Source organism: Myotis yumanensis, unplaced genomic scaffold (assembly GCF_028538775.1).
Source record: "Myotis yumanensis isolate MYYU_CA2020_CCGP unplaced genomic scaffold, mMyoYum1.0.hap1 SCAF_7, whole genome shotgun sequence".
Classification (NCBI taxonomy): Eukaryota; Metazoa; Chordata; class Mammalia; order Chiroptera; family Vespertilionidae; genus Myotis; species Myotis yumanensis.
This window is the reverse complement of record NW_027223758.1, coordinates 3091106-3159452: the sequence shown is the minus strand read 5'-3', so window position 1 is coordinate 3159452 and position 68347 is coordinate 3091106. Positions and strand designations below refer to the sequence as shown.

General features: G+C 60.8%; 2 protein-coding genes across 4 annotated transcripts; both read right to left on the bottom strand.

Moving 5' to 3' along the window:
- Positions 1 to 9702: 9702 nt before the first annotated feature.
- On the bottom strand, positions 9703 to 19460 carry GATA5 (GATA binding protein 5). Of its 3 annotated transcripts, none has more exons than XM_070421353.1 (7): positions 19224 to 19459; positions 18519 to 19083; positions 17172 to 17347; positions 12250 to 12375; positions 11675 to 11762; positions 11277 to 11404; positions 9703 to 10951 (listed from the first exon to the last, which is right to left on the bottom strand). In XM_070421353.1, the coding sequence occupies exons 2-7, from the start codon at positions 19060 to 19062 to the stop codon at positions 10796 to 10798; spliced, it is 1218 nt and encodes a 405-aa protein (XP_070277454.1). In that variant the 5' UTR covers positions 19063 to 19083; positions 19224 to 19459; the 3' UTR covers positions 9703 to 10795. The 3 variants fall into 3 exon arrangements, with proteins under 3 accessions (XP_070277454.1, XP_070277455.1, XP_070277456.1); XM_070421354.1 differs by having other exon boundaries at positions 19279 to 19459; XM_070421355.1 differs by lacking the exon at positions 11277 to 11404 and having other exon boundaries at positions 10794 to 10951; positions 19224 to 19460.
- Positions 19461 to 25421: 5961 nt separating this feature from the next.
- Positions 25422 to 27566, bottom strand: LOC139014332 (mucin-22-like). The gene has a single exon (XM_070421313.1). It carries the CDS (start codon positions 27564 to 27566, stop codon positions 25422 to 25424), a length of 2145 nt encoding a protein of 714 aa, XP_070277414.1.
- Between the last annotated feature and the right edge of the window lie 40781 nt (positions 27567 to 68347).

Below are 68347 nucleotides of genomic sequence, written 5' to 3'. Positions count from 1 at the left end.
CTTCCTCTCTCTCTCTCTCTCTCTCTCTCTCATCAATAAAAACATATCCTCGGTCAGTGAGGATTTTTTAAAAAAGGATCCAGGCCCGAATGGTCCTACAGGCTATGGCTCCTGCTGCTATGAGCAGGGCAAGGCCCCGCTCCTGGGTGGACACCCCAGAGGCCTAGCAGAGGGTGGTGGGCAGGCTGGTGTGAGAGTGTCCTGGCGGCCGGTCACTGCAACAGACTGGGGGCTTCAAGAACAGACTCCTTCTCCCCATGTGGGAGGCCGGACGTGAGAGTCCAGGCGTCTGCAGGGCCGGCCCCTCTTGGGGAATTTGCTCCAGGCCGCTCCCAGCCCCTGGCCTGTGGACGCATCACCCTGTCTCCCTGTCTGTCCCCATGTCCCCTTCTTATAAGGACACCAGTTGAGTCTGACTAGGGCCACCTGCTCCAGTGTGACCTCTATTTACTAATGGCAGCTGCAACCCCCCTATTGCCAAATAAGGTCACATTCTGAGGTCCTAGGATTGGGACTTCAACAGGAGTCGTGGTGGGGAGGGGGGGATCAGCAGTCCCGGCTCTGCATCTGTCCGCAGGAGCCCCGAATCCGACTCAGGCTTGAATGTGGTAAAGAATGGGGCCGGGAGCATTGCCCGAGCACCTAAGGGTCTCAGGTTTGATCCCGGTGGGTGGCAACCAACGGATGTGTCTCTCTCACATCAGTGTCTCTCTCTCTCTTTCTCCCCCTCCCCTCACTTTCACTATGTTTAGAGATCAGTGGGGAAAATCTCCTCTGGTGAGGATTAACAAAAAAGAAAGAAAGAAAGAAAAAGAAAACAGAATGGTGCCGGAGCCCCAAGATCAGGAGCAGTCTGTGCTGGGACGGCCAGTCCTCATCATTTTTATTTATTTATTTTTTAAAATCCTCACCTGGGGATATGTTCATTGATTGGAGAGAAAGGGAGAGAGAGAGAGAGAGAGAGAGAGAGAGAGAGAGAGAGAGAGAGAGAAAAACAATCAGTTGCCTCTGTAGGCACCCTGACCAGGGCCTGAACCCACACCTAGGCATGTGTCCTGCTGGCTGGGAATTGAACCCGCAGCCTCCTTGGTATATGGGATGATGCTCCAACTGACGGAGCCACCGGTCTTTTGTGTCCCTTGTTCCCACAGGCTCCACTCCAACGCCCTGGGCCTTTCGGTCTGGCTCTCTGGAGGCAGAGCTGAGTGGCCAGCTGCTCGGGAGACCGGCCTCTGGATGAGGATGGGGCGGGGTCTAAGAGGGGACCCCCGGCTGGAGCCCAGAGTCAGCCCCGCTCCCAGGGTCCTGCCTGCCTCGGGCACCTGGGCGGCAGTCCTGGCTCCTGCTGGCCCTGTCTGTCTGGGAGAGGCGCTCGCTGCCAGCTGAGGGAGCACAGCACAGAGCAGCTGGGCCTCAGCTGGCGGGCCAGTCCACTCCCGAAGCCCCTCCAGCCCCCGCGCCCTGGGCCACGGGAGCTTCCAGCACCAACATCTCCCGCCACTGGTGCCGCCGGCCCCTGAGCCCTCCTCTCAGGAAACACTGCCCTTTGGTTTATGGCTGCTTTTCTTTTTTCAGAGACCTTTGCACTGGGATCCCCACGCATGGAGCAGACGTCCTCAAAGCCATTACCTCCTGGCTGCCCCACCCAGGGTGCTGGGACGTGGGCCACCCTTTCCTGACCACCCAGCTGCTCTTAACCATCCCACCCTGAGGCTCAGCCTGCAAGGGCTGGGGCCTGGGTCTCAAGGCCTGAGGCCACGCTGTGGACAGTGTGGACAGCGCTAGGTGGGAGCGAGCTGTCAGAGGGGAAGGAGGGACCAGCCTATGAGCGGCCACTGCCTAGTAGAGCACCCTGGAGGCCAGCGAGTGAGGCTCTGGGGAGCCCCAGAACCCTACGGGGAGGCAGGGGGGCAGCCGGCAGGGTGGGTCAGGAAGGTGGGAGGAGCCTTTGGGGTCACCTGTAGCTGGAGGGGCGTCATGTGCAAGAATTGGAACCCCACTTGGGAAGCAGACGCAGGACCGACCGGGTTGTTTGGGGCCATCAAGGGCGACCCTGGGATCCCCGGGGACACATAGGTCCCACAGCCCGAGTTGGGCTGCAGAGGGGTCAGGGTGGAGGGTGGAGGTGCGGATCCTGCTCTCCCTGGGCTGCTCGCGGGAGACCCTGCTTTGTTCATTTTTCCTTTTGCCTGTAGCTGGATTTAACTGTAAAGAGCAATAAATTACAGATCTGGAAAAACATCCCTTGTCCCCACAAAGGACGTGGCTGTCCCCGGATGACTGATGGCTCTGCATTAGCATTACTCAGTATTTATAACTTCCGTGTGGAGTTACAGATGCTCCCGGGTATTTTTAGTGCCCATTGTCTGGGTTTTTCTGGGCATCTCTCTGAGGAGGGAACGTGAGTTTGTCTGGGTCCCCAGGGAGCCGGGAGCCAGGAGCCTGGGAGCCCTGGAGGCGGGGGCCCGGCTTCTCTCTGCAGGACTGGGGCAGACTGGGCCCGGGAGGTGGCACTTAGACCCTCAGAGTCCTTCACTGATTCTGCCAGGACAGGTCTTTATTGAGTTCTCTCCTGGGAGCTGGCGGGGGTGGGGGTGCAGGAGCGGGGAAGATGCTGGGAGCCCCCATCTCATTAGGGAAACAGGTACCTGTGTGAAGGCTGGGTGGGCAGAGCAGTAGCTGAGTCCCCGGCAGCGTGGGGGGCCCCATGGTCTGCGTAGGGTGGGAGCCGTGAGAGGGGCATGGAGAAACGATGGGGTGGGCCAGCGGGTCTCAAGGATGTGTACGCAGCCTCTCTCCTCCTGGCTCCCCGGGCTGCACCTCCCTCCGGGGGTCCGCAGGGGGGCCCAGGAAGGGGTCCTTCTCTGTCCCAGAGCCAGGCTAGGTCCGAGCTGTTCTACCTGCTGACCAGGGCCGCTGCTCGTGGCGAGCTGCAGAGACGAGGTTGTGGGGTGTGGCCTGTGTTTTCTCTGGTGGCCGTGGTCCTTGGGAAACTCCAAGGACACAGACAGGGTAGAGGACAGGTGGCCGAGGCTGCCTCCAGGCAGGTGGGTGGCATCAGCGGCCCACACAGCCGGCATGCCAGCTCCCTGCCGACGAGAATCCAGGCAAGCATGGCCTCGCGCTTACCCTCCGCTCACCACTGTCAGAGGCAGCTGGGACTCAGGCCTGGACCCAGTCAGGTCACCGAGCCCTCAAAGTGCCTGCTGTCTGGCCAGTGTGGCTCAGTGGTTGAGCATGGACCCATGAATCAGGAGGTCACAGTTTGATCCCCAGTATGGGGCGTGCAGGAGGCAGCCCATCAATGATTCTCTCTCATCATTGATGTTTCTATCTCTCTCTGCCTCTCCCTGCTTCTCTGAAATCAATGAAAAAAAAAAGTGCCTGTTAATACCCGCGGAGTTCACCTGTCCTGATGCCCATGTTCTCTCCCCAAGAGCTGAGCCCTTGTGTGGCCCTGAGGTGTGGGTTTGGGGACACTGTCTGCTTCCCAGAGACCCTCTGGCTGCTGCACCCAGGCCTGGCTATGAATTCCCTAAGGCCACAGAGGGGCTGACTTGCTCTAAGTGTCTCTTGGGCTGGAAGTGTGCTCGATGGACTCTATTTGAGTATTTAATGTCCCCTCTCATTCATAAAATAAACAAGGGAGATTTATGTGCGAGTGGCTGTGAGCTCTTGCTGGCACTATGCAGAGTCCCGGGACCTGGTGCAGGAAACGCTCAGAACTTTACGGGGGCGGGGGGGGGGGGGGGGGGGGGCGGGGGTAGAGGACGACTTTGCTGCAGGAGGCGAGTGGACCTAGTATTTTAGTCAGGAGGTTAGCGGGGCTGGGCTGCAGTGTCCTAAATCTTCACTAGGAAGTCCTGCGGAGCTGGGGAGAAGGACACGGGTCGAGGAGCTGCCCTCTGTCAGCCCGGGGGTGGGGACAGGGACGCCCGCTCAGGGTGCTGGTGATTGAAGGAGGCTCTGTTTTAAGTGTTTTCTGTGTTTGGTTTAGAAGCTTCAGGACAAGTCATTGCACTCTCCCAGGTGCCTGTGGCAATTTCAGGCTCCAGCTTCTGCACTGAGACTCAGAGGGGCTCATGGTGTGGCCGACTGCCCGCCACTGGGTCCCTGAGGGAAGGCCCCCAAAGCCATTCATCACGGTTCCTAGCTCAGCCGAGGAAACCACACTGCCCACCGTGCCCAGACCTCATCTGTCTCCCTTCCCCCAGCCCTTGACCCCAAGGGTGGCAGAAGGGCCAGTGGTGCCAAGTTCAAGATGGAGACCAGCGCCTGTTCTCCTCGGGGCCACCACCCTCCAATTCAAGCCCAGGCCCCACAGTTTATTAGGCAGGTCAAGGCTGTGCTCAGCCCCAGGGGCAGACCATGTTGGTGGCCTCAAGCTGGCCAGTGTTCTTGGGTGACCTCTGAGCTCTCAGTGGGATCCTAGGGGGCTCCTGGCTGCCTTGACTCCTCCCAACGCCCCCTCCCCATTTTGAAATTGTTAGGAGGCTCCAGTGCAAAGGAGAGGGCAGGTCCTGGCCGGGGCCAGCGGTCCTACTCAACTTGGCATGAAGGGTTTTTGATATTTCCTTCAGAATCTTTAGAAAAACTCTCACCTGGTCTTGCTGCTGCCCACCATGCCTGCCTCCCCGGCACCTGCTCTTCTTCCATGGGAGGCCCTGCCACACCTCCCACGTGGCCAGCCCGGTGCTCCTCGCCCCACTGGCCCCAAGATCACCCCCACCTGGGGGCCCTGTCCAGCAACATCACAGAGTGGGAAGGGACAAAACCCTAGGACAGGCCACCAGGAAAGGGGCCTGTGGCCATCAGACCGAAGGTGGTGCGGGGTCAGGGGTTCAGAGTCCGGCTTTGCCTCTCTGTGTATCTCTGTCTCCCTGTGTCTCTCCGTGTCTCTGTGTATCTTGGTGTCTCTCTGTGTCTCCCAGTGTCTCTGTATATCTTGGTGTCTCTGTGTCTCTCGTGTCTCTCTGTGTTTGCCTCCATCCATCTGGGTCTCTCCATTCCTGGCCTGCCCCTCTTGACCTCATCCCTCCCTCCCTGTCCAGGCACATGGCCTACTGTGGGTCCACCTTGACCTGCCCATTCCTGGCCACCAGGGCCTCTGGGGGTCGAGAGCAAGGGGCCCTGGCCACACCGAGTTCTGAGTTCTCTGCGTGTTAGAAAACAAAGACAAGCCAGAACAGGGCGTGGCCATTGTGTAATCTCCAAACTGTTTATATTGAGCAATTTGGCCCGTTTTACACACAAGAGACCCACTCGGGAGTAATGAGTTCAGAGGTCAGACACGAAGCCCTCAGACCCTGCTAGGGCCTTCTGTCCCTCTCCATCCTGAGTCAATTCCAAATTTCTGGGAACCAGAATCCAGCAGACTCAGCCTGGCCAGTGTCCATGGGCTTCCGGGCAAGGCTGGTCCCCCTGCTCGCTGCCTGCCCTGTGGCCACCCTGAGTGTGCCCTGCTGAAGGCCCCTCCAGTGGCCTCTGTCCTTTCCCAGTCCCTGCAGGTGTTGTCCAGGTGTGGGAACATCCAGCCCTGCCACACCCAAACCCAGGACAGGCCCCGGCTCCCCCGTCTGAACTGGCCTCGGCCCTGAGCCTCAGGGGCCTGGGACCTGCTCAGAGGGGGAGGCGGGTGGTCTGGGACCAGGGAGGCAACAGCTGAACGTCCTCCTCCCAGGGCCCACTCGAGGAAGCCCCTTCCTGATCGCACGCACAGGGCGGCACTGGTGCGGAGGCGAGAGCCGGCCTCCGTGCCTGGGGCAGGACAGTCTCAGGGCCGCCTGCACGCTCCACCCCTGCAGGAGCAGCTGGGCAGGGTGCCACTGCACACGGCCGGACAGGCTCCTCTCTCTCTCTCTCCCATGAATTGCCCCACACAAATCCTCCTCTGGGGACCTCACCTCACCTGCGTTGTCCCCACCCCCATGGCAAATGGCTGGTCCTTGGAGGGGCTGGTCAGCACCCCCAGGCCAGACTCTTTGCTCATGCATGTATTCCCCACCGAGTCGGTCGGCGCTGGCTCTCACAGGGACACGGGCTGCAGCGAGACGGAGGGAGCGTGGGAGCGTCCAAATTCGTGGTTACAGGTGGACAAGGTCCAGGAAGGCCTAGGTGCAAGAGGGGCCGGGGTGGGGTCTGCTTGGACCAGTGAGGACAAGCAGGGCCTGGCTGAAGAGGTGGCCTCTACGCTGAGGCTCACAGACGGGAAGTGACCAGCCAGGGGAAGCGCCACTGCTCCCAGCTGGGGCCTGCCCGCCTCCCAGGCTTCTCAGAGGCCAAGCAGAAGGGACAGTGACCGTCACCTGCCTCTGCTGAACCTCCCGTGGGAAGGGACCTATTGGGGTTGTGGCCAGGTCACCTGTCCTGGACCCCCACTGCCCCTCCCATGCAGGCCCGCCCTCAAGAGGAGGCAGTGAGGCTGGTTGGCAGGGCTGGCTGTGGAGACCCGTGGAGGCCGCCTTCGTTGTCACTTGGTTATAAAAGCTGACTCGGAGGTTTAGGGAGAAGCACTTCAGAATAAGCTGGATTTGTCCGATCCTCTTGCAACGCGGTCTGGAAAGGCTCACTGGACACGTTCCCCTGCTCTTACTGGGCATCTAGGTTGTTTCCACTGTGCAAGGGCGGCCCCAGGGAGGGCACGACGGCTCTGCCCGGAGGCGACCCTGGAGCCACCTTGCACAGCCTGAGAAAGGCGTGCGGAAGAGGGGCATCAGGGTCTCAAGCCCTGAGTAACATGCCGTCGGTTAGGCACAGACGAGGGAGCGGCACATGCAAAGGCCCAGAGCCATGATGTGTTTGGAGGCTGACAAGTGTCCCCAGTACCAAAGAGTGGACGCAGGTGCCGTGAAAGGGGGGCCCTGAGGCCATGGGACCACCATGGCTGGAGCCGGCCGAGCAGTTGCTGGGGCGGCACCTGGGCCAGAGCATTTGGAAGCAAAGGAGAGACGCCCAGATTTGCATCATGGAAAGTTCGAGCTCCGGGCCAAGGGGGTGGGAGGGTAGAGGAGGGCCCCAGCGGGGGTTCCTGGGACCGGTGAGAGCAGGGCCTGGCATCGAGGCACAGGTCTCGGGGTGTGATACCCAGGCTGGGAGTCCCCAGGGACAGCTCCGGGCGGGAGCTGGCTGTCTCCTTGGCCCGCTGGCTCGGAGGGCGGTGGAGAAGAAAGGCTGTGGCTGGGGAGGAAGAGCCCAGATTCCTCTGTGCGTCCTGCCCTGGAGTCCAATGTAGAGGCCTGGTCTGGCCTCCGGTCCCCCCCACCCCCCTCCTCCTTCCCCCAGGCCCCAGTGCAGCCAGACACTGTCCACCAGCGGTGCCGAGAGCCCTTTATCAGATAATAAATAAGTCGGCTGGAGCCGTCCATGTCAACATCTTGGCGGGCCTCGCAGGGCATTGTAGGGGGGCTGCCCGCAAGGGCCTCTGCGTGGCCGTTGAGGGCTAGCCACCCCCACCCAGGCTCCGACGGGCCTGCCAGGCTCTGCCGAGATGTGATGTGTATGGGTAACAGGCACCACAGCCTCCCAACTTCAGGGGGCCCCACCCCTCTGGCCTCTCGTCTGCCAAAAAGGGTCCATGTGGGGGCCGGGACCCAGGGGAGCCTCATCAGCCTCTTTTTGGGCCTCTGTCCACACAGCCTGTCCACACCACAGCCCCCGAGTCGCCACACACTTCCCCTGGGCTTGTGGCAAAGGAAAGAGCAGTGAGCGGGGAGGACACCATCCCGTCCCTGAGGCACCTGGTCTTCTCCCACCTGGTGCCCAGTGCTTCCCCCAGGACCGGCTCCTCGGTCCCTCCCGCCTGGCCCCAGGAGCGCCCGGGAGGCTTTGAGCCCCTTTACTCTAGTCCCGGCCCCCAGAGGCTCTGGGGTCTGGGCACGGCTGGGCTGGAGGGGTGCAGGGTGGTGCTCGTCCGAGAGCCCAGGGGGCGAATGTGCACCATGCATGCAGCGAACATGCTGCTGACACCTGCAGCAAGGCAGGCAGAAGGCAGGGTGAACATCACAGACCCTGACCCCATCGTCAAGGACGTGTGTGTGTGGGGGGCGGGGGGGTAGATGGGGGGGTGCTTCTGCCTCGAGGACCAAGCCTGCAGGAGTGTCCCTGGGACACGTTTGGCTGCTGTCCTGCAGCTGGAGTGAAGCCACCAAGGGCTGGAAGGTTGGGAGAAGGGCACCTTAAAATTGTTCTGATTTAAGAGACTCTGACGAGGGGTCCTGGTGTCGCCCCTTTCTATGCCCTGTGTGCTCACCGGCAGGGTCTTCTCTCTTCCCCAGGCACCAGGGCGGAGCCCGGTGGGGCTCGGTGGCCTCTGGGATGCGGATGGGTGGGGACAGCTGCAGGTGGCGCCCCTCCTTGGGCTCCCTGGGCAGAGAGGCTGGAGATGAAGTGGGTGCAGTCAGGCAGCGCCCATGAGGTGGCCTTTCCACCCTGTCACTATGATAAGTGGCCCAGGCTGCAGGCCTGCCAGCCCAGTGTCCGGTTGTTTGTGATCAGAGGGCAGAGCCTGGGGGCTGTAGCAGAAGGAAGGGCTGCAGGAAGGGGTGCCCAGCGGCTATATTAAGGCTGTAGGCACTCGGGGAGAAAGGCTTAAATTTAGCAGCAACGCCATGCCCAGAGGTGGGGCTCAGCCTCGCTCATCCTGGGCACGTCCTTAAAAATGACAAAGAGGTGGGAGAGATGGCTTCTTCCTTCCCTCTGCCAAACCCACCCCTGCATCTGTGCAGCCCCGCCCCCTCGCCTGCCCCCTGCCACCTCCAGGAAGCCTGTGGTTGGTCAGTGCGAGAGCTGCCTCCAATACTGGGGACTCCGGGGCCCGGGCCCATGCCCGCGTGCGTGGATTACAGGCCAGGGCACCTCCCCTACCTACAGATGGGGAAACAGCTTCCGACAGAAGCCACTGGGCTCCTGGCCGCAGCACTGTGCTGTGAGGATGCTATGCAAGCCCCTCCACACCTGGGCCCCACGTGGGCCTTGCTGTTGGCCTGATGCCTTGTGTTCCCTGGTGCCTCAGTTTCTCTCATCAGGTGTCCACCCCCTCGAAGGGGGAAGGGCAAGTGATGGGGCTGGACAGGGCAGAGCTTCCCTCTGAGGGGGGAAGGGAGGCTGGCGAGGAAATGGGAGACCCCTTAACTTCTCTGTGCCTCAGTTTCCTCACGGGAACAGTCTCTTGGGAAACCTGTGGGCATGGAGACGAGATGGCAGCCAGCTCTCTCTAGCAGCAATCTCACATCTGGCCACAGGCAGGTGCACCTGGGCACAACCCCGAAGGCCTGCCTGCTGCCGTCTCTTCCATCCAGCCTGCTTGTGGGAAGTGCTGGTAGTGAGCTGCCAGACTGACCTGCCCACGAGGGGTTTCTTCTGCAGCCTGGCACTGGCCGTGCAGTACCCTATGCCAGCGGTCGCCAACCTTTCGGACCTCAGGGACCACCAGCTGGCGACCGCTGCCCTATGCGGCTACAGGCCCCGGGGCTGCGCTGATGTGGCCAGGCCCTGCAGCAGCTCCGTGGGTGAGAGGCTGGGCAATGCCTGGCAACCTCGAAGGCATCATCCATTCTGCAGGCGCCCTCAGGGCCCTTGTGTGACGCAAGCTGGCCAGTGATGTCCAGCAGACGGGCCCCTGGGACGCATTTCTGAAAGGGATGGTCTGATGTTGGACTTGTTAGCGCGAGGCCGGGAAGTTCCACAGGTGATAGAGACAGGAAGGCAAAATCAAGGTCTTTATTTTACATATTTTCTTATGGCCTCGTTTGTCTTAAAAAAAAGAAAAAAAAGAAAAAAGGAATGCATGTGGAAAGTGGGCTGGTTGCCCTCAAGGGGCAGCTGTAGGTGAGCGGACATTCTGGAAGCTGGTTTGAATCAAGTTGGGAGTTGGGGAAAGAAACTTTTAATTGGAAGACTTTACTTTTTTTTTTTTTAAAAAAAAATTCCAGTTTCTAGCTTCCCTGGAAAAACCAGGAGGTCTTGTTGGTTAAAGTAGCATCTGGGTACAAGTGCCATGGTCCTCCGGCAGGGTGTGCCCCACTCCCCTCCACTCCCTGTTGCCTCCAACATTAAGCTGTTAGTAGCCACCCATCAGCTCCCGTGGGCAGAGCTGTGTCTAGTTGGCAGGACCAACTTACTAGTAACCACCCGACCTGCGAAGGACTTTTGCAGGAGAAAGGGGGTGTGATAGGTAATTCTGCTGGGACAACAGACAAGCCCGGATGTGCGCTCACCCCACCAGCAGCCTGTGGGTCGGAAAAGGCTCAGGTACTTCACTCTGCCTGTCAGTGATGCTCACACACAGATTCAACCAGAACAAGGTCTTTACTGTCTGCGAGGACGGCGAGGTGCAGGGCTTCCCTCGGGGGGTGAGGGGGTGGGGGGGGGTGGCGCGTGCATGGCCTGCACACCTGCCCCTGGCAGCCCTGCGCTTAGAGGAGAGGTGTCTTCCTGGCCTTGGCCATTCTGGTTTCACAACAAAAGGTTGAGTTTTTCCCAGCAGCTGCCACCTGTAAACATGGCAGTGGCAAGTGTTGACAACAGAATTCAGGTTGGCGGTAGGCACCCCTGGTCAGAGTGGTGTGAAGCCTCGTGCAGCATTTGGGGGTCCCTTATTGGGGGGGCACGAGCCTCTGTCCCCAAGGCCTTCACCCCACTCTGGGGCCTGACTGCCATCTGTCCAGGACTCTCCGCTGCAGGCCCAGTGCCTCGAGATCCTGCTGGCTGCTGTCTCTCCTGGTGGGTGGCCCGGCGGGCTGATCCTTGTGCTGGAGCGACGCAGGTCACGAGGTGGGTCTGGTGGGTGACTGGGAACCTAGGCCAAGGCCAGTGCACACCAGGCCTCCTGGCGCAGGGCCCCTCCCAGTCCAGCCTGGGAGCCCAGGGCCATGGAGGGGAGGGGGAAGTCTTCAGCCTCGAATTTGAACTCCAAGTGGCTGGGAGCCAGGGGGTCGTCCACCTGGCTGGAGGCCTGCAGGGAGGACAGGGATGTGTATAAATTCAGGAACCCAGGCTGCCTCACGTGGGATGGTGGGGTCAGGAAACCTCACCCTAAGGAGTGCCCTCACTCCTGGAATGGAGAGGGGGACCTCTTGTGAGTGTCGACGTGATGACACGCTGGGCTCTCAGCCCGCGTCTAACACAGGTCAACTCTCGGTACCAACGACCAGCTGTGTGGCCAGCCCTGAGCTCCCGGGAGAGGCCTGCAGGGGCCCTGGCCTGGCCAGGGAGTCGGGCTTCCCTGAGGAGGTGCCCGGGAGCCAGCTCTGGGCACCCACCCCGCCCATATGCCTTACCTGGGAGGTGACGCAGGGCCCAGAGCAAGCAGGGGATGCCAGGTTGGGCTTGGGTTTCAGAGTGGCCGCTGAGCTCTCAGGGATGGGGATGGAGGACGGCTGGGAGGCTATGGTGTTCCCTGGGCACCCTGGCAGGAAAGGTGGGGCATTTATAGAAGCTGCCACACAGCCCGTCCCTCCTGCTCAGTGCTGGGGGAGCTCCCTGCCCCTCCCCCAACTGGAGCCATCCCCGAACAGGTGGGAGACAGTGTTTGCAGCGGACATGTAAACCTCGAATGGTGGAAGGTGAGACAGTCCAGGTGATTCCTCAGGGACCACAAGCCCCACCAGAGGGCTGGGAGCCACTAGTGGCTGGGGGTCCCAGCTCCCACCCAGCACCTGGGGCCCTGGCCCTGCACCTGAGGGGCCCTTGGTCTTGGCAACATTCTTAGGCTTCCTTTTCCGAGTCTGGATGCTTTCCTTCTTCATCGCCAGGGGCCGGGGCACCTGCAGAGACATGCAGGGGTGGGCGGCGGGTCCCTCTCCCTGCCCGCCCCTGGGGCCCCTGCCCTAATCTCGGCCCTGTACAGCCAGGAGCCCTGCTGGGCGAGCTGCCGCCTGGGCTGCTGCTTCCCTCCAGGCGGGTGGAGGAGCTGTCCCACCCCAGCCTCCTGGAGCCGTCAGGGCCAGGGGGACCCTGGAGTGCAGAGGCAAGACTAAGTGTCCAGCTGCTGCCCCTGGCTGAATGGCTGTGAGAGAGCCACAGTGACGTGACGAGCCTCAGTGAGCCCATCTGCACAATGGGCCTGAAAGTAGCAGTATGTGGGGCCCCATGTGAAACACGGCCAGCCCCAGCCCCACCCACCTTATTCCTCCCCAGCCCCCTGGTCCCTAAGTGCCAGGAAAGCTGGTCAAGTGACCCAACTGGGGATCCCTGTCCCCAGCTCAGGCACAGCAGCCCTCGGCCTCTCCCCATCCACCCTGCCCCACTCACCCCGTGCAGCTTGGTGTAGAGCCCACAGGCATTGCACACGGGCTCGCCATCTGCATTGCGCCGCCACAGCGTGGTGGTGGTCGTGTGACAGTTGGTGCAGCAGAGGCCGGCACGGCGGGTCGAGGACTGTGGGAGGGGAAGGCCAGTGAGACCCGGTGCTGGGGGCCCAAGGCTCTGGGCTGCTGGGCTAGGCACAGCTGGAGGAGGGGGATGGAAGTGGACTCAGACTGACTGGCAGCCAGGCCTGGCCCACGTGGGGCCGCCAAGGTGTTGTGAGGCTGTCCTGGAGTCCACGCCCCATGAGCCTGGCACAGGTCACTTCACTTTTGGGCCTCAGTTTCCCCAGCAGTGAAATGGGGGTAATACCAGATCCACCGCAGGTCTGTTGTGGGGCTAGGATCTCATGAAGACCCCATATTTCTACGGTGAGTGGCACCTCCAGAGGCCAGGCCCCAGGCTGGACATATGAGGACCTGCTGGTCCTCTGGACACCTGCCTCTCAGGACCTGGGACTCAGCATGGGCGTAAGTCAACAACTCCCCACTGGACAGCGGGCTGAGGGCACCAGCTTCATCGTGCCTCATGTCAGAGTAACCTTCCAAAGGCCGTTCCTTCCCGTGTGTCCTGGCAGAGCTGACCCCCAAGCCTGCAGGTCCATATCTGACGAGGGACCTCAAACCTTCCTATGCTTAGGTGCCTGATGGGGCCCAGACAGCACTAACTCCAGGGATCCTGAGAAAGCAGGCGTTTGAGGCTCAGGTTGGGGACCTAACGGGGCAGAGAATCTGAGGGGCCCTCCCACCAGCTCAGGCATCCCCAGCACCCGGAGCCCAGCCGCCTCTCTCACAGCACAGATTCTGCCTGACTCACATTTTGGTGTTTGGGTGGAGTCTTGTCACCCATAGCCCGGAGCTCCAGATGCTCTGTTCCAGGCCCAAAGGAACCTCGGACCCGAAGTCCTTCCCCGCATTCCAGCAGCATCGCCTGCCGGTGGCACCAGCCCTCCCCATCTACCTGCCCCCAGACTTTGTCCTGGGGGTGCTGCTCTCTCCTCACAGCCACTGCCTCAGATGCCCCTGAACTTGTCCCATCCTCTCCTCCACTTGTACTGCCCCTGCCTGGTCCCCGTGCAGCCAGGGCAGCCTAGGCCCCATCTGCTGCAGAAGCCCGTGAGGACCCCATGCTTAAAACTTCCCCAGCCCACGGGCAATCAAGAGACTGCCAAGCCAAGCCACAAAGGAACCTGACCTGGGGGGCTAGGGGTCGGCAGACAGGGCCAGCCTCAATTTCCCCACCTGTCAGCAGTCTCTAGGATCCTTCCTTCTGCAATGACTGAGGGTAGCAAGCCTTGTTGACCACCCACTTCCCCGAGGCTGTGGTCAGCGGCCAGGGGCGCAGACCTGCCCCCTGTGAATGGCCGGGAAGGAAGTGGGGGCTTGTCTGAAGCCTGGGCACCAGCCACTCCCAAGAAAACACAGGCCCTGGAAAGACCTCTCCACGGGCAGAGGCCACAGACCGACCGCGTCCAGAGAGCAGCCGCTTTCACTGGACACCAGGGTCTCCCCCTGCCCCTCCCTTCTATCTGCCCCTCGGTGCTGGGAGCTGTGCACACAGAGGGTGCCTGCATGCAGAATACATACACAAGCACCCAGCCCCCCCAAAGCATGCGACCCAGCCTCCCTCTCCCAGGGAGTGTGAGGGGACACCGGGAAGCCACGTCTGAGATTCCTACAGTGAGCACAGATCCAAGTTGAGAAATTGGAGATTAAATTAAAATTAAGAAAATGGGGAAAAAACAACCATGAAAAAAATTCAATGTGTTTGCTCATTGAGCTTGCCCTCTCACTAGACTTGTTTCAGAGGGGAAACTGGGGCTCAGAGGCCCTGAGGGGCCATGTGCCCTCAGGTGGGCGGAACCACCTTCCTGGGCCGGACACAGGGCGGACGGAGCCTCCATCTGCCTCCCTCCCAGCGGAACCAGTGCTGGGCCACTCTCAGACCCTGACTGCCAGGCTTCCTCCGCTGCACTTGGTTTTCTGATTTGGTCGGTTCTTTTCAAATGAAGTGAAACTTCAAAGGCTGCGGGCCCAGCAGAGCCACCTGAGCTCTGGGGCACCCAAGGAAGTCGGGGTGGGGGCAGCACTCTCCACACGAGCAGGGACACTGGGAAGGAAATCAGCTGCAGGTCACAGGTGCGTGCAGCAGCCTCGAAAAATGGCTCCAATTTCAAACAGGTCCCCTGCACATCTTGGAAGGGGAAACATACGTGGGGGACATTAATCCGATAAGCTCGTGTCCCTGTTGCTCAGGGCAAATTTCGTGGGGACAAGGGCCTGCGAGGCAGGGCTGTGCCAGAAGGTACACCTGGCCAGTGAACAGTCAGAGCCCCAGTCAAGGTCCAATTTCCTCAGCGAAGAACACTGGGCCCCCACGGCACTGCCACTTCCCGGAGCTGGCACCAGGCTGCCATAGGCCAACGAGCCTACTGTCCCTGACTTGGGCTGCGGGCTCCAATGTCCAGGAGGGGGGCTGATGGGGCTGCAGAGCGCCTGGCCCGACGGCAGGAGCTGGGGAGGCCCACCCACAGTGACGGAAACCACCACAACTATCCGCCCTGTCTACACTGACGGAGACCTCAGGCCAAAGGTGCACCCCAGCCTGCCAGTGACTAAGCAGGCATATGGGACGCAGAGGGCAGCAGCTATGAGCCTGCAGGGAGGGGTGCTTGTTATTGTCACATTCCTGTATCTTGGTGACAAGCTTCTAGGGTGTTTGTAGTCATTTAAAGGTCAGGACAAGTTTTTCCTGGGGAGGCCCCCCCCCCGGGACTTCAGGTCTGGCCACACACAGGGACAGTGAGATACTGGAGTGGGGGGAAGCCTGGGGCCACGGGCCCAGCCCCATCATGGCGGGAGCCATGTGGCTCAAGCTCTGGTCCCGGGACTCTCTGAGAGTCTCGGTTTCCACACCAGCCTGGCCCTGCCGGGACCAGCCACGGGGCAAGCACTGGGGCTGCCCTCCCTGTGCCAGGCAGGAATCGCAAAGTGAGCCAGAGTGAACCCCTAGATGCTGCTTGGGGAGAGACAGGTAAGCCCCCTGCCCCACTTGAGAAAAACGTCCTGGGCGTGTTCCACACTCAGATCAGCGTGGGCCTGGACATGGTGACCAGGCTGTGCACCCTCCACGGCCTATGCCTTGGGGAGATGAGCGGTCTCCGGGGCTCTCCCCCGTAGCAGGCACCCTAAGTACCGTGTGTTCCCAGACCAGCAAGCAGAGGCCTCACCAGGACAAGTGCCCAGGCAGCCTGTTCACAGAGCCAGCCAAAGCCGAAGTGCTCGGCAGAGCTGTCTGATCTGGCCTTTACCACGCGGCGCGGCGACAGTTCCTGAATTCATCGCCCAGGGGCCGGGGCCAGGAGACCCAGGACAGGGGCAGGGGGCTCAGCGTGAGGGGGACTCGGGACCCTGAGGTGGACAGTCCTGGCCTGTACCCAGGGTCTGCCATGGGCTCTGGGTGCCCAGGGCTCTGGCTGTTGTGAGGATAACCATCTCAGTGCTTAGATGGCAGCCCTGCCTGCTCACCCCCAAGTCAGGGGTTTCCTGCTGGGAGGTGGGCCCTACAAAGGTGGGGACACCATCTTGTCCCGATGACCAGTGTGTCCTTGGCACCTGGCTCGGGGCCTGGCACAGGGAGAGTGAAAGAGCCAGAGGAGGGCTGGCCTGCTGCTTGGGGTCCCCCAGTACCTTCCCCTCTTAGCCTGTTTCCCCTCAATGAGGGACACACCAGATACGGGCGGTACAGCACACCAGGGGGTGGGGGCCATGAATGCAGGGGCAGAGATGAGAGTGTGGGGTGATGTGGACTCTAAGGGGCCCCCTCTCTCTGAGAGGCACAGTGTGAGTGGAGGAAGGTTGGGGAACCCACAGAGCCCCAACGCCAGGCCAGAACAGAGGGTGCAAACAGCAGCGCTCTGCTGCTTCCCACCTGCCCAGTCTGGGGCTCGGAGGATGGCCCGATGCTCCCGTAGCCGCTTCGGTTTCTAGTAAACGCCTGCAGCTGAGCCCCCCACCCAGCCCAGAATGGCAACTGTGTGGCTGGGCTACCCCACAGTGTCAGCCAGGGATCAGCCCCCTCCACCCCTGCCAGGGCCTGCTGCACCAGAACTGGCCAGAACCGGCCAGAACCGGCCGACTGACCCTGACAGGACTCATCCCAGCGTGAGACCAGAAGGCTCGGCACCCCCAGCACCGTACCCCTGCCCAGACCTCGGCAGGAGCCACTGGCAGCGCTGCCTCACACAGCTCGAAATCAAGCAATCCCTTCCCCTTCCTTACACAGTCACGGGAACATCAGCGTTCGCCTGTGAACCGTATAGACTAGAGCAAAGCAACTTCACCTCTTTGCTCAGCTTCCGGAGCTCTGCCCCGCCTGGGGCAAAAGTCCGGCTCCCAGGCCCAGCTCCCACCAGGCCCCGGCAGAAGGAACCAAAAGTGAAAACAAGATTTGTCCAGAGAACAACCGAACAACCAACAACCGAAGCCCTGGTCTGATCCCGTCCCTTCAGGATCGGGTAGAAAGTGCTCCCCAAAGGGACATCGGGGACAGCGGACCCAACGCCCCTGCTGTGTCCCCTAACGCTGCACCCACACAGCATCCAGCTTCCCCTCCAGCCCACGCCAGGCCCCTCGTGCCCCCACCACCAGTCACCCTCAAAGCCACAGGGCTGAGCCCCCAGCAGACTGTCCCTATCCAGACTGGGAGACAGGCAGACTCCACCAAGTCGCAGCCTCAAGCTTAGGCAGGAGGTCCTTTGTCCCTTCCCGCCATAGCAGTGGGGAGGCGCCGTCACCCCTCTGGGGGCATCCCCAGAACGCAGCACCTGGGTCTGGACTCCCACGCTGCCAGCTGGGTCCCACACTCACCAGGCGCTTCTGGGGCCGCACCAGCGGCCGGTTGACTCCGTTCATCTTGTGGTAGAGGCCGCAGGCATTGCACAGGTAGTGGCCGGTGCCATCCCGGCGCCAGAGCGGTGTAGACAGGGCCCCGCAGTTGACACACTCACGACCTTCACCAGGAAACTCCTCCAAGAAGTCAGACACTGCAGGGACAGGCAGCTCATGGGACGAGGTCCTGGCGCTCGGGGGCGCCTGCGGCACTTTTTCAAACTTTTAAAAATTGTGCCTTAAATTTATTTTATTGTAAAATATATTTTATCTAGCTGTAAATTTACATGCAGTAAAGTTTGTGCGAATTTAAAACACTCCTCAGGGTTGGTTTTATAAGGTGGGGAAGGTTTCATAAATTAACCGTTGGTGAGGAAACAGGGAACTGCCCAGACCCCAGCCGGGGTCCAGCCCTAGGGTCTGTGATTTCCACCCTGGAGAGGTAGGGGGTCTGCGCAGAGGGAGCCTGGGAGGGGCCTGTCCTGCTCAAAGCGACAGCATCCGCGGGGCCAGATCTCCAGATCCTACAAGAACAAGGCCTGTCAGCCTGGCTGTGGTCGCCACTTCGGGAGGCAGCTCAGCGCAGCCCCCACGGCCTCAGCGGGCACACAGACCCGGCCTCCAGGCCCCTCCAGGCCCAGCCAGGCGCGGGAGTCTCGGGTCGGCTGGGCCGGGGCGGGGCGGGGATCAATCAGCGCGGGTGGGTGGGCGCCTGGGCCCAGCGACCCGCTTCCTGCGCCGAGGAGGAGGCGGCGGCGGCGCCAAAAGGCCGGTCTGGGCTGAGGCTGGCGGCGAGAGGATTGGCCCGAGGAGTCCCCAAGGGCGGCACACCGAGGCCTGGGTTTCCTTCGGCCACGGGGTGAGAAGGTATCAGTGCCTGACTCCGCAGAAGCAGAAACGGGTGGAGTGTTCTCAGCCGTGTGGGTCTGGAATCCGACCACCCCAGCCACTGCGGGGAGGCCGGGGGCCAGGTCCTAACTGGGAGAGAGGAGCTGGCAGCCTACGGAAAGAAACCCGTGGCTTGAACTTCACGAAATCACTTCCGAAACTTTTCAGAGACGTTTACCGTGCAGGCTCCATGGGCACCATCCAAAATGCTGGCTTCGGATGAAGGAAGGTAGACATAGGTACACTCCCCTCTAACGTGTAAGGGAATTCAGGGCCCCGGGCTCCGCGGGGCGGCGAGGCCGTGGCAGACGCTGCACTGTCGGGTCCTGGCGCCCCCGGCTGGGTGCCCCTGGCGGGGAAAGCTCCGCATTTCGTAGGGTGCGGGTGGCACTCGGGGCGGCCGAGGACCCAGTGGAGCTGCCCCAGCCCCGCACTCACCCAAGGTGGCTCTTGGGCCAGGAAGGCCCGCCGGGCGGCCCTGGAGGCTGTGCAGAACGCTGCCCTCGAAGGGTCCGGAGGCCCAGGACTGGGCCACCTCGGTGCTCACGTAGGCCGGGTACGCGGTGGGGTACGAGGCGCCCACAGGCCGCCCGAGCGGGGCCGGGTACGGGTCGCGAGCCAGCAGTGCGCCGTGGTAGGCGCCGCCGTCCCGGCCTCCCGCGCCGCCACCGCCGCCCGGCCCTGGGGAGCTGTGCGCAAAGGAGAAGGAGGTGGCTCCGGCCGGCTGGGAGGCTGGCGGGTGCGGGCTGCCGGAGACGAAGGCCGACGAGTCAGCCGAGGCCGCCTGGACCCACCCGGGGTGCGCGGCGAGCGCGGAGGGCTGAGGGCCGGGCTCACACGCCGGCAGGTAGGGCAGCATAGAGGGGACGCGCGCCGGCGGCACGAACACCGGGGAGCCGGCGCCTGGTGCGTGCAGAAAGGCTCCCGAGTCTGCGTAGGTAGCCTGGCCGGGGCTTGGGGCCAATGCCAGGCTCGGGTACATCTTCCCGGAGTTGGCCTTGACCTGCGGGGAAGAGGGACGGGCCTTGAGGTCGTCACGGCAGCTTTGCACCTCCCGCAGCCCGAGCTCCTGCACGGCAGGTGCGGCACTCGGGCCGCGCTTCCCACTTTCCAGCCGGGCCGTTTTAGGGGCAAGTCCCGGACCTGCGGGGCGGACCGGCGAGGGGTAGCCCGCTCGCAGCCGGAATTCCAAGCTCACCAACTCCACGGTCTGGGCTTCTGAGACTCCCGGGCGGGCTCAGAAAAAGGGTCCGGCGCGTCCCGCCGGAGGGTGCAGGACCTGGGCGCCGGCCCCGCGCTGGGAGAAGGCGCCAAGCCACGGAGCGGCCCTCACCGGCTCGTCGTGCGCGCCCGAGGGCGCGGTGGCTGCGGGGGGCCGGTGACAGGCGGCCTGGAGACTGGGAGCCCGGGGCGCGGGGCTCCGCTGGGAATCCCGGGCGCTCGAGCCGCCCCGCCGCCTCGCCCCGCCCCGCCGCGCCGCCCCTTCCCTCAGGGCGCCCTCTCCTCCCTCCCAGCGGGGTCAGTGCCGGGGCTGCGGCCGCGGCGCCACGTGACCGAGCAGGCTCTGCCCGCGGGCTCCGCAGGAAGGCAACGAGGGCGCGCGGGCTGGGCACCCAGCGTCGAGTCCCGCCAGCGCAGGCGACAGGAGCCGGCGGCGTTTTCGGGCCACCCGGTAGCGGGGACTCGGAGACTAAGTTTGTCGGGGGACTCGCGGGTCTCCAGCCCCAGATTCCACGAGGCTGGCCTGGAGTTCCGTGTCTGTGGGTGGACACGCTCACGGACACGCGGCGATGGGACCCGTTATTGCGCCCCTGGACTCGGCACACAGCGCAGGGATCCGGTTACCACGAGGACCGACAGCCTCAGTGTCCCTGGACTTGAACCGAGGGAATCTCAGCGTTTCCTCCACTCTGACCAAGCCCGGCCACTGGGTGGCCCGTCGGCTGGGGGCGTGGCGAGGTTGGCAGGTCCGTTTGGATGCACCCTGCCCTTCTTTGAGGTCCCAGCCCCGCTTCTGCCCCCACCCTAGGTGGGACTTTCACTCGCTTGCCTCTGGGGACGGGGGTCATGGAGGTGCCCGGCACTCACTGCCTGGGCGGGAGAGACAGTGGCAGCGTTGTGGCCGAGCGGCCTCCGGCTCAGCTCTGTGATGGATGGACCAAGCCGCCCTCCCTGCTAAGCTCTTGGAGGGGGCAGCCCGCCGCACTGGCTGGGCGGAGCCGATTCACCCGACCGCCCTGGTCCGTGGTGCTTGGGGCCGCAACGCTTTCCTTTCGCAGGAACAGGCCTCCGCTCACTTCCTGGGTGCGGAGAACTCTGGGGCCAGGGTCGCCTCCGCGGCGCGCTAGACGGGCGGGGCGCTGCGGGCCTGGTTCCCTTCTCCAGGACAGCACACAGATTCGGGTGCACACCGAGGCGCCCAGAGTGGAGTGTCCCGGAATGTGACTCACGCTGGGCCTGGGACCCCACAGAGGGCTCCACGCGGGCTCCGGGCCCTTCCCAAGCCTTGGCGTATGCCATTGCGGGGGGGGGGGGGGTGGGGGTGGGGGGGGTGGGGGGTGGGTGGAGCGGGCCCTTCAGGGCTCCCAGTGCCCTGCTTCGCCCGCCAGGCACTCTGCCCTCTGCATCCCAGATGCTGAGTGGGCCCGTGGTCTCCCCTCTCCCTATTCACTATTCTCGGGGTCTGGACTCGGCCCCTCTATCCCCATCCCCTCCGGACTCACCACTCCCGCTTTCTCTCTTCTCGCTGTGCGCCCCAGCCGGGCGAGGGCAGAGAGAGGTCCCCGCGCTGTTCAGAGTCCTGGAAACTCGCAGTGCCGGGGCCCTGCTGGGCTCCAGTGTGACCTCCTCCACCCGCTGAGCCTAGACCGCTGAGCCTAGACCGCTGAGCCTAGACCGAGGTTACAGTGAAGCAGGTAGATCCGAGCTCTGTCCCGCCCCAGGCCCTCGGAGCCCAGGTGACCCTGAAGTTTAAATGCAACAGGAAAATGCCCAGCCAGCACCGGGTGAGGAGAAATTAAAAAGGGGAGACTCGACTTGCTGGAGGCTGAGAGCCCCCCCCCCAAAAAAAAAGTCCCGAGGAAGAGGAAAGATCGGCAGCAAACCTGGGATCATGCGATCAGTGGGGGAGGCTCCTGGGGGAGGGGCTTGCATTTTTAATTGGAATAAAATCCAACCAGGTCCTTGATTAGCAAACACAATATGGGGGGAGGGGGGGCGGGGCGCGGTGGGGGCGGGGAGCGTTGTGCTTTGCCCTATAGCAGTGATGGCGAACCTTTTGAGCTCGGCGTGTCAGCATTTTGAAAAACCCTAACCTAACTCTGGTGCCGTGTCACATATAGAAATTTTTTGATATTTGCAACCATAGTAAAACAAAGACATATTTTTGATATTTATTTTATATATTTAAGTGCCATTTAACAAAGAAAAATCAACCAAAAAAATGAGTTCGCGTGTCACCTCTGACACGCGTGTCATAGGTTCGCCATCACTGTCCTATAGTGTGCCTATTTAGTTCTCACATCCTTCTTAGGAGGTAGATTGTTATTCCCATTACAGTTGGGGAAACAAAGCAGAGAGGTTAGCTAACCTGTCCAAGTCACACAGCTAGTAATGAAACAAGGTAATTAAAACCAACGACTGCAAAACTGGACATAAGGAGGTGATCTCTGGTAACCTTTTCTGTATTAACGTATCTCTAAATTAGACGTATTTTATGTTTACAATTAAAAGGCTGAGACCACGTCCAGAGGGTATGTGGAGGGGGAGCGGAGTGCGGAGCTGCCGAGGAATCTGTCTCGGGGAGGAGGTTCTCCTGAAGGCTGCTCCAGCAGCTGGGCCCTGCAGGGCCGTGGGTGCAGGGCTGCCCTACAGGCTCCATCCCCCAAGGGCAGTAGAAGCAGAGGCTCTGGGGCATTTCCCCACCCCTTAGGCTGGACACCCTCGAGGCACAGTGACAGGGGGGAGGGCTGCCTGTGACAGCATCTGGATCCCCTCATGAATTCCTTTCTACTTGAACCAAAAAGGGAGGCATCTCAGCCAAAAATACAAAGCCCAGGTCCCTCCCCACTCTACCCAACCTCGCCCAGCCTCCCCCGGCCCTGCACACGCTGCCTTCTGATGTCAAAGGACCCTGTCAACCTCCGTGGTGCTGCCAGTCTCTGTGGGCCCTTCAGGAGGGAGGCAAGTGCCCCAGCCACCAGGACCCCACTCTCCCTGCTGCTGCGTCCAGCTGCAAGCCCGTCTCTCCCCTCAGCCTTTGCCCGAGCTGCTCCCTAATTTGGAGGCTCCCTTCCTTGTCCTTGCCTCTACTTGCTGAGCGCCTGCACACCCTCAGGGCCCAGCTTGCAAGGCTCCTTCTGTCCGTGGCCTCCCTGGTAAGTTGCTCTGTCTCCTGGCTTGTGCCTCTCCATGTTTTGTGGTCAAATGGCCATGTGCCCTGTCCTGCTTCCCCAGCAGACACCGAGCCCTGAGGAAAGCTTGGGGGACAGCAGATCAGAGTGTGAACTCAAAGTAGTCAGACCTTCTTCAGGGCTCTGTTTTGCCACCTCAAGGCTGTGTGACCTTGGGTGATTCCTTTTCTCTCTGTACCTAAGTTCATCTGTAAAGTGTGTGTGTGTGTGGGGGGGGGGGGGGGGCAGGCGGGGTGACAATGATGCTTGCCCTGCACACTGGCTCTGGGGAGGATTCGTGAATGGGAGATGCTAGGCCTTATGCACAGCCTGCACTGCGAGTGACCCAGCCGGGGCCTCCAGTTGGCTGCCGAGTCCTTGGGCTCGGTATCATTTATGTAACCCAATCTGCTTTCAAAGCCCCTTGCTGATGCTCGGCAGCATGACAGCTGGCAGGCCCTTTTGGCCAGGTCACCAGACAGCCCACTTAGAGAGGGGTCCCTGGGGAGGCACCCAAGGCAAGTTTGTTTTGGGGGAGACATAATCGCACAGGTCCATCTCCTTGTCAGCAGGAGTGTATGGTCAATGTCCTGTCACATGAGGGAATATTTATGAGCGGCTTCCAGGCCAAGGAGCTCCCCGTCCCTACAGGCTCCGTCCCACAGGATGGGCCCGTGGCAGCAGGGGCCGGAGACAGGACTGGAGGATGCACAGGGCTGGGCCCGTCACAGGGGAGGAGTGAGCTGGGAGTCTCTGGCTCCCCTGGGCCTGAGCTCAGGTGAGGATGGACAGACGAATGGATGGCTGGGCAAGGCGGCCCTCAGCTCTGTGATCTGTAACTTACTTCACGGAGAGTGACGGCACGCTGAATGCCTGGGAACTCGGCAGGGCCGCGGGTCATAAAACTGCCTGACGCTAATGCTGGCCTCCGTGATGACCCGCTGCCCCGTCAGATCAGCCGCCGGCCTGACCTTGAACGCAAGCGTGTGGTTTCTGGGCCCTTTGTAATTGCAGGCCCCTTTATCCCGGAGAAGATAAAAATGAAAACCACAGGTCACTCTGTGGAGTTACAGCATTTGATTTAAAAGTGGCTCCACGGTGGCTTCCAGCCAGAGGGCTTCCCCACAGCAGGCAACTCCACTCCTTCCCTGGACCAGGGTTTTGCCTTGAGCAGCTCATGACCAGGGCCCTTTGTTCCTTCCCTCGGGCGTTGTCGGGTGGGAAATTCACGATGCACTAACACACACACTTAGCATGAACAGCAGCCATGTGGTTGGGGGTCTCAGAAATCCTGCTTGTGAAATAATAACCTGCACCCTGTCTTGTGAACGCAGCCGTTGCTCCAGCCCTCCCTGCAGTGTGTGCCCTGGGCCATGCTGCTGCGGGGACCAGGCCGCCGCAGGATTTCAGGCCTGGCTCACTCTGGAGGCACCGGGGCTGGGTGCCCAGGGCAGGCACCTGCTGTCATCACTCTGTCTCCCTTTATGCTCTCTCATCTTTAAAAATGCCCTTTCTTCTCTCCTCCCTCTCCGTCCCTCCTGCCTCTCTCTATCCCTCCTCCCCTCTTGCTTCCTCCTGGGGAGGACCTGCAGGTGCTTGGTCACCCCAGCCCTGATCTAGACTGTTCCTAGATCACAGCGTCTCCTGGGCAGTGAGGGGCAGTGAGCTCCAGGCCTGCCGCCTGGCTTTTCCCACCAGGGACGGCCCGGAGCCAGCCTCCCGCCCCCACCTCTGTGTGCGGGAAGGTGGGATTGCCCCGCCAAGAGCAGAAGCTTCTCTCTTTCCAACTGTGTCCGCTCAATGTACAGCCTCCATGGTGGGCCCTGCGTCAGTCTGCTCCTGCTGGCCCGAGGACTTCTGTGAGAACCCAGGGACGTTCGGGAGGGTCCGAAGCATCAAAAAGTCTGGACAGAAAAAGAACAATGAAGGGCTGGGACCACGTGTGCCCTTTATTTATATCTTTTAGGGGTTTTGCATTTGCGTATTTCCCACTATGAACAAACACTGCACTCACACATTGAATGCAATGGAAGTAAGTCACGTCTTATGGCGTCTGGCTGATGATGCTCCAGTGGGCACAGGAGGCCTGTACGGGCAGTGAGAGCCAGGTGCCTGGGAGTCAGGCGCACGTCCAGCCTCCCTGCCTTTGCGGACTCACAGGCGCACCCGTCTGCCTGAGCAGAGAGGGGCACAGATGGTGACCTGGACAGTGACCACAAAGGGTCTCCCTGAACTCCTGGTGGCCCTGTCTGAGCACTGTCATCCGGGGGTGCATTTCTGAGGATCTGGGCCGTGCTCTCCCCAGTCCTGGGCTCTGGGAGCGCCTGGAGCTTACACCTGCACACCTGCACATGTGTGTACGTGTGTTTGCACACACCCATGAGCACACATGTAGATGCCTTCAAGGGTTTCTCTCCTTTCTGGCCACCCCTAGGCCCCCAGTGGGAAGCAGCAGCATTGGTCCTAAGTCCTCTGCTCCCGTCTGGCCAGTCATTTCTGTCAGCCACAGCCGGGCCCAGAGCAGGGGAAGGCGAGTGACCCGGAGCCCTCAGGACCGCCAGATGGGCCTCCTTGGCCTCAAAAGGTCATAATGCTTTGTGACCTGTGGGCAGGTCTGGCGTTTTGGAAACCTCCTTCCTGGTCACTGGAGGCCTTGCATTCCCCAGTGACCAGGAGCTGGGCCAGGCCTGCTGGCATCTCAATGGGGAGGGGCCGTGCCGCCCCCCCAATTCCCCTGCAGTCCACGGGCTTTGTGGACAGGGTGAGGGGGGATCAGGCAGGCTCTGGACACTTCACAGTGGGGAGCACCCACACCTGGCCTGGCTGGGAGCTGCTGCCTGCATGTGGCAATGCTTGGGGGCCGCTGCAGGAGAGCTTTGAGATGGGAGTTGGGTGTCACCTTGGAGAGTCAGTGCCTTGGGTCCTGTGTATGGGAAGGGGCACTTCCATCTCAGGGTGAGGGTCCTGGGCCTCCTTCTCCTGAGATCTCGGTCAGTGGCATCCTCCTTGGACAGCTTTGGCCCTGGGGACAGGCCAGTCCCTCCGGGAATGTGGTGTCATGACCAGCTCTGTCACTACAGGCTCTGTCACTATAGGCTGTGTCACTATAGGCCGTGTCACTACAGGCCGTGTCACTACAGGCCGTGTCACTGCAGGCTGTGTGACTATAGGCTGTGTCACTATAGGCTGTGTCACTGCAGGCTCTGTCACTACAGGCTCTGTCACTGCAGGCTCTGTCACTACAGGCCGTGTCACTGTAGGCCGTGTCACTGCAGGCCGTGTCACTGTAGGCCGTGTCACTGCAGGCCATGTCACTACAGGCCGTGTCACTACAGGCCGTGTCACTACAGGCCGTGTCACTGTAGGCCGTGTCACTACAGGCCGTGTCACTGCAGGCCGTGTCACTGTAGGCCGTGTCACTACAGGCCGTGTCACTGCAGGCCGTGTCACTGTAGGCCGTGTCACTACAGGCCGTGTCACTACAGGCCGTGTCACTACAGGCTGTGTCACTACAGGCTGTGTCACTACAGGCCGTGTCACTATAGGCTGTGTCACTACAGGCTGTGTCACTACAGGCTGTGTCACTACAGGCCGTGTCACTGCAGGCCGTGTCACTACAGGCCGTGTCACTGCAGGCTCTGTCACTACAGGCCGTGTCACTGTAGGCCGTGTCACTACAGGCCGTGTCACTACAGGCCGTGTCACTACAGGCCGTGTCACTGTAGGCCGTGTCACTACAGGCCGTGTCACTGCAGGCCGTGTCACTACAGGCCGTGTCACTACAGGCCGTGTCACTGTAGGCCGTGTCACTACAGGCCGTGTCACTACAGGCCGTGTCACTACAGGCCGTGTCACTGCAGGCTCTGTCACTACAGGCCGTGTCACTGTAGGCCGTGTCACTACAGGCCGTGTCACTGCAGGCTCTGTCACTACAGGCCGTGTCACTGTAGGCCGTGTCACTACAGGCCGTGTCACTACAGGCCGTGTCACTACAGGCTGTGTCACTACAGGCCGTGTCACTGTAGGCCGTGTCACTGTAGGCCGTGTCACTACAGGCCGTGTCACTGTAGGCCGTGTCACTGCAGGCCGTGTCACTACAGGCCGTGTCACTGTAGGCCGTGTCACTGTAGGCCGTGTCACTACAGGCCGTGTCACTGTAGGCCGTGTCACTGTAGGCCGTGTCACTACAGGCCGTGTCACTACAGTCTGTGTCACTACAGGCCGTGTCACTACAGGCCGTGTCACTGCAGGCCGTGTCACTGCAGGCCGTGTCACTGTAGGCCGTGTCACTACAGGCCGTGTCACTACAGGCTGTGTCACTACAGGCCGTGTCACTGTAGGCCGTGTCACTGTAGGCCGTGTCACTACAGGCCGTGTCACTGCAGGCCGTGTCACTGTAGGCCGTGTCACTACAGGCCGTGTCACTACAGGCTGTGTCACTACAGGCCGTGTCACTGTAGGCCGTGTCACTGTAGGCCGTGTCACTACAGGCCGTGTCACTACAGGCCGTGTCACTACAGGCTGTGTCACTACAGGCCATGTCACTACAGGCCGTGTCACTGCAGGCCGTGTCACTGTAGGCCGTGTCACTACAGGCCGTGTCACTACAGGCTGTGTCACTACAGGCCGTGTCACTACAGGCTGTGTCACTACAGGCCGTGTCACTATAGGCCGTGTCACTACAGGCCGTGTCACTACAGGCCATGTCACTACAGGCTGTGTCACTACAGGCCATGTCACTACAGGCTGTGTCACTGCAGGCTGTGTCACTACAGGCTGTGTCACTGCAGGCCGTGTCACTACAGGCCATGTCACTACAGGCCGTGTCACTACAGGCCGTGTCACTACAGGCTGTGTCACTACAGGCCGTGTCACTGCAGGCCGTGTCACTGTAGGCCGTGTCACTGTAGGCCGTGTCACTGTAGGCCGTGTCACTGCAGGCCGTGTCACTACAGGCCATGTCACTACAGGCCGTGTCACTGCAGGCCGTGTCACTACAGGCCGTGTCACTACAGGCCGTGTCACTACAGGCTGTGTCACTGCAGGCTGTGTCACTACAGGCCGTGTCACTACAGGCTGTGTCACTACAGGCCATGTCACTACAGGCTGTGTCACTGCAGGCTGTGTCACTGCAGGCTGTGTCACTGCAGGCTGTGTCACTAGTCTGTAGAGGTGTTGTTGGGAAATGAAAAAATGTCCCTGGACTCTCAGGAGCTCTGAGACTGTAGGGACCTGGGAAGTGACGCCGTTACAGTAAATGTCCCCAGCCTGGATGAGCAAGGAGGGCGATGTCTTGCTGCTGCTGTCCTGGCCACTGAGGCCGCAGGGTGGTCTCACGGGTCAGTGCCTACTGACCAGTCGGGATGAAACCCAGTTCCTGGCTCCCAGGCTGCCAGGCTCGCCACCGGGGAGGCGCCTGGCAGATGAACTCGGGTCTGGAGTGTGGGGCGGGCATGTCGGTGGATCCCCTCCAGGCTGACCCCGGGATGGCCGCCTGGCTCCAGCCCGACTCTCATCGTCCCAGGCTGCGCCTGCCTCGAGCCGCCCGCCCATTCCTCATGTGCAAAGAATTTCCGTGCCGCCAACGCCGCTGCAGCTGGAACATTTCTCAGATGGATCGTTTGCAGGAGCTGCGTCCCAGGCTCCTGTTGCAGACGTGGGCTTGCATCCCGCCCCATCCCCTGCCCTGGCTCCACTTCCTCTGGAGAGAAGATAAGGGGCTGCTGGCACCTGGTGGGCTGGCGAACGCCTAGCAGGCAGACGGGGAGGCGCCAGACCCTGGGGCAGCTCCCCTTTCTCCTCTTCCCTCTGGGGTGGATCTAAGCCTGGGGGTGCCTGAACTTAGGGGTTCTCTCCAGCCAGCCCAGGGGCGATGTGCTTGGAGGGGCGACTGGCACACAGCTGTGCTCTTTCCTGGGGGGCTGCTGGAGCTGGGCACTGCCAACGGGAGCATGTGTGTTCTCTCCTGACTCCTCCACCAAGTCACTGGCAGGCCAGGCCTGGGGCGGGCCCTGGGCTGAGTGCTCGGAGGAGAGTGAGCACCGGGCAGACATGGAAACACAGGCGATGCAGGAGCTCCGCGGGGTCGGCCCGTGTGGACAGATCCTGGGAGTTCCGACTGCGGCTAAAGAGAAGCCACCGATCCCGGGCACCTCTGGGCACAGCGGTGTGCCCTGCCTGAGACTCCTTCTGTCTGAGAGCATCGAGACCAGATGCTGCAAATAGGCAGTGGCGGGGGCTTGCCCCACAGTGTTTTAAAAAAGGGGAAAATTTTATATAAAAATGCAGATTTCTCTTCTCTTGGAAAAAAGAAATCACAGCCTGCTGTATGACACAGGGCACATCTCTGCCCGGCCCGAGTTCTTCCTTTAGAACGGGCAGGGACACTCCTGGTTGCCAGAGACCACACCCTCCTGACTGTCACCATTCTCTGCACGCGGCCCACTCCCGACTCAGATATTTCATTGAAAGGCCAGACTCCCACACGGAGGTCGCCGGGTGCAGGAGGCCACTTGAGCTGGGCTCAGGAGGCGGAGCCCTCATCACGGACTCTGACTGATTTCAGCGAGAGCCTGTGCCTCCCAAGCCGGCCTCTCCATCCACAGGGGGCTGGTGTCTGTGTCACGGGTGTTCTGAAGCTTGAGTCACAGATGCCCACAATCGAAGGTGGGCCAAAGCCAGCACCTGCACTGGCAGGTCCCTCTGTGCACCCGACTCCCACGGCGATGCGAGAGTTTGTGCCCATGCGTGCTGGTTTCCTGTGTCTCCGCTGCTGAAGGAACCCATAAAATACACACCCCTTTGAGAGTGGCTAGACGAGTTGTAACTTCAGGTCTTTACGTGTTTTCTCAATCAGCATATGCTACAGAGAGGGGCTCATGATACCTTTGACATCAACAGGCAATCCTGAAGTTGGAAGGTTTGGGTGACTTGAAGAGCCCCTGGACTTGAGGGGCTGTGTTTAGCCTCTTCTTCGTGGGGACAGACCTCAGGATTACCCTCTTTGAGCCTCAAAAGGTTTAGACAAATGGGAGACTTGGAGCAGGTTTCTTGAAGGATGAGGTTTCATAGGCATTTCTTGAAAAGGCCTCTGGGGTTAAAAGAGTGAGGTTGAAATGAAGTGAAGTAGGCTTAAAAAGATGACATTTGGAGGACTTTCTACCCTCATCTTTTGTTTGCAATGAGCAGCGTGATGGGACTGGGAGAAAGCTGGCATTCAGTGTTTTCCAGATGTATTGGCCAGGGAATCCTCTTTTAAGAGGCATTTCCCAGAACTAATGTCTCCCAAATACTCTTTAAGCAATGCTAGACTAAGCAATATGACATGTACAGCACTTTTGTTATGCATTTGTCATTTCCATGCCTGTCACACCCTCTGCCCTGCTCCCTGCTGTCTGGAGGGGAGGTGTCTTGTTTTTCTCCGTGGGTCTGTCAGGGGAGAGGTGCTCACATACAGCATACAGAGTAAGGAGCAGTCCCACAGAGACCTTTTCTGGACAAGGAGGTCATGCCTTAGAGCAGGACAGTGGAAGGAATGGAGCCTCCCCATCTCTGGTACCTTTTCTCGGAAGGGCAGGGCCTGCTCACTGGCCAAAGGGGGATTAATGTCCTGGGCCTCCTGAGTTTTTCCACAAGTAGCCTCTTAGAGCTCCCTTTGGTTTCTCTCCAAAGGCTGTTCACACTTTCCCCACTTACGGGGCTGATAAGGCATGCAGCTGACAACTGGCAGCATTTGCTCCGTTGGCCCAGGGAGGAAACTATTAACCGTGGAGATAAGCCGGTGAAGTCAGGGCTAGTCCCCCTGCTTGGACAAGGAGCAGCAAAGGCCCTGCCAAAGACTGCACGGAGTGGAGGGCTGGGGCAGGGTGTTTGCCCAGCCCTACTGTGGCATTTTCCTCTGTTGGTTTTGCCCGGGTCTGATAACCATGCTTGCTCTGGCCAGAGCCTTCTCATGGCTTATCTGGCCCAGTAATCCTCTGGCCTCCCTCCCTTCCCCCTTCCTGGCCCCCATGGGCAGTTGGGGATAGAGTGGAGGGAGACAGGGTGTGGAATAAATTCCCCTCTTCCTCTTGTCACCTTTCTCAACTCAGCTTAGGGCCATAGGGGATGAGGAAGCCCCTTGGGACGGGGATATCTTGCCTGAGGGTACAGGTCCTGTCCACACTGAGCCCCTAACCCCAGATCCCCATGTACTACAACCTGTGCCTACAAACCATTTCCAATGGTTCCAAGCTTCAGACTTGGGCCTGGAGCTGTTTTGCTTTAGGGAGGGGTCAGCCTGTCTGGGGTACAGAAAGACAAGGGAATGGCTCCTGATGTTACAGGTTGAGAAACTGAGTCCAAAGAGGAGGTGAACTGGCTCAAGTGTGTGCAAGGAGGCGCAGCTGTCTCCAGCTTCCTGACCCCAGCCCCGAGCTCTGTCCCCGACCACTTGAGGCCTTGCAGGGGGCGTGCCAGGGTCAGCCCGGCCGGGCTCGCCTTTCCAAGGACTGAGTGTTGTGGGCCAATATCGCAGCCTTGGAAGAAGCAAACCTGCGGCCACCCAGCCCTGCTCCACAGACACCGTCCTCTCCTCCATGGCGGCCCTGAGCTGCGCTGATCGTGGCCACTGACCAGCTGACCAGGAGATCTCGGGGTCATTAGGAAGTGAGTCTGGGACCCCAGCCCACCGGGTTTTGAGCACATGTGCGTTGTTTCCAGTCTCAGGAAGAAGCCACCGGGACGAAGTCCAGCGCTTCCTCATCTCGTTTGTCCAGGGCAAGTCAGGCACCTGCGAGCCTCAGTGTCCTCATTTCTGAAGTGTGGGTGATAGGCCCAACCGCTCAGGAAGCTGGGGGACAGAGGGAGCTCACCCTGGCCTGTTCCGGCTCTCACACTCCATTGTCGTCGTCATCATCATCATCATCATCATCATCATCGAGCACTGATAGCCCGAGGGGGCACAGCGCTGTCAGTCCCGGAAACCCTGCCTTGTTCCCCGGTTACAGCTGGAGGCCAGGGCAGGACTCAGCGAGGAATTGACAAGAGGCCCCCAGGCCCATCTGACCCCCACCCCAAAGCTCCTGTCGGCCTCACAGAGGAGAGGATGCTTGGGCAGGGCTTTGAGCTATGGGTAGGAGTGGCTGGATGAGGTGAGCAGGAAGGGCAGAGGGACCGAGGGGGTGGTGAGGAGGGTCTTGAGGCACCTGAACCACTGCTTTGGGCGGTGGGAGGGACCTTGGGGGTTAGGTGTGCCCCGAGGAGGAGCTGGGATTTTCCTGGAAGATAGCAGGAGCCAACACGCACCCTCTTTGGGATCTCCTTTCGGCTTTTCTTTCTGAATTACCAAAGTAAGTCAAGTCCACACCGCAGTTTAGCCATCACAGGCCCTGGAAACCCCGCGTCTGCCCTCCCTCCCGGCTCACTCAGCCCTTCGCACAAGAACACAGCGTCAGCCCATGGAAAGGTGCCCGTTGGCTTGCGGTTGGTGTTAGCTTCGCCCTGAATGATGCGTGTGGAACCCCTCTCCGTGAGCATTTGTTCTCAACAGCTGTGGGTGTTCTGAGTGGGGCACGGGATGGGGGGGGCAGTCCCTGGAGGCGGGCGTTCAGGGTGTCCAGGCTTATCGCTTGGCCAACATACACCACTGTGTGGAGTGGCAGCTGGCACAAACTGGGACCCTCCACGAAATCCTGGAGCGGGGCTTGCTGGGGACAGCGCGGAGCCACGTTACTTTGATAAGAGCTGCCAGGCCCCTTCCAGAGGTGCGCAGGGTGTGGCAGCCTGGCTCTGGGGTTGACTCCTCCCCTCACTGCCCAAGGCTCTCAGTGTAAATCCGTGGCCACCAGATGGGTGAGGATGTGCACTCCGACCAGCGGGCGGCGGGTGCCCTCTGGTGGCTGCAGGGGGGAGGCGGAGCCCAGCCAGCTCCAGGGCTTAGGCCTGAGCGCAATGTGCAGAGCCTCCTCACCAGGCCACACGCCCCAGCGCTGGCTCAAAGCCACATGGCTTTGCAAAGTGTGTTCAGAAAATGGATGACCCGCAGTTCTCATTTACTGATGCCAAGTTGAATGCAGGTAAAACTGCAGTATGCTGAGAAAGGACGGGAAGCGGTGGCTGCAGCCGCCTCGGCGGTCGGGCTGGGACACCTGAGGGAGAGGGCCTGGCTGCCTCCCCCTTCCTGGGGTGGGGGCTGGGAGATGGTGAGCCCGCCCTGGGGGCCTCCCGTGAAGGACCCAAGGGGGCTCTCTGGGCGGGGTGCCCCAGCCCTCTGAGTGGACTGGGCTGAGTCCCCCACCTCCCTCCCCAAGGTGTGTGTCTGTGCTGCACCTGGAGGGACACTGGGCAGGCTGCACAGGAACTTCTTGGCATAGCACAGTGGTTCTCAACCTTCTGGCCCTTTAAAGACAGTTCCTCATGTTGTGACCCAACCATAAAATTATTTTCGTTGCTACTTCATAACTGTAATGTTGCTACTGTTATGAATCGTAATGTAAATATCTGATATGCAGGATGGTCTTAGGTGACCCCTGTGAAAGGGTCGTTCGACCGCCAAAGGGGTCACGACCCACAGGTTGAGAACCCTGGCATAGCAGTTCCCAGGCCAAGCCGCTGATTCGTGTCCACCCTCCACACAGACTGGCCATGACTCCTGTCGTCAGCAATCTCCCAGCCCAGGGTCACCCCTGAAGCACGACTCTCCTTCTGCTGGCCACGGTGTGCCTGAGACGGGGCTGGACTGCCGGCATTCTCAGGGGGGCGCTGGGAGCCCAGACAGGACTTGGGGGAGCTGTGGAACATGGGAGTGCCCTGTGCTTTCTTCCTCTGCCCCTCCACCCCCACCCCTCCTGTCCCTTCCCCTCTCCAGGCCTCAGTTTCCCCATCTGTCCAGTGGGAGGTAGACAAGTGCAGAGGCCATCAACCCAATGCCTGGGAGGGCAGGCAGACCCCAGCCGATGACTGACAGGGCCATGCATGCGGGCAGGGCTCTCCGGGGAATGCGGCAGCACAGACGGCTCGCCCTGTCTGGGCCCCTGCAGCTGGTCTCCCAGACTTTCAAGAGAAACCGGAAGTCCAGGTCTTGATTTTTTAAGTTGGCAACTCATTAACCATGTACACTAAGCCAAACATGTGAGGAAGGGAATCAGTGCGGGTTCCTAAACGAACATCTTACATCAGAGTGGCAGGTTTATTACAAGACATGACCCGCCCGCCCCCCCCCCCCCCCCCCCCCCCCCCGCCATACAATATGCCTTAGAAAACCCATCTCTGACTCCTTCCCTCAGTTTTCTCTGATGTCCTTTTTCTGTTCCAGGATCCGACATGACATCCGGTCGTCACGCCTCCTGGGCTCCTCTGGGCTGTGACAGTGTCCCAGGCTTCCCTGGTCTCTGAGGACCTTGACAGTTGTGGGAGGGCCTGGTAATTTGCTTATGGCGATGGGTCTTTGTGGGGACCACAGAGAGAGGTGCCCTTCTCAGCCCAACACGTCAAGGCCCCCGCTGTCCACAGGGCTCATCGCTGTGGTGCTGACCTCAACCCCGGCTTCTCCACGGCAACTTCCCCGCCCCCATCGACCTGTATTCCAGAGAGGAGCTGCTCTGCAGGGCCCTCCTGGGGGAGGAGGGGGTCTCTGGCAGCCTCAGGAGCAATGCCGCTAATGCTTACTGAGAGGTTCCATGTATGGCCTCTGGTCACCTTTGAACCCGGGGAAAATCAATAAAAGTATATTTTTAAAAAAACACCCAACGAAGGCTCCAGGCCATGGAAGGCCTCATGTTCATGGGCTGGGGTTCAGTTGGGTCCCTGTGCTGGCCCAGCCCTGGATGGTGCGTTCTGGCATCTATGGGAACCACTGGATGGACGGTGGAGGAGAGGGCACATCCATGGCACAAGCATTAAGCTGATGGACAGGTTCTCAGCCAATCAGTGGAGAAGCCAGTGTCTGAATGGAAGAGGCAGAGAATGAATCCAGTAGGAGCATGGGCTCCAGCTGGGTGGGAGCCCGAGGCACTGCAGGCCAAGGATGCTGTGTGTCAGGGGAGCTTTAGACACCAGGTGGAGGGGAGGCCACAGACGCTCACGCAGCCAGAGCTGAAGTTCACATCAGAGACGGAAGACCTGCAGTGTGGACACGGCCAGTGTGAGCCCTGATGCTTGGCCGGTCTTCCTCTGCCCTTGTCAGAAGTCACTAGCCAATCCCCGCTCTTACTGCCCCACCCAGATGCAGCCTCAGAACCCTTCCGGACACTGTCGGTCAGCAAGCCTAGGGGCGGTGAGTGTGGGCATGGCTGGTAGCCGACGCCCAGCCCTCCATCAGCCCAAAGGCAACTCTGAGTGGTGTCCTCACCTGCCCCGCTCCACCTGCCCCTGGGTTCTGTGTTTCCCATACGTGTGCCCCTGAAGGAAGTCTGGGAACATTGACTTGTGTCCTCTGCCTGGGGCCTCCCACTGCTGGGTACCTCCCTGCTCTTGGCCTGGTGGGAAGGCCTTGTGTGAGACACTACCCTCGTGCAGGGCTGATGGGCACCTGTGAGTGGCCACGTGGGAGAGACAAGAGTTGGCCCTGTGGGGTTGGGTGGGTGGTGGGGCCGAAGCAGCTTGGGCAGGCACGGAGCTTGGACATGACTCCTGGAGCCTGGCAGGCGGGGCGAGGGGGGGGTGGGAGGGGGGTGCTGCCATGGACGGGCATAGGCAGACCCTAGAAAAATAGAGCAGGCTGGCATAATTCTTACTAAAGTGTAAATGACTTCTACTATCCTGTTCCCTCAGGAAAGGGCTGCTGGGAAAGGAGTGGAAGACTGGGAGGGAGAACAGAGAGGCTATAGGGAGGCATCTATGGGATGCCTCCCAAAGGCCTGTAAAGTGACCCCACTGCCTCCTCCTCATGCCCCTTCCCCCCAGCTAAGGGGCTGGTGTGGGTCCCGGGCCACTGGTGAGGCATCCCAGGACCTGGTGCTGCCCTGCCCCCATCCTCCTGGCAATCTTGGGCACATTGTTTCCCTCCCTGGTGGTGCTGTGCCATCCCCTGTGAAATGTGGGGGCTCCCCTGCCCTACCCTAGCTGCCTCTGAGCTCCAACCAGGCCCAGCCTGGCTGACACCCCGGGTCTGCTCTTGGGGGCCATGGTGGGCGCACGGTCGCGTGCTGTCCGAGGATGCTGAGGCGCCAGGCTAAGCTATGGCAGCCATCTGCACGCGGCCTGCGCCCCTGTCACAGGAGTTTCGGAATTTTAATTAGACTGCAGCGGGGCAGGCTGGCACTCATCCGCAAGGCCACCCTCAGGTGCCCACCAGCCCTGCAGCGTCCTCCCGTCCTTCGCACACACGCCCAGCCTCCCGAAGCTTACATCTCCTTTCTTTCTCTTTCTTCTCACCCCCTTTGGCTCTCTCTGTGTCCCCCCTTCTTTGCTTGTCACCTCTCCCCTTGCTCCTCCATCCAAGCATGGTCCCTGGCCCCCTCCGTGCAGTCCAGCCCAAACACCCCCCTTCCAGGCAGGAGGCGTGGGTGCAGCTGGGTGCACTCAGGGCTCCTGGAGAGCACAGTCACCCCTGGGACCACGCGGCCGTGGCCTCAGGTCCTCGGGGCTCACTGGGCCCTCCACAAGCAGCCAGTGGCATGCCTTGAGGAGGGGGTGGGCACTGCCAGGATGGCTGCCCTGCCCTCTTGACCAGTGTGCGTGAGGGCCCCTGGGAGTATGGAGGTGACTTAATGGTGGTGGCTCTGGGACAGGTGGGGGTGTGGGCCAGCAATAGGGTGAGGTGCACGTTGTGGACACCAGATCCCACCTGCATTGTTGCATGGCCTGGTCCCTGCATCTGATCAGCAAAGAAATGGAGCCCTCAGTGCGAGAGGCACAGAGTCACTTCTCTTGCGGAAGAGCCGCTGCGAGCACAACGCTGGTTCCAGGGAGTGGGCCGAGGGCTGGTCCTGGAGACACTACCCCCCTGGAGGAACCCCAGGGGCGAGGGGCACTTCCCAAGCACTCCATCCATGCAGGATGACAGTGCAAGGAGCTAGCACCTTGGGGTAGGGGCTCCTGAGGCTGGGCCCTCAGCTTACTCTGTCCCAGCCCGACCAGGCTGAGTCAGGGGCTAGAGTGGTCTGGGAGCCAGATGGACTTAGAGTCAGAGGTCAGGCCCACCGTGCCTGGGTAGCAACCTCCCTATAGCCTCTCTGTTCTCCCTCCCAGTCTTCCACTCCTTCCCCAGCAGCCCTTTCCTGAGGGAACAAGTTAGTAGAAGTCATTTACACTTTAGTAAGAATTATGCCAGCCTGCTTTATCTTTCTAGGGTCTGCCTGTGCCCGTGGGCTTCCGCCTGGCTGCCTGCAGGGAATGCCGTTACTCCCTAGTTTAAGGATGAGGAAACCGATAAATGACCCAGATAAATGACTTGCCCAGAGTTTTGCTTCCAGTGTGGTGGGCCCCGACCTTCCCCAGGAGGATCTGAAGGACCTCTGACCACCACGATGGTGATGGTAGTTTCTTGGTGGGAAGGCTACAGTCCACCTCAGGGTGACATGAAGGCTTGGCTCCGGTGGGCATTGCTCACAACAGGGGCAAGTGTTTCCGGCTTTTTCAGGGGCCTAGAAACTGCTTCTGGGCCTCTAGGCGGGCCGGGGACAGCTCGGGCTGCAGGCCCGGCTTAACTTCCTGTGCAGGTGCTGACCCAGGAAGGGGCAGGCTGTCCTGGTGGCCACACGCCTAGCCCCATGCAAGCCGAGCCTGGGCATTCCCAGCGGCACTGAGGCTCCTATTGTTCCTGCCAAGCGCATGGCAGGACTACCTGGGCCCCACTGTGTCCAGGAACCTTGGGGCTGCCTTCTGCCCCAGGCCCGGAGCCTCCCATGCAGCCCCTCCCCTGCACCCGGCTCAGATATCCTGTCACCTCCCTGCACCTGTCCATTCCCAGCCTTTAAATAACAGTGACGAGCCATCTTGGCTCAGTGGATAGTACGTTGGCCTGCAGACTGAAGGGTCCCAGCTTTGATTCCGGTCAAGGGTACTTCCCGGGTTGTGGGCTGGATCCCCAGTGTGGGATGTGCAGGAGGCAGCCAGTCAATGATTCTCTCTCATCATTGATGTTTCTTTCTCTCTCTCCCTCTCCCTTCCTCTCTGAAATCAATAAAAATATTTTTAAAAAAATAGCAGTGAGGAGAGGCTCAGCTCCTCCCTCCCCTGTGGGGCCAGCGCCCTTCCCACTGCCTGGGCAGACTGGCCGGCCCCAGGACCCAACAGGCAAACCACCAGAGGGTGCTCTGTGTTGGTTGGCTGGAGAGCCAGAGTGCTGGGTTCCAGGCCACGCTGGCCTTTCGCTCGCTGTGACCTTGGAGAACAGAGAGGCTGGGCTTAGGGTGGTGCCCCCCAGCAGGGGGTGGCCTGTCCACGCGTCTGGGAGGGGCCCTGGGTGGCAGCCCCTGCCCCTCCTGGGTGGGCACTGTCCTCCCCCCAAGGCTGTGGCCATTCAGGCCCCTCGTGTACGGCAGGTGGTGGTGCAGGGACCTTGAGTCCCTCCGGCTCCAGGTCGGGTCTTGGTTCGGGTGGAGGCTGTGCTGGCCGGGCCGAGGCCTGTGGGGCACAGCGGCTCCCAGGAGCCTGGGTAGAGCTGCCCAGAGCTGCGCTGCGCCCACAGCCCGGGGCTCTGATCGGCGATTTTTAACCTGAGTGTGGTGAGTGCACTGGGACAGCTCAACCCCCTCCTGAGCCTGTCTGCAGCTGCCCTGGTGGGCCCGAGCTCTCCGCGCCTGCCCAGGGCTGTGCCCGAAGCCCGTCAGCTGAGCCGAGGATAAATCCGGCGCCTCTGACAAGTGCGACCTGCTGGTCTTATCTGGTTACAGACGCCCATCCCCACTGCCGCTGCTGGTCCTTAATATAACTCTGAGGTCATGCCTGGCGCCGAGGCTCGGGGGGTGGAGGGCTGGGGTCTGGGATCCAGAGACTGGGCAGGGTGTGGTGGCCTGAGAGGGACCTGCCTCCTGGGTGTGGACCCCTGACTTGCTCATGAGGCTGCCCGAGGGGGTGTCAGGCAGGAGCCGGCTTTCTGCGGGGGCCAGACCCCAAATCATCGAGCCCAGGCCTGATTTGGGGGAGGCGACTAGAGCCTCCTCAGACCCCAAAGGCACCTGGAGGCGGAGAGGCTCCCATCTGAGAAGACAGGCCCACAGGCCCCCGGGGAAGTGGCCTGGCAGCTCAGGGGCCTGTGGTCCTTCGACTTTCTTATCGGCCACCATCCTGTGACAGTGTCCCGGGGGACGTGTTTGTTCAGAGGGGACTGTTTTCTGGCCCCAGAGGTCCAGTCCCCTAGGTGGGCCGGCATGGCCTGGCCGTCCAGAAGCATTCGTGTCCACGCGGCACCTCTCCGCCCAGCCAGGCTGTTTATTTCAACTCCATTCAGAGCACATGCCAGGAAGAGGGAGAGAGAGGGGGTGGGGGGGATGAGAATGAGCCTCGACGGAAAGGAGCAAAAACTCACAGGGACAAGAAAACACTGTCTACCAGCCCGAGGCAGTGGAGGAGGCGCAGCACAGCGCTGAGGGCGGGGGCTGAGTGGGGGCAAGCGGCCTCCCTCCCGCCGGCCCCGCTCTGGCAAAGTCAGTTACAGATAAAAGGCCCAGCTTAAAGCCACCTGTTACCAGCAACCCCCATGAAAGCCAGGATTTTTTTACGCTGCAGGGCCAACCATTTACTTCAAAGGTGCTGCTTTAACGTGGCACATGGCATACAATCTTAGTGGCACTAACTGAGCTCATGATATACATGCAGCCGTAAACTGAGGACTCCTCTGTCCCCAAAGTTCAGAGCAAATCTGCAATATTTATCTTTTTTTAAAATATATTTTTGTTGATTTCAGAGAGGAAGGGAGAGGGCTGGAGAGATAGAAACATCAATGATGAGAGAGAATCATTGAGTGGCTGCCTCCTGCACACCCCACACTGGAGATTGAGCCTGCAACCTGGGCATGTGCCCTGACCAGGAATTGAACCATGACCTCCTGGTTCATAGTTTGACGCTCCACCACTGAGCCATGCGGCCAGGCCTGCAATATTTATCTTATCATGATCCCAACTCTGCCCTGCCCTGGCGTCGGGTCCTCAGTGGCTGTCAGCATGGGCTTGCGACACTCACTGGGTGGAGGGCAAGGGCGGATGCTGCCACTCTGAGTTTGGGGTCCACGCTGGCCCCGTCCATCACCGACCTGTGTCCCGAGCACGGATGTCCAGGCTGGGCGATGACGGCTGGTGTGTGTAGAGGGAACCTGTCTGCCCCAAACCGGGCCCTCCTGAGCCCCACCTGCTCTGGGCCCTGGCAGGGCCCTGGATTAGACCTTGCAGATGCTGGGGGTGGTGGGACGGGAACAAGTGAGCCGGGGCACAAGCCCCGGGAGTGGTGGGGCCCGTGAGAGCTGGAGCTACCCTCGGGACTGGGCCCTCAGCTCCTGCACATCGGTGCCCATTGGGAGGTCCTGGGAAGCCTGTGGGCCGACCCTCGAAGGCCAGAGCAGGTGCATGAAGGACTAGCTTCGGCCACAGGCTTCTGGTTTGGGAGCCTGTCAGACTGGAAGCTTCTTTCAGGCAGGAATGGCCTGGCCCCTCAGGACTCCCACGACCCCACATACAGCCTCACATGCCTATCACATCCGTGCCGAGGCTGGCAGCGCTGTGGAGTGATGTTTGCCGAGTGACAGGGGCCTCGTGGGGCTCCACACAGCCCTCCCCACTGTCCCCAGGAGAAGAGGCAAGTTCCAATGAGGCCCGTGCCCAGGACCCTGGGAGTCTCCTCTGAACTGTGGATCGGGTGTCCTGTGTGCACCCCTCACAGCACAGGAAAGCCCGGGGCAGAGGACAGGCTGGCAGGACTCCATGGCCCACGGACAGGCAGGACTCTGTGGCCCACGGACAGGCAGGACTCTGTGGCCCACGGACAGGCAGGACTGAGGGGCTGGAGCCCAGTCCTTGCTCTGGAAGGCAAGCCACCATCCTCCCCGCTGGGACCCTGTAGCGGTGCTCAGGACTCCATGGACACTAAGGAAGGTGGCCAGGCCACCCCACTGACCCTCGACCAGGGACTCTCCAGGTCCACCCCAGAGGCAAGCAGGGTGGTCTGGCATGAGACACAGAATGGGAACAGGACTGGCACTGTGCCTGTTGGGTCTTCCCCCTGAGGGCTGAACGTGCACCCCTCACTCAGAACCAAATGCTGGGGCCAGGGGAGGGGGGGGGGCGCGTTTCTCTTGAGGCCAGAGCCTCCTGGGAGTCTCAAATGCCCGATTCAGGACAGCCTGCCCCGCAGACAAAGGTGCCACTCTGGCCCTGTCCGGAGCTGAGCCCCAGGAAGCAGGAAGGGGGTGGGGGCTGTGTGTGGCTCACCTGTTGTGGCAGCTCAAATGCTTTGGGATCAAGGCTCCTAAGATAGCTGCCCTGGCCTGGTCCCTGTGGGAGTGCCCTGGGCAGGGCGGGACGGCTTCCTAACCGGCTGAGGAGTGAGGCGGCCCAGTGCCTGCAGATGACTGGGCATCACCCAGCAGGTTGTAGCCTCGTAGGCTGGTGCATCCAGACGCCTCTGCCTGGAGCAGTCCTGACCACACTCATCTAATCATTCACTTGACAAACATTTAGTGAGCACCTACTATGTGTTGGCCTCCTAGATGCTAGGGAGACATTGGTGGGTAACCCTGACACTCCCTCCCTCCTACCCCCCTCCCCCCCCGTCTCCTAGGGCACATGGCCCAGGGAAGGAGACTGTCACAAGACACAGGACCCGCACAGACACACGTAGCATGACAAGACCCCAGAGACTCAAAGAAGGATGGGTGCTGTTCACCTCAAATAAAAGGCCAAAAGCGTTTATCGAGATCAACAAGAACAGCTCTTCCAGATGCACCGGTTGAGGCAGGAGCCCAAACGGTGTTCCGGGAGGAGACAGGGAAGGGACAGTTCCGTCCTCAGCAGGAAGGCGCTGCTACCGGTGCAGACCCAGTAACACAGTGAGGCTGATTCTAAACAATGTTTTGATTTCCGTCTGGTACCATAATGTGCGCTTTCTTGTTACCTTTGCAAGCAGTTGTTTGGGATACGATGTTGCTCCAGGCCCTTATTTTGCCGTTTTAACATCCAAAGGGTTGAGGTGTGAGGCCTGCAGGGCAGCGACAGCTCAGTGGCTGTGTTTATATGATGTTTACATAACTGACCCACAAAAAGGGAGGCAGCAGAGTCTGGGGTGACGGGAGGCTGCCTGGAGGAGGAGTCATTTAAACAGGAGCCTGAAGGGGGAAGAGGGTTACAAGAAGTGGGGAGGGCATATTGACTGTGGGCCTATCTCTCTGGAGCTGCCCCCCCCCCAACTGGTGGGGGTCTCCTTGGAGGCCCCTGGAGTTCCACTGGCTCTGCCAGTCTTGGGCCCCCAGTACAGGCCACACACAGGCAGTTGGCTCTGGATTCCAGTCACCGGTGTCAGGAATGCCTGGGGACAGAAGAACACAGATCCCCCACAGAGCAGCCGAGTCAGAGGAACTCCTTCCCAGTCACCTGAGGGTCCCAGCCAAACCTGAGTGGGAGGGGCTCTCCGGGCAGGACTGGGCGTGCTGAGCCTCCGGCTGCTGGACATTTCACTCCATCACATTTCAGCTTCTGTATGAAAACTACGGCTTTCCGGATTCCAGCTGTGGAGTGCTCAGGCCTAGCCAACACTTCAGCACAGAGGCAATATGAAAACCGTTCTTACGCTAGTCGGACTTTTCAATGTGATTAATAGACTTTCCATTTGTGAGCAGTTTTAGATTGAGAGGAAATGGAGTGAAATGTACAGAAGGTTCCCAGCTGTCCCTCCCGGATGCATGCCTTGCATGGGTGCGGTGTACTTGTCACAACTGATGAGCCAGCGTTGATGGATTGTTACCGCCCAGAGCCCATGGTTTGTTCCAGGGCCCCTCTGTGTTGTACACGCTGTGTGTCTGGACGCATGTGACCACCATGGTAGTGCACAGGTAGTTTCATGGCCCTGCCATCCTCTGTGTGCCCCCTGCTCCTCCCTGCCCCCCGTCCTGACCACCGTGGCCGCATTCTCTGGGCACTGCCTTTCACAGGCAGATGTTTTAAATGTCAATCTATCCCCCTTTTCTTTCATGGACAACGCTCAGGGAGTGTGTCTAGGAAGTCATCGTCAGACCATTTCCTTTAAGGGGGCTAGGAAACGGCCAGTCGCAGCCCCAGAGGGCTGGTGCATCGGGGCCTCTGCCTGGAGTGGTGCTGACCAGGCAGGTCAGGAGAAAGAGGGAGAGAGAGAAACATCAATGATGAGAGAGGATCATTGATCAGCTGCCTCCTGTACGCCCCCCACTGGGGATTGAGCCCACAACCCAGGCATGTGCCCTGATGGAGAATCGAACCGTGACCTGGTTTACAGGTCAACGCTCAACAACTGAGCCACTCCAGTCGGGCTAGATTTGTTGTTGCTTTTTTAAATAAATCTTTATTGTTCAGATTATTACAGTTGTTCCTCTTTTTCCCCCCATAGCTCCCCTCCACCAGGTTCCCACCCCACCCTCTGCCCTTACCCTCTCCCCCACCCCCCGCACTGTCCTCATCCATAGGTGTAAGATTTTTGTCCAGTCTCTTCCCACATCCCGCACACCCCTTTCCCCCCCGAGAATTGTCAGTCCACTCTCTTTCTATGCCCCTGATTCTATTATATTCACCAGTTTACTCTGTTCATCACATTATTTATTCACTTGATTTTCAGATTCACTTGTTGATAGATATGTATTTGTTGTTCATAATTTTTATCTTTGAAAGGGCCGGCGGGGCACGTGGCCCCGCAGGCATCCGACAGGGAGGATGGCGGGCAGCCATGGCCGAGGCAGCGCCTGACCAGATAGGCGCAGGCCCGCGGACGCCCAGAAGGACCCGGGCCGCCCTCCTCGGCCTCCGAGTCACTTTCGGGCCGAGCAGCGGGCGACCCAAGGGCCAGGTGGGGTGGTGGGCGGCCCGCCTCCCGGTGACGCCCACGGCGGCAGGCCTTGCATGGGAGCCGAGTGGCTGGCTTCCCATCCATTAAGGGACCTCCATTTTGTATGGAACCATGTGCTCAGCGAAGGCTCCTTCCCCCTCGGAAGGAGCCTCTGCTAGCCACACCCACCATTTCTCTGGACTAACCAATGGAAATCAAGGGAAGTGCACGCCATCGCTATGACCACATCCTGGGTAATGGGTCACCAGCTTGCACCTGGCCAATCGGCGGGGGGCACAGCCCCCTCTCCCGCCCCTACTCCAACCCTCTATGAAACCCCTGGTTCGAGCAGACTGCCCTCTCTTTGCCACCTGCTGCTGCGTTAGTAAGGAAGGTAGAGGAGCTAAGCCCGGGCTTAAAATAAAAGACTCTTTGCTTTTGCATCGGATTGGATGGCTCCCTGGTGGCTTCTTGGGAATCTTGAAATCTGAGCATAACAATCTTTACCTTTTTCTTCTTCCTCTTCTTAAAGAATACCTTTCAGCCAAAACCGGTTTGGCTCAGTGGATAGAGCGTCGGCCTGCAGACTGAAAGGTCCCGGGTTCGATTCCGGTCAAGGGCATGTACCTGGGTTGCTGGCACATCCCCAGTAGGAGATGTGCAGGAGGCAGCTGATCGATGTTTCTCTCTCATTGATGTTTCTAACTCTCTATCTCTCTCCCTTCCTCTCTGTAAAAAATCAATAAAATATATTTAAAAAAAAGAAAAAAAGAATACCTTTCAGCATTTCATATAATGCTGGTTTGGTGGTGATGAACTCCTTTAGCTTTTTCTTATCTGTGAAGCTCTTTATCTGACCTTCAATTCTGAATGATAGCTTTGCTGGATAAAGTAATCTTGGTTGTAGGTTCTTGGTATTCATCACTTTGAATATTTCTTGCCACTCCCTTCTGGCCTGCATAGTTTCTGTTGAGAAATCAGCTGACAATCATATGGGTACTCCCTTGTAGGTAACTGACTTTTTTTCTCTTGCTGCTTTTAAGATTTTCTCTTTGTCGTTTGCCCTTGGCATTTTAATTATGATGTGTCTTGATGTGGTCCTCTTTGGATTCCTTTGGTTTGGGGTTTTCTGTGCTTCCTGGACTTGTAAGTCTATTTCTTTCACCAGGTAGGGGAAGTTTTCTGTCATTATTTCTTCAAATAGGTTTTCAATATCTTGCCCTCTCTCTTCTTCTGGCACCCCCATAATTTGGATGTTGGTACGCTTAAAGTTGTCCCAGAGGCTCCTTACACTATCTTCATATTTTTGGATTCTTTTTCTTTTTGTTTTTCCAGTTGGGTATTTTTTGCTTCTTTGTATTTCAAATCTTTGACTTGATTCTTGCAATCCTCTAGTCTGCTGTTGGAACTTTGTATAATATTCTTTATTTCAGTCAGTGTATGCTTAATTTCTAGTTGGCCCTTTTTCATATCCTCCAGGGTCTCACTACATTTATCCGCGGTTTCTAGGAAATTCTTGAAAAACCTTATAACAGTGGTTTTGAACTCTATATCCAGTAGTTTGCTTTCCTCCATTTCTGTCATTTGTGTCCTGTTTCTTTGTCTCCGCATTTTGGGTGCTTACCTGTGTTGATAGAGTGGCTTTCTGTGCTAGGTGTCCTATAGGGCCCAGTGGCTCAGCCTCACCAATTACCTGAGGTGGACACTCTTGGTGCACCCCTTTGTGGGCTTTGTGCACAGTCTTGTTGTAGTTAAGCCTTGATTGTTGTAGGTATCAATGGGAGGAATTGACCTCCAGGCCAATTGGCTGTGAGAATCAGCTGTGTCTGCAGTGGGAGAACTTCTGTGCTGAAGACACCCTTATGGGGCAAGACTTGCTTCAGTGGGGCTTTGGTGCTCACTGAGTCTGCCCTCTGAGTGTGTCCCTTATGAATCTGAGGAGTTGTATTCTGGATGGTCCCACTCTGACCACTAGGTACACTGGCTCTTGGATCTCTAAGGAGGTGCTAATTCAGCCTCTGCCTGAGGCTACCCAGCAGGAGCTACGGAGAGATCTGCAGGTTCCTCTTCTTGTTTGGGTTTTGGAGGTGCCCAGATGAGGCCCCGCTGTGAAGCAATGCAAGCTGCTGTGGGGCCTTGGGCCTTCTTTTGGATGTTCTGGGTCTTTCTGACCCAGCTGCAGTTTGTTAGGTAATTTTAGATCTCAAAGGGCCAGGGCATTCATATGCAAAAGCCTCTGCACACAGCTTGGGTGGGGCAGGGTCTCAGGGAATCAACAGGGCAGAGCAAACAGCTATGGCTGCTCCTCAGTCCTGCCCTAAGAGGTCCCGCATCTCAGTGTCCTGGTAATCGCTGCAAGCACCTCTGAGAGAAAGCCGCCCTTGAGTTCCGCCTGCTGCCAGACAGTCCAGTTTCTCCCCCTATGAGTCTGGGTCCCCAGAGACTCTCCCTGAACTGGAGTCAGGGCCGTCGGGAGCTTGTGACTCCCTCCTGATTGCGAAAGACACCGGTGTCCTCCGTTGCCAGCCCTTTCCAAGTGTGCCTCCACATCTCTGCACTTTACTTCCGCACCTCCTCTGAGTCTCAGTGTGCTTTTCTCTTTCCTTCTAGTTGTAGAATTTCCGCTCAGCCAGCCTTCCTGTGGTTCTGGATGATGTCTGTTTTATCTTTTAGTTGTATTTTTGAAGTGGTTATGGGAGGCAGCAATTTCAGGTGTTTACCTCTGCCGCCATCTTGGTTTCTCTCTAGATTTGTGTTTTTTATAAGCCGCAGTGGTCCCTATGAAACGCCAAGGGGAAGCGTGAGCCGATTACACACTGAACCGGGCAGGAAATGTTGAGCAAAAATGAAGTATCCACCCTGCAACTTCCAACCAAAACTGAGTGGGAAGCAAGCACAGAGCTCCTCGCTGAACGTCCCAGCGGCGGGAGACGCACAGGGCCTCAGCGCCTCCTCCGGTGGGTGTCTGTGGGGAAGGGACTGCAGGCCGGCTCATCACACACAGTCTGACGGGAGCAGAGAGAACGCAGCCGGGCTGGCGCACAGGGGTCCTAGCTTACCTGGAGCCACATTTCTTACCTGTCCACTGGGCCCATCCACTTGGCTCAAGGGGATACTGTCATGGACTTTTGGGTCCCGCCCCAAATTCCATTGTTGAAACCTACCTCCCCAGTGTGGGTGTATGGAGTTGGGGCCCTTGAGAGGTGCTTAGGAGATGAAGGTGGAGCCCCATGAATGGGACCAGTGTCCTGATAAAAAGGACCCCAGAGAGCTCGCTGCCCTGTGAGGACGCTGTGAGATCGGCATCTGCCTCCAGAAGACGCTTCACCACGCCCCGTGCACAAGCACCCTGACCGCAGGCCTCGGCCCCCAGAGCCGTGAGAAGGAAACCCTTGTTGTGTGTAAGCCCCAGCCTAGGGTATGTTGTCACAGCAGCCCAAGCGGACTGAGTCAGGGCCACCTGTGAGGGCGTGAGGACCAGTCTGGACCCAGCTCAGGGGGAGATGAAGATGTCAATGGCCCCCTGTACTCTGTCACTGGGTGCTGTCCCCAACTCGCAGGGTCTGTGCTACCTCCGAAACCCACAGAAGGGGGGCAGGGATGCCTCTCCCGGGGCCACTCTGTGATGGGAAGAAGGAGGCCGCTGCGAGCTGAGGTCCCTGCACAGGCCCCGCTGCTGCCAGGACACAGCACCACAGAGCCAGCGGCTGAAAACAACTCAGATTTGTCCTCTCAGTTCTGGGCATTAAGGTCCAACATGGGTCTCTGTGGGTTGCAATCAAGGGGCTGGTTCGCTGGTCCTTCCCAAGGCTCCGGGGAGGACGGTGCCCAGCTCTAGAGGCTCCTGGGTGGCCCCTCTCCATCCACAGAGCACGTCCCCATCTCTGTGACCCTGTGCTGGGACCGCAGGTGTCACCCGCCGAGCCCTCACCTGAACCACATGGCGAAGTCCTTGCCAAATGGGCCGGCACATGGCAGGTCCTGGCCACTGGCATGCGGGCGTCCTGGGGGCCAGATTCTGCCTCCCACACGGACCGGGACCGGGGGCTGTGGCATGCAGATGGACCAGCAGGAGGCCGACCTCTCCCCTGGTACTGCCTGCCCACACCTCACTGGGGCTCTCCAAGCCACAACCACTGTCAGCAAACCTCGGGGAGCCTGTGCCGTGGCTCCGGGGACCAGTGCGGCCGCAGCATCCCTCTGCAGGTCTCTAATCCGATCAGTTGCTTGCACTGAGGTCCCGCTGGGCTGGTCAGGGACCTGCAGGAACTGCGGCACCATGGGGACAGACCCGCACAAGGGGAGCGCTGTGGGGGTGGAGGCAGAGATGGGGAGTGTCTGTAGCCAGGAACCCGAGAGGCGGCTCCAGCAGAAGCTGACAGAGGCCTGGAGCACACCCCTCAGAAAGACCCGGCCCTGCGGACGCCTTTATCGGCGGCATCCGGCATCCGGCACAGAGAGATCACTTTCTGTAGCTGAAGCCCCCTGTCTGTGGGCTGCGTCTGGCAGCCCCGGTTCCTTCACAGCCTGGTGGTCACGTGCATGTGCCGGCAGTGCATGTGAACCGCACAGACCATCTCCCTGCCGCCCGGGCAGCCCGCGGCCGCTGTGCGATTATCCTGCTTTCAGCTCAGGACGTGGCATAGACGCCTCCCGGGGTGGGTGGCCCCGGCCTATGGCTTCTCCGTTCACCCCACTCACTGCCGGCTCCCAGCTACCCACGCTCAAGTTATTGGGGAACAAGCTTGTGCTTAAAGGGCAGGGGGCTGACATTAGCCCTGACCTTAGCCCCCAAGGGAGTTAAGGGGACCCCCCTGGAGCTCCCATGCCTGCAGCTCCCATGGTCTCTTGGCACGTGGAGCGAAGAGGCGGCTGTTAACCTGCCCGCAGCCCTGCTGCCGGCGCCCGGCCTGGCCATTTGCAGCTGATGAGGCATCAGAAGTCATTTCTGCAGGAAAAGCAGCTCCAGTCCCTCAGTGACGCCACCGCCTCTGAACCCCATTCGTCAATGCCGTGGCCTGAGGAGGGACCGCGGGGACAGGAGACGGCCAGCCCTGGGTGACCTTGGCCGAGGGAATGCCCTTTGTGATGTCAAAGGAGAAGTGTCAGCTGGCCCTAATGAGTTGGAGGCACACGGTGGAGACGCTGCCTGGCCGGCTGGGCACCTGGCCCTGGGGGTACTGGGTGCTGGGTACCTGGCCCTGGGGGTACTGGGTACTGGGCACCTGGCCTGGGGGTACTGGGTACCTGGCCCTGGGGGTACTGGGTGCTGGGCACAGGGGGAGGGGGGAGGAGGCACCTTCTGGTTTTTAGTCCTGACACTTCTGTGGGCTCTCGGGGATTTGAAGCCCCGCTCCAGACCTTGGTGGCCTTGGTGAGTGGAGGAAGGGGTGGGGGAGGGGAGATCACCATTCCCAGGGGTCAGGGAAGCAGCAAGGCTCCCGCCACCACCCTGCGCCTGCCTCCTTCCTGCTGTGAGCTCAGCTCCTACATCCCTAAACCCAGAGCCCCCTACCTTAGAATAAAGCCAGAGTTTTCACACCCCGCCCCCCCCCCCCCCACACACACATTCTTTCCCTCATTTGCTGCAGCTTCCTGCTGTTTTGTTTCAGATTTTGTAGGTGTGGCCCTGGCCTGAAGGCCCAGCAGAGGGTGTGCTCGCACTGACCTCACTGGGAATCAGCTAGTTCACAGCAGGTGAGACTCGGGTTGATGAGGAGCCTCAGGCGCTGTCCCAGGTCTAGCACGACAACCCCGCCATCAGAAGTGTCCGGAAGCTCAGTGTCTCTAAGAGAGCCGCCCGGGGGCTGGGGTGGGGGGGCGGGTTCTCCCGCACACAGAGAAACGTTCATGCAGTGCCTACGGCCTCTGCGAGTGTGGTTGGATGTTTATTTCCAAGCAGATGTCCAAGCCAGAAGCTTCAATAGCCCGCACCAACATCATCCTGGCCTGTGTTTATTCACAGATGAGGAAACTGAGGCACAGAAGCCTAAGCAACCTGTCCAGGGACCCCCAGTGAGAACCGCAGAGCCAGGAGCAACTGCTGGGATTCAGAGCTGGGGCCACCTCAGGGGCCTGCCCCCCTGACCGAGGGCCGGCGTGCACGTGCCGGGCTGTGGGCGGGTCAGAGCCCTTCCCCTGCCCCCTAGCTTCCTGGGAGGTAACCAGAGATTAGCTGCCTAAATAAGTAAAAATCCCACTTACCGGCAGAGAGGACTATTTCAGGCTTCACCTTTCAGCCAATCAATGTCCAGTCTGTGCGGTCAATACGGCTCCGGGTGCTCAGGAAGCCGGCAGGAGGTCCACTGTGGGGAGGGGCTCCGGAGGGCTGTAGGGCAGTCATGAGCCTGTGGAGCCTGGAGGAGCCTGCCCTGCTGCCAGACCTCTGTCCCGCCCCGCGCCCCCCCCCCCCCCCCCAGTGCCAGAGGCGGTCGTGGGTTCCGAAGACCTGCACGGCACTGAATACAGAGCTCCCGGTGTCAGCAAGCTCAGTGAATGCTATGGAAATGGACGCTTTCTGCCAGCCAGGCATGGCACCCACTTCCCACCGTCCTGGGCAGAGACGGGGCCCAGCGGCTTCGTGGGGGTGAGCCGGGGGTGGCCTTCTCCGTTATTAGACAGCGAGCGCCATTTGGTGCTAGAAGTTTGAGGCACGATGCCTGGTTTTTAAGCCCCCATTTATTTTGTTAAATTGTTCTTGGGAGAAGAATACATTGTTAAGGGCACTTGTGACATACTTATTGGTGGGGCTATTAAAAAGCCCTACCTGATCTTGGGGGGTCAGGGGAGCCAGCGTTGTCATCATATTTAATTACACCTGTTAGAATTCACAAGCTCGTGATTAGAAATTTCTAGAAAAATGGTTCCACCAGCACAAGAGGAGGTGGCTCTTGCTGGGGGCTTGGGGGAGGGGATGGCACTTGGGCAATCTGGGTCCCTTACCGGCGTGCAATCCCAGCCCGGCCCGGCCAGGCTCTCACCCGGGGAAGCACCAGCCTCCTCCAGCCCTAGGAAGGCTCCTTCCTCCCCTTTGTCTCTGGCCCAGGGAGAGGCCCTGCGGGACTTGTGGGGCCGGGTCCCAGAAGGGGGTCGGGGGGAGAAGGGGCAGGGAAAGGCCCTGGCCAGTGGAGCCGGGCATCGCTGACACTGTTCTCCCCTCGTGGGGCCTGCGTGGGTTTCCTGAGCACCTACGGTGTCTTGTGCGACATCAGGCACAGCCAGCACGACCAGGGTGCTGCGGGCTCCGGGCCGAGCAGGCAGCTGAGGGCCTCACAGGTCACGTGCCTTTCTAAGCACTGTCCTGCTTCCCTGCCGGGCCCTCACCTCCAGGTCACCACCCCCGGATGCAGAGGGGGCCTTCTGATTTCCGGGTGGGGAGGTTGAGGCTACTCCTTTCTGTTGCTCAGGGAGGTGGCGGGCGGGCACAGGTGGCAGGCCCACGGCTCCCGGTCAGGCCCTGTCCCCACAGCCACAGGGACAGGGGCTCCAGCGGCCCCTCCTCCCCCAGCCTCCCATCCCATCATCCTCCCAACTTAGTTTCTTGGAAAAGGCTATTCTTGGGTCTGCCCAACAGGTGCCCAGCGTGGGGCTCGAGTCCACGCTGATGTCAGTCTCCCAAAGTGTCCCGGTCGGGTGCCGAGGTCGCCTCTGCCCCTGGCGGGCCGAGTGCCCCTGGGCTGGCTCTGCAGGGAGGGCTCCAGGCCCCCCCAGGTACGGCCAAGAGGACCGGAGACCGGACACGGGGGTGGATGTCCCCCCTCGGGGAAGCACTCCCTGCCCCCGCTGTCCTGTTACGCCTGGCTCGGAGCTGCTCTCTGAGCTGGGAGGCCTGGGCTGTGTCTGAGCTGGCGTTTGGGTCTGACTCTAGGCCAGGCCCTGTGCTAACCCCTTTCCCAAGGTGACCAGCTGACTCACGGAGGAGGTCAGGGCACTGAGAGGCTGGGTGGCCGTGCCTGCGCTCAGGGCGCTGGGTGTGGGCCAGCAAGCGTCTCCTGAATGGACCAGTGAGTGAGTGTCCCAGCCTAGCTGAGATCTGTATCGTGGGGCACAAAGGACCTGTTTTGAGGGGTTGGTACCACTTCTGGGGACCCCTGGCTCCCAGGGAGGCACCTATGCCCCGTGTGCGGCTCTCAGGCTGGGTCCACCTGTGCAGCACCCTGGGTGCCAAGGCACCGGCATTAAGGGCCCACCCCAGCAAGCCTCCGGTCCGCACAGTCGCTAATTAAAGAAAACACAGGGAAAGGAGCCCGACCAAGGCGGTGTGCAGGAGGCGGGGTCAGCAGTGGACAGAGGAAATGTATTTTTTTGGCATCCGACTGCCTCTGCAATGACATAATCATAAAGTTGTTTCTGACTGGGCAGTGACATCACTCGTAACCGTGTGCACACGAGGCCTTGGCAGGGCTGGCCGCGGCCCTCAGCCTGGGCGGAGGTCGCTTCAGGGGTGCAAGAAGCTGCCTCGGGATGCCCTCCCCCGGAGGCTGAGCCCCAAACACAGGCTGGGCCTGGGGGGCTGCAGTTGGTCCTGGTCAAGCACCCCCATGGCTCAGAACCGTGGTCCCATCTGCAATTACTGTAGCACGAGTGAGCGGGGTGACAATCTCGCTCCCTCAAATCTGAGATTAGCTTAATGGGGGGCTGGGGTGTCACTTGGGGGGGAGGGGAGGGGCTGGTGCAGGAGAAGAGGGAGAGGCAGTGAGTCGGGAGGAGTGGGGGGGATGCAGACTCACGTGGGTACCGGAGTGGGGGAAGGGCAGGTAAGAGGGCTCTTGATGCCGCCCCTGTCTGGAAGCACCAGCCATGAGACCCCCCTGCAGGCCTGGCCTTATCTGCTATCTCCACAGGAAGGTCAGCCTGGGATCTCTCACCCGGGGGTGGCAGGCGAGAGGAAGTGCCTGGGGGGGCGGGGCGGGGAATCAGGGCTCTGATATGAGTCCTCAAACCTTGAGCCTTCAGTGGAGCCCAAACCTGAGCAAATGGGCCTCGGGTCTCACTGCGCAGCCCCCCCCCCCCGCCCCCCCCAGACGGTGCCTGGCCCGCAGAGCCTGGTACAAGCTCAGAACCCTCCCTCGGGGCCCAGCAGCCACGGAGACGGCAGGGCCTCGGCCCGGGAAGCAGCTGCCCACGTCCAGCAGCCCGGGCCGACCTGGGCGCCCGACCTCCCGAGTGTGGGTTCAGTTTGTATCGTTTCCGTGCCGGGTAACAAATTACTACACACCAACAGCTCACACCGTTCGCGGTGACATGGTGAGGCGGGAGGCGCCCTTCTGCCTCGGGCCTCTGTGTGCCGAGCGAGGGGGGTTCCAGTTGTCCCTTTGTGCTGTCCCTTTGGCCAAGTCACTCTCACCCACGCCCCCTCCCCTCCGTCTGCCTGGGGCTGGCTGCGGGGCCCTGGCAGCCAGTGAGACCACCAGGGAAGCCCTCCCTCAGGCCTGGCACCTTGGCTCCCCCAGGGCCAAGCACAGCCTTTGCTGGAGGGGGGCGTCCTCTGGGGTCGTGAGCTCCCGTCCTGGGCAGCACCTGATGGACCATCTGGCCACCCACCAGCACAGAAGACTGTCCTGGGCGACCTTCGGCCCAGTTCCAGGTCCCATCTTGGTGCCTCCTTCCCACGTAGACTCACAGAGCTGTCCCTAAGCTCTCCCCGGCCTGGACCCCCAAGGTCAGCACCCCAACCACCTGGCACAGGGGCAGAGCTCACCCGGGGCGTGTGGGGCGGAGGCCTGCAGGTGGGGAAGGTAGCCCAGGGGGAGGTGCCCCTGAGGGCGCTGTCACACCTTGCCTGTGGCTGCAGGGCTCGGCCACCCTCTCTTAAGGCCATCACATCTGCCTCCTCTCATTTCCTGAGCGTAATGTGACATCTGTAACGCTGCAGCAGAGCACGGAGAAAACAACCCTGAGAAGAGCCACCCTGGTGCTAACTCGGTCATCTCGTCAGTTGCTGCTCCGCCTGGCAGCCGCTCAGTTCCCTGCTCCAGATGAATGCGGCTTTTTCTTTAAAGCACTTTTATAACCACCCCAAAATGAATATTTATAGGGCAGGGATGCAGGGCCAACTAATTGTGGCCAAGACCCTGTTGGATGGACACTCCCGGGCTCCCAGAGGAGGGCAGGGAGATACAGCCACAGCCTTAACCCAGGGCCCAGGCTCCAGAGAGGGAGAGGAGGCCAGAGAAACCTCTGACCCAAACAGATCACTGCCTGGTGCTGACAGTCAAGGGAAACCAGGCCACGGGGAGCTGCGCCCACTGTGGTGACCGGTGCGCTGGGAGCTGGGTCACCTGCCTCTGCGTGCCGCAGCCCTGGCCCCAGGGCGTCCATCAGGGCAGCTTGAACTGTGCAGCCCGGATCCGCTGTGGTCACCTAGAACAGGAGGCGTTTGCTGAGGAGCCCCCTTCAGCCAAGCCCGGGAGGGGAGCCGGTGCCCCTCAGGCGTCACCCCTAGGTCTGTCCAGCCTGACAGGAGGGTAGTGGGCAGGGAACCTCCAGCATTGGACACGGAGCCCTTTGCAGAACCTGGGCTCCGCACCACTTCTCTGGACCCTGAACACAGGTGCAGGATGCTGGCTCACCTGGACCGAAATTCTGTCCCTCCTCAGTGATCTCAAGGGGTAACATTTTGGGCTACTTGGGCTTGAAGGCAAGAGGGATAAAGGTCTGGGGTTCTCTCAATTCCCGGCCTCCTGTAGACTCGAGCCCGATTCCTTTCACGGGGATCCTTCCTTGAATCACACCCGCAAAGTCCCTTTTGCCACGTGAGGTGACACATTCCACATGCGCAGGTGCTGGGCACCAGGGTGTGGGCCTCTGGGGAGAGGTGTTGTTCCCCCACAGGGAACATTCCAGCAGCACCGGGCCCTGAGGCCCCTCACAGCCTCCTGCGCAGACCATGGCCTCCCCCGCCTCCCCTCAGGCCCCCTCTTTCTCCGCTGCTGGTACCAGAGGACGTTGGAGTGAGCCAGCGCCGTGCCCTCTGCAGCATTCAGGTTCCTCGCAGCCCAGGGGCTGGGTGGCCCTGAGTCCAGGCGGTGAGGGTCAGTGGGGAGAGGCTGGAGTCTGAGCTCGACATGTCTTTATGTCTTCTTTTCTTATTGAAGTGAAATTCACAGCATAAAATCAGCCATTTTAAAGTGGCAGTGAGCACATCCCCCCGTGGTGCAGTGGTGCAGCCGTCCCCCTGCGGGCCCTGTCCTGCCTGTGGAGTCGCACACCTTTTCTGGGCTCGCCGCGCCGCGCCTGCGCAGTGCCCTTCCTTCCCACGCCAGCCTGCTCCTCTGCGCGGGTCTACCCTGTCATCGGCAGATGCAGGTTCAGGACATCTCCATTTTGAGCTCGTGCACGAGTGTCTGAGTCCTATTTTCCGTTTTTCAGGCACAAATCCCGGAGCAGAGTGGCCGGTGCGCTGTCTAATTTGCAGAGGAGCTGCCGGGCGGTCCCCTTGCCGCACCAGCTCACACCCTCACCAGGACGCCGGTTCCCGTTTCTCCACGTCCTCGCCAACACTTGTTACTTTCCAGTTTGGGGCTTTTGTTTCTTTACCGCCATCCTGGCGGCGTTGCTCCGGCGCCTCACGGCTGATTCTCATTCCTGTGGCGACCAGGGGAGGCAGGAGGGCACAGGAACGGCATGCCTGCTGCGGAGCCCAGTGGACTCGCCACTCGAGTCCTCGCCCATTGTCTCATTGGGTCTCTGGACTTGCCTCCACGGAGCGTGGCCAATGGGTGAGCATTCATTCATCTGTTCCTTCGCTCCCCTGGAGGTAAAAGACCTGAAGGTGAGAGAGGGACCCTGGGCCTTCCCTGAGCCAACAGCACATGGGGCCCTGCTGAGTCCTCACCAGGCTCAGCCGGTCACCACCCAGGAGGGGCCGGGCCCTACGTCACAGCTGAGGAGCCAGGCTCAGAGCATTGGAGGCGCTGCTCGCTGCACCCAAACCCGGCTCGGAAGGGCGCCCTCCTGCGTGGTGAATTGGGACTCACACCCAACAGGGTCACTGAGTGAGGCTGGAACCTTCCCAGCGGCCCGCCTGTGCCCTGGGGATGGGGACGGCATTTCAGGGAATGCTTTCAGCAGAAGCCACTGCCCCAGGGGCGTGCTCACAGCTCCATTACTGTCCTGAGCTTCCAGGAATCTGCTGCTCTCCAGCCGTGCTCCGCCCTATGCTCACTCAAGGGGCCCACCCCCGGTGGGGTGCCTGAGGCTCAGAAACCACATGTGCCTCACTCACCAGATTCCAGGCCCCCTCAGGAGTCTCCCCCAGGACCCCCTGGATGTACTGCGGCTCTGAGAGGGGGGGCGGGCAGCCTTCCCCTCACCACTCAGGTCCCTGCTGCTTCGGTGGGGCAGGGCCCTGTCCATACCACTCGGGGGCGGGGGTCACTCCTCCAGGAGGCGTCAGGCCTCTGGCCGCCTCTTCTCTCCCTCCCCTCCCACCTCCCCCTTCCCCTCCCACCTCCCCCTTCCCCTCCCTCCCCCTTCCCCTCCCTCCCCCTCCCCTCTCCTCCTCTCCCCTCCCTTCTCCTCCTCTAGTCCTTCTTCCTACCCACTTCTCTTTTGCAGGAACAGAGCCCCCCTCCCCGGCACCCCTCACCTGACACCCCTCTTTCTCAGAAGCACCTCCGCTCAGTCAGCAGACCTTGCAGGCAGACTCTGAAGGGCTGGCCAGAGCCTGAGGCTCTGGGTCCTCCCTGGTCTGAACGTCAGGCTGGTGGCCTGGGCTCCTGACCAGCTCCTCCCTCAGCTGCGGCACTCCCACCAGAGTGAGTGGCCGTGGCCCTGCCTGGCTGGCCATCTGTCTGTCCCCTGCTGCAGCCCCCTGGCCTCTGGGCTGTCCCACAGGTTCCCGCCTCCAGCCTGTGTGCTCCTGGGACCCTCTGCCTGCTGCCCCTCTGACGTCACTCTTCATCTCCCACAAAGACCTCCCTTGACCTGTGACCACCACCACCACCACCCAGGCCCTGCCCATCCCTTCCCCAAACCTTCTACCTCCTCACCATGAACAGCCCTTGTTGGCCACTGAAAACAAAATTAATTAAATTAAAGCAAATCAAAGATATGGGTCTGGCCAGGCCAGCATGGCTCAGTGGTTGAGCATTGACCTATGAACCAGGAGATCACAGTTCAATTCCCGGTCAGGGCACATGCTGGAGTTGTGGGCTTGATCCCCAGTAGGGAGTGTGCAGGAGGCAGCTGATCAATGATTCTCTCTCATCATGATGTTTCTGTCTCTCTCCCTCTCTGAAATAAATTTTTAAAATATGTTTAAAAAAAAAAAAAAGATGGGAGTCCGCAGTCGGGCTGCCCCATTCCCAGATCTCAGCAGCCCCGTGTGCCACGCAGCCCAGGGGTGAGCACAGAGCCTCCTGTGGCCGACCCATCCCCACCTGCTGCAAGGCAGGCTGACCTTGGTGAGTGAAGGAGAGGGGCCGGCTGCTGGGCAAGGCTGCTGCCTTATTCACTTGTGCCCAGGAAATGGCGCCACACCACCTGCCACCTTTGCGAGGAGGCCCACCAGGTGGGCACTGGTGTCCCCACGCCTCTTTAACCCTGGGTGATCTCCCTGGTGGTGTCCTCTGTGTCCGATGCAGGGGACGCAGGGTCTGTCTTCACAGGGCTCTGGAAGGAGGCAGTGTCCCGCCAGCCACTGCCAGCTCTGCCCTCGTGTGACCGAGGGCAGTCAGTTTCCTGCGAGCCCCACTCTCTTTGGTGAAGGGGCAACAGGATGCTTGCCTCTGTGCTGCTCTGAAGACCAGCAGACACTCCACAGGAGCTTCCGGAACCCCCGGACGCTGGTGCTGTGGGTGAGTGAGTGGAGCGCCCCGTCATCTGGCTTTGTCCTAGGGACCGTGGGGACCTCTGGACACCTGCCACTCACACAGCCTGCTGCTCGTGTGGTGAGTGCCACTGCCATTAGGAGGGTGTGAGTCCCCATTCACCTCCCCTCCCTCACTGGCTGGGAGCCAGCCTCTGGGACAGGCCACCACCCACCCCCACCCCTGCTGTTTTGCCCCTCCCCCCCTGCCTGCAGGCAGGGCCCTGGCTGCCCTGACCTCCTCTCCCCACTCCCTGCCTAGGGCAGGAAGGCAGAGGACAGGAGGGGCACAGGGCACAGGCGGGTGTGGGCAGTTCTGACACTGGCCCTTACACCGCTGCTCTCAGGCTGTCTGCTGGAGGCCAAGTGGCTCTTTTGTTTCCAGAAAAGTGCCTGAATGAGGGCAGCTTGAGACCCTCAGGGTTCCCACTTCCCTCGGGGTGAACCAAGCGAGGGCCCCTCAGTTGGGCTCATGGGCCTGGGAGCAGAGGCCAACTGGCTCCCCTCGGTGTCCCCATCTCAGTCCCCCACCACTCAGTCTCCCCAAAGTGCTGCCCACCTGGCTGGAGGCCTGCCCCGGCCCTTCCCCAGCCCCACTGCTGCTCCAGGAGGCACCTGAGCCCTCACTGCACTCCCTACTCCCCTGGCCTGGCGTGGGGAGTGGGGATCCTGGGGGTGAGCCACAGAGAACATCTCCCGCCGCCCCCCCCCCCCCCCCCCCCCGCCCCCTGCGTCCCAAGGCTCTGGAGCCTGGCCCGGGGAGTCATGGGGCATGAGGCACAGGGAACCTGCTCTGAGAAGCACAGGAGATGGGAGGTTTGTGACATCGCTTTCTGGAATAATAGGGCCTCTGGCTGTGCTCTGGTCAGGACAAACTGAGAACGAACCACCCTGCACCCCAGCCCATGTGGGCCCTGTGCCTCCTATTCTTGCAGTCCCTGACTCTATCCGAGGGGACTCAGAGGAGCAAGGGGACCTGCCCAGCTCACACAGTTGCAGGGGGGGGGGGGGGCAGTTGGCTCTGTAAGGACATGCCCATTACATTGTTCAGGGGTGAACCCCGGATGGGGGCGCCTGAGACTGACCAGTGCACGGACTTCGGGTCTTCCACTCACACAGGCCCCTGGCTGCAGGCCTGGTGGAGTGTGGCAGCTCGTCAGCCTGGCTCCCTGTCCAAGGTGACCTGTGGGCGTCATTACTCAGGGCTGGCTTGGGAGCCTCCAGAGACCTGGGCAGCTCTGTCACCACCGGAGCCAGTCTCTGATTCTTGGCAAAAGGGCAAAGCCCAGGGGGCACCCAGTGGGACCCTGGGTAGGGCCCAGCCAGCTGGAGGCCAAGTGCAGGGAGGAGGTGCAGGCCCCGCTGCCTGGCCCGAGCCCTGGGAATCACCTGGGTCTCCCCAGGGCACCCCTGGGAAACGGGCTTCATGGCCTGAGAGGATGTGCTGGGCTTTGGTTTCGGAGCTTCTGTCCCAGGCTGGGCTAAAAATAGCAGGGGGACAGCAGGGACAGCGCGGGGAGGGCCTGGGGGGCTGCGGGTGGCAGCCTGGGCCCTGCACAGCCGTCAATGGCACTGGCACACCCACCCTGTTCCCGGTGGCCGGCCAGCCGCGGCCCAGCTGACAGGCTATTTTTTCCCTGCTTGACTAAATATGGTCAGGGCGCACGGCCCGAGGGGGCCACTTGGCCAGCTGCGTGTTTGGGATGCTTGGCCGGGTATATAAGGACTGCAAAGGTGAGGCCAGTTCCTGATACGAGGGGGGCCCCCACGCCCACTGGGGTCTGGGGTCAGCCCTCCCTGCTCTCCCCTCCCCTGCCTGCCTGCTGTGGGAGCCTGCACACCCGGGGGTCCCCTTTTGTTCCAGCCTGACCTCTACCTGGCACCGACCCCTCCTGGGGGGCGGGAGGGTCCCCCAGACACAGCCCAGGGCAGGGAGGGGCTCAAGGTGTGCGGGATGCAAGGTCGCTTCTCTTTAACTCTGCGTCGCCCGCCACTCCTGCGCCTCTCTCCTCCCTCTCTCCTCCCTTTCTCCTCTCCCTCTCCTCTCTCTCAAGATCTCCCTCCCCGCGAAGTCTGCGCTGGTGCAGGAGGGCTGGGGGAAGGGCAGGGGTGCGGAGAGGGGTGCCTGGTGTCTTCTTTCTCTCTGCCTCCCCCACCCCCAAGTGCAACGCGCCGGGAGCTCCGGCCTCCCCCACCCCTGCATTCGCGATTGGCTCCGGGAGAAGGTGGATGGCGCTGCCGCGGCTGCAGCATCGTACCCGGGAGCCGCGACCCTGCGCCCGCCGCCGGCGACGCCAGCCCGGCTGGGGGGCTCCCGGTGAGTCCCGCTCCGCCCGTCCTGCCGCCCCCGCAAACTTGCCGCCGCCCGCGGTGGGGGTGTGCCCGGCGAGGTGGGAGCCGCGGTGCCGGCCGCGTGGCTCCGGCGGTGCCTCGGAGTTTTCTCTGGCTCGAGGCAGCGTCCGCATTTGGAAAACTGCAGAGCCAGCAGCCAGCAGGGCTGGGAGGGGCGCGCCCAACGGGGATGCGCGAACTTTGACAGGCCGGCGCCGAGCAAGGCACAGCGGCCTCCCGACCCGGTGGGCGCGGACGGGGTCTGGCGCCGGGTGGGGGCGGGGGTGGGGGCGGGGGCGGGCGGGTTAACCTGCCCAGGCAACAGAGCGCCGCCCAGAAGGAAATGGCTAAACTTACCTGGAACTTGAGGCACTGAGCGGAGATGCTGGGCAGGGCCTGGGGACGGGCGGCCAGAATGGCCAGGCTGGGACTCTGCACTCTTGCGGCTCCCTCCGCGGGGTCGGGCGGGTCCCTGTGCTGGGCTGCGGCGAGGTGCGCCCGGGAGACTGGTCCTGAGGGGAGCAGCCCAGAGGTCTCTGCCTCTGGCCCTCCCATCAGGGGGTTGGAGCTCTCCCGCACCCCCATGCGGAGCCCGGCACAGCCCAGGCCCGGGACTTGCGGGCTGGGGGCGCACAGCTGAAGGTGCTGGAGGAGGTGCAGGCAGGTGCCAGCTCACGGCCGTGCGGGCCCCTGGGAGGTGGTGTGCGTTTCCCTATCAAAATGGGAAACTTTTATGAAGTAGCTAAGGTTCCTTTGTGAGCAGGTGGGAGCTCACGGGGCTCCTGTGGGACCTGGGGTGGCTCTCTTACCCTTTGAGGGCCCCAACTTTCCCCTGACCTCCAGATACCATCCCTCTGGGCGCCTGGGAGAGAGGGCCAGGGAGGGTCAGGGGCCGGCAGCGGCTGCGTGTCCCAGCCGCTGGGTCCCCTTTGTCAGGGGGTGGCCAGGAGGTTTAGCCCAGACTCCCTTCATGATGGAGGTCCTCTGGGGGGCACACTTCAGGGATGAGAAGTGGGGGTGTCAGTCGCCCTTTTATCCTTGGCCACATGGAGGTGATGACGACAATATCACACGGGTCTTTCTGCCCAGGGGCCCTTCCACTAGTGGGGTCGGAGCTCTTCCGCACCCCCATGCGCAGCTCCAGCCCCGGCACGCCCCGGCCAGGGACTTGAGAAGACACTGCGGTGACAGCAGCATCCCCACCCTCTCTGGGGCCGTCCTGCAGGCTGTGGGTGGGAGGGGCAGGCACCACAGAACCAGGACCCAGCTGTGGACCCTCTTGTGTCTGTGCTGGGCGCCCCATCCCCCAGCAAGCAGCTCCCCTGCCTCTCCCTCTGCAGGACCCCTCCGTGAGTGACACCCTCCTTCCCAGTCAGCCTCCCCTGCCGGCCTCCCCGGTGGTGCGGTGGTGCGGTGGTGCTGAGGCCTGTCCCATGCTCTCCGGCAGCCCGTGCCTCCTCTCCCCTCCCACCGCCAGGTGCTCCCTCCCTGCAGGGGCCTGGCCTGTCCAGTTTGCACACCCCTGGCTTTGGGCGGTGGTAGAAACTGGGAAGAGGGGCCATCGCAGGGAAATTTGGAAACGCAGGGGAGGAAGTATCGATACAATTAAGTATTCAAATGAGCTTAGTTTGCTGCTTGCTAAGTTTACCTAAACCCTCTATAGCCGGCTCTTCAGCAGCCGGTGAACGTGGGAAGTTCATTAACAGGAAGGAGGCCTGTGTTTGCCTGTAAACTGGCATCGATCAGGCCTGGTGGGGGCTGGGCGCAGGCCACCAGGAGCCAGGTGAGGACCATGTCCTAGGTGCCCCCCATGAGCTGCCTGCCTGTGCAAGCATCCTTTCAGGGGCCGTGGCAGGGGTGGTGACGCCAGGAGTGGAGAGAGGGTGAGGGCAGGAGGAGGAGGAGGCGTGGTGGGAGAGGAGCCATCCAGTCCCTTGCCGGGCTGGGCCTCTGCTCTGTGGCCAGAGACAGGCACCAAGGGAGCCCACCAAGGCCCGGGGCACCTCCCAGCAGCTCCCAGCCGCCCCTGGGGACTTGGGTCCACCTGCGACTGCCTTTCTCCTGCTGTGCTTCAAAGACAGAGCACTGAGCCCTGCCCTTGGGTGCCCATTCCTGGAGTCACACCACCAGGGACCTCCCTGGAGGTGCCAGCTGCCCAGGTAAGGCCTAGCCATTGCTCTGGTCTCCTGTGCCATCTCCTGTCTGGGCCACCCTGTTCTCCAGCTGCTCAGGATCAGGGCCTCTCTGTGCACTTGGCAGGGATGAGGGCGCCCAAATGGAGAGGGAGGGTGTTGGCTGAGGCTGGCACTCGCTCGGGGAAGGACACCTCCCTTCTCTGGGGCGAGGGTGGGAGTTGGCAGCCTGGGTCCTTTCTGGTTCCACTGATGCACACGACTGTTGGGGTGAGGGGAGGGATTCTCAAGACTTTCTGAGTTGCCTGGTCTGCTTCTGCCTTCCTGACTCTGTGCATGTGTGTATGTGAGAGAAACTGAGAGGCAGAGAGAGGGAGGGAGGGAGGGAGAGGAGCTGAGGTCAGAGGGGCAGCAGCCGCACAGGCCCTGGATGATCAGAGCCGAGGGAGCGGGTGCTGGCTCCGAGCCCAAGGAGGGCTCCAGGGTGTGGACAGGCGGAAACCCAGGCCCATGCGCCCCCTCCACCCACCGTGGGCCGCCCACACCACTGCTGAGCACGCTGAACTGCCTGCCTGGGAGACATACTTCTTTATATGCCCATATGACCTGGGAAGCTATGGAATGTAAAGAAGTATGTATTTCAGGTCGGGGACTCGGTCGCCGGAGTAAGGGGCAGTCCACACCCCGGGACCTCCTGCACGGCCTCCGGCGGGGACCGACGGGCGCGGCCTGGGCGCGGTGCCGCCCTGTCCCCTGCCGTATTGTTCTGTCGCTTTGCCTGTGTCAGCAGGTGGACGTGTCCGTCACACATTAAATATTCAGCGTGCTGACTGCGGCAGAGAGGAGGCAGCCTGTGGCAGTTGTGGGGTCCACGCAGGGACATGGGGGGCCGAGGGGTGTGTGGGGCACCTTGGCTTGGGGACATGGGGTGGTGTGGTGAGGCTCTGGGGGTGTCACTCCTTGACACCCTAAAAGGGGCCAGTAGCCAGCAGAATGGGCTGTTTGTGTGATGGGGACAGAAAACTGCTCAGCGGTACAAGAGAAGCAGCCTGCCCCCAAAGGAGGTCAGCTGGACAAGGAGGGGACCGGGCAGCAGTGTGTGCTCAGAGGCCGCACTGCAGGCGGAGGTGCCGGGCGTGTGGCTGTGGGAGGGCGCAGCCCCCAGGCAGGTCAGAGGCAGCTGCAGCCCCAGGTCCCGCCCCCTCCAGCATCTGAGGGCACAAAACGCAGGTCTGAGCCTGATCCATGGGGGACCCTGCCTTGTCCCGTTCCCCACCCCCACCCCAGCTGGGCCACTACTTTTCTCATTTCCACCGACTCAGCTCCGAGCATTTGCTGTGAAGGCCGGCGTGGCTGCCTCGTGCAGGTGGTGTGTGACCCAGGGCCCTCGCCTGCGTTGCTGCCACCAGGTCCCGGTCAGGAGAGGGGCTGGGTGCTGTGCTGAGGATCCCTGGGGGGACAGTGAGGTGCAGGAGATGAGGGCAGAGGCTGCGTGGGGTGTGCGTGGCCGGTCCCCACAGCGCTGGTCCTTCTGTGGGAGCAAAGAGCAGAGGGTTCCGGGCAGCTGGCAGGGCTGGCAGTGGTGGGAGGGGTGTTGCCGGGGTCAGGCTCTGAGTGTCCGATGGAGGCATCTGCAGCCCCGGGCATGTGCTCCGCGGGCTGGGGCTACTTTCCAATGCGAGTGCCATCTCTGCCGCTACTGCCCAGGGCCCAGGCAGGCGCCCGCCGCTCCCATACACTGACCTTCGGTAGGAATTCTCGGGTGGGGGTGGGTCAGGGAGGGACCGGTAAGCTCCCTCTTCCAGCTGCTGGGTGTGGGGCAGCTGGTCCCCTGGCCACCTAGGTCCTACCAAGGTGCCTGGGACAAGGACACGAGGGTGGCTCCCACCGCCCAGGGAGTGGACTGCAGCTGAGGTTGAGGAGGACTCGGTGGCCTGGGGCCCTTTCCGACTTTCAGGTCTCTCACCTCTGGCTCCAGTGCCACCAGTTGGCCTGTGGGACTGCCCTTGGCACTGCCTTTCTTCTGGCCACCAGGCCTGGAGGGGTCAGTCCCAGCGTCCCCAAGAAGGTCATCTCTGCCCTGCTGGCTTCCAACTCCGGACACAGGCGGGGAAGTAGCCGGTGCGTGGTCACCGCAGCCGGCCGCAGAGAGACCGCCTTCTGGCTGCCCCCCCCCGCCCCGCCCCCCGCCGCACATTAGGGCTTTATGGCAGGATGTGGTGTTTAAATGAAAGCATTAGTGTTTGGAATTAGGTTTGACTGAGCAGGGAAACTAGAGTTTGCAGGGAGAGAGCTATGGCCTGTTCAGCTGTAAACCACCTCCCGTCTCTGGATCTGCCAAACTCGGCACCAGTCCCTGCGAAGCCAGAGCCGCAGAGCCCGCCCCTGTGTGCCCCTCGCCCTGAGGCCTGCTGCTTCCCTCCACACTGACCGACCGACCAACCGACCGACCGGGTGGTGAGTTCTATATTGGCTTCTCAGGGGGAGGAGCAGGGGGCCAGGCAAGTGTGGCGTGTTTGGGCCTTTTCTTGTGGAGGAAGGGAGAGGTGGGCTTTGCCCAGGGGGGCTTTTCCAGGATGGCACAGACACCCCGAACCTGCTGCTAGGGGCTGGGGGGCTCGCAGGGGAAAGGAGCCTGAGGTGTGGCCTGCTGGGATCCAAGTGGAACCCAGGGGCTTGCCCACCAACCTGGGGACCCAGGTTGGTTTTTGTGCCGCTGTGGTTGGGCGAGGTGGCGGTACCCCATTCTCTGAGCTCTGGGAGCAGGAGGCACCACGGGGAGCCTGTGGGGGGAACAGTCTAGAATGTTTGCCCGGCAGGTTCTGCTGGAGGAGCAGCAGCTCTGAGAATTGCGGCGCTCACCTTCCAGGGGCCAGGCTAGTGCAAACGTCCGAGGCGCATGCTCCGAAGGAACCGGCACCTGGAGGGCGACGGTGGAGACATAAGGAGGGTGAGCGGGAGGGCAGCCGTGGTGCTGGGTGTGCGAGTGTGTCGACGGCGAGATCTCTCTTATCTCTGTATCACCCCCTTCTGAAGTGGGGTGCCTGTGACCCCAGTTATTGCACAGGGGCTTCAAAGGGGGCTGGTGGGAGGGGGCATTTGTGATCTTTTTTTTTTTTTAATATATTTTATTGACTTTTTACAGAGAGGAAGGGAGAGAGATAGACAGTTAGAAACATCGATGAGAGAGAAACATCGATCAGCTGCCTCCTGCACACTCCCTACTGGGGATGTGCCCGCAACCCAAGTACATGCCCTTGACCGGAATCAAACCCGGGTCCTTTCAGTCCGCAGGCCGACGCTCTATCCACTGAGCCAAACCGGTTACAGCAATTTGTGATCTTTTAAAACCGTCAGCCTCACCTGAAAAATGTTGTATTGAAGAGCTAACTGCTGAGTGTGATCAGGTGACCACGGGACGGTGTCCGAGCTGCCCCAGCACAATCGGGGAACATCGCTCACACTGCAAACATGCCCCCCAAGTGCCCTAAGTGAAAAATGAGGGAACCCAAGTAATCCTTAGGGCCAGGGTAAGGCAGGGAGTGGGGTGGGGAGGGGTTTGCCAGGCAGGAAGGGGGTGGGCTGGTGGCATAGCATTAACTGCAGCCACGTTAGCAGAAGGAGCACCAGGCCCTCAGTCTGAAGAGCTGACGCAGCCTCCAGTGGCTCAGCGGCTCTGCTCCTGACCTGGGGTCCACTGGCCCCCAGGGTGGCCCAGCCTGGGGGCTTCCTGAGGGGCCCCTGGCTGTTCACTGTCGTTGGCCCTCTGGCAGCCAGTCCCCCAGGGGGAAGAGGCGGGGACTCGGGAAGGGAAGGCCGCAGCACAGCCTCGGCAATCCGAGGTGCTCCGCTGTCTGTCCGCTGCCCCGTGTCCCGCTCAGGGCTGCACCTGGCTGCCCTGCAAGGCCCAGGGCCTGGCCGGGCAGAGCTGTCCCCGGGCTGTGCCTCTGAGTCCCCCAGGGGACTGCCGTAGTGCTTGGAGTTGCAAGCGGCTTTGACCTCGGGAAGGCCGGGCTGCTGAGCGAGCGGGGAGGGGCTGCGGCCACGGCGGGCGGCGAGCAGGGAGGCTGCTGCAGAGTTGCTGCCCCGGCCCTGCAGTGCAGGTGCAGCCGCAGGCGCATGCAGGGCTGCCTGTCTCAAGGGCAAGGACAAGAGGGCCACCTCTGACAGCCTGGCAGCTGCTCCGTGGGTAGCGGCATGGCCAGGGCTCCCGCTCCCTGGAGCGTTGGCCAGTTGGGCCAGTCCACCCCAGTTCTCGGAGGCCTAACCGAGGCTCCGGTCAGGTCTGCTGGTCCTGCGCCAGGGGGCATCTGGCTGCGTAGGTTTGATCGTGAGGGCCGGGGACCCCGGGCTCAAGGTGAGAACAAAAGGAAGAAGGCCTCACTGCACAAGGGCTGATGGGAAGGTCGCCGGCTTGTCCCCATCCAGGGGGTGTACACCCAAAGGACCTGGTGTCCGGGGTCCCCCACCAGTGACGATGCTGGGGTCAGAGTATGTGTGTGCACCTGAGTGTGTCCAGTGTGCGGAGGACAGCTCAGGGACGAGAGGGACAGGGACCCAGCGTACTTTTACACGACAGGGAGGAGCGAAGGCAGCTGCCCTGGACCCTGTCACGGGGAGGAAGGTCAGTGGGGACTTGGTGAGGTTGAAGGACACCCAGGACAGATGCATGGAGTCGGGGGCCTGTCCCCTGGCAGGCCTGCATGCTGTTGGTCATGCCCACATATGGCGACCGACTGCTTGTCTCTGCAGCCACTGCTGCCGCGGCTGGTATAAATAGTCCACATTCTCAGCTGTCGGAGAGCTGAACTCAGATGACTCTGGGCTGGGGGAGGCCCATGGGTCACCCGTCGCTCCCCTCCCACCTCCAAAGTGCTCTCGATCCAAGCTGGAGTGGTGAGGCCAGGCCAGGCGAGGCTTTGAGCTCTGTGCCCCCTCGCTGCCCACTCGGCAGGTGTGAGACCCGGAGACCTCCTATTGTCCATTTCAAGGGCATGGCAGGACCTTTGCCCACCAAGGAGTGCAGAGCGCCAGGACCCCACCCGGGTCCCCGTCCCCCAGAAGCCTCGCAGACTGGGCCAGCCTGGGGGAGCTTGCTTTCCCTCCACCTTTAACCCAAGAAGCGAATCTCTAATGGTGGAATTTCAAACCACCCACCGGCCTGTGAGCAGATGGCCTTGCCACCTTGTGTAAGGGAATGAGAGGGCTTGAAGCCCAGGGTGCCAGGCCCAAGACCTAGAGGCAGGGAGCTGCATTGTCCAGACCGCCTCCGACAGCAGACTTCACTGAGCGGCAGCAGAGGGCTCTCGAGGGACAGCTATGCACGTTCTGTGTGTGCAGCTCAGGTCCGACCTGGCCCCGGCCCGGGTGGCGCGTGGGTCCCTGACGGCTGCAGGACCCTTCTCTGCCGGTGAACAGGATGCCAAGGGCTTTTCTTGTCTCTGGACACACGGGCCACTGGGCTGCACCTCTCCCGACTTCGGGGCTCTCTGATTTGGGTCTCGGCCAAATAGATTTCTTTTCTCAAATTATGCCACTTTTGCCGGCCCTATCTTTGAGATAAGACACAAAAATCTACCCTGCCATTTTTGCAAAGAAAGCAAAACAGTTGTGGGCCCCTCCCGCCCCCTCCTCCTCTCACCCTTGCTCTCTGGGTCTGTGTGAGGCAGAATTTATCTCTAGGAGGGGCTCCATCAACTTGCCCTGCTCTGCTGTTGACAAGTTTATTAAAACCCCCACAAGTCTGTATTAAAGTTTTATCAGTGCTGAGAAATAATAGTTTTTTTGACAGAAAAGTCAAGGAGCTGGGCCGAGTGGGTCCCGCTCAGCATCTGGGTGGGTCAGCGTAGGGGAAAATAAGAAACAGCCTGGTTTGGGGGGTCTCAAGGGACCCCAGCAGCCCCGGAGCAGAACTGGGGAAGGCTCCTTCCACCCAGCCCTGGCTGGGGCTGCTCCTGCTCCAGGGGCTAACTGTAATTCTTTGCTATTTATTTTAATAATTAACCAAAATCTGGAATTAAAAATATATTTGGTGGTGAATCTGAGTGCTATAGGTAATGTTGCTGCTGGAGAAATATTGGGTTATAGATGTTTAAATTTTAAAAGCTCGGTAGTAAAAAAAAAATTAATTTAAAAAGCGCCCAGATAGGAGTTGGTGACACCCTCCTGGACGGGGAAGGAACCTGCCACAGGGTGGGAGCTGCCCGACCGGCTGGGGTATGAATGGGGCTGAGGGGGCGAGGGAGGGCTGCCCACCCAGCTCAGCCTGGCCTTTGTCTCGGGCTCACGTCTGTGATGGCTGGTGCGGGTGTAGCATCATCCTGGCCATGTGGCTTCCCAGGGCAGCGTCTTCCACTGCAGGTGGGCCTGGCGGGGGGCTGTCCTTGCACAGAAGTTGGAGCCGCCCTATCACTCAGGATGCTGGCGGCAGAGCCCTGCGCTCGGGGTCAGGGGCACTTGCCCCTGGGGAGGTGGTGGTGTGTGATGTTTGCCCTAAATGGATTAGGGTTAGGCTTAGGATTCCCTGAGGAGGGGAAGGTGCCAGGGGTCCATTGCTGAACTGCAGTGGTGGCGACAGGAGCATGAAATGGCAATCACTGGAGGCCACATGGGGCTAGCGCTCCCACATGGGAAACTGAGGCTCAGAGAGGCCAAGGAGGCCCCCAGACCCCTCAGCTAAGT

Excerpts from the sequence above, each read along its gene's own strand:
- LOC139014332 (XM_070421313.1), bottom strand. The coding sequence starts at position 27,566 with ATGGCCTGTAGTGACACAGCCTGTAGTGACACGGCCTGTAGTGACACA.
- GATA5 (XM_070421353.1), bottom strand. The coding sequence starts at position 19,062 with ATGTACCCGAGCCTGGCATTGGCCCCAAGCCCCGGCCAGGCTACCTAC. Across the intron at positions 17,348-18,518 it reads TGGCCCAAGAGCCACCTTGG|TGTCTGACTTCTTGGAGGAG; the intron begins GTGAGTGCGGGG and ends CTGTCCCTGCAG. Across the intron at positions 10,952-11,276 it reads GGCCCTGCGTCACCTCCCAG|GCCTCCAGCCAGGTGGACGA; the intron begins GTAAGGCATATG and ends TCCTCCCTGCAG.